The 72089-nt window shown below is 35.2% G+C and overlaps 2 protein-coding genes and 1 pseudogene across 3 annotated transcripts; all 3 read right to left on the bottom strand.

Moving 5' to 3' along the window:
* Positions 1–3551: 3551 nt before the first annotated feature.
* Positions 3552–13141, bottom strand: LOC148958397 (uncharacterized). Its single transcript, XM_089112975.1, has 2 exons — positions 11499–13141; positions 3552–4296 (listed from the first exon to the last, which is right to left on the bottom strand). The coding sequence occupies exons 1-2, from the start codon at positions 11944–11946 to the stop codon at positions 4073–4075; spliced, it is 672 nt and encodes a 223-aa protein (XP_088969101.1). The 5' UTR covers positions 11947–13141; the 3' UTR covers positions 3552–4072.
* Positions 13142–13473: 332 nt separating this feature from the next.
* Positions 13474–14669, bottom strand: LOC148958398 (uncharacterized; annotated as a pseudogene).
* Positions 14670–26477: 11808 nt separating this feature from the next.
* Positions 26478–47568, bottom strand: LOC135682219 (uncharacterized). Of its 2 annotated transcripts, none has more exons than XM_065197004.2 (8): positions 47199–47568; positions 38619–38730; positions 37994–38041; positions 36965–37039; positions 35907–36356; positions 35612–35686; positions 31342–31422; positions 26478–28664 (listed from the first exon to the last, which is right to left on the bottom strand). In XM_065197004.2, the coding sequence occupies exons 1-8, from the start codon at positions 47265–47267 to the stop codon at positions 28147–28149; spliced, it is 1428 nt and encodes a 475-aa protein (XP_065053076.2). In that variant the 5' UTR covers positions 47268–47568; the 3' UTR covers positions 26478–28146. The 2 variants fall into 2 exon arrangements, with proteins under 2 accessions (XP_065053076.2, XP_065053077.2); XM_065197005.2 differs by lacking the exon at positions 47199–47568 and adding an exon at positions 39128–39263.
* Between the last annotated feature and the right edge of the window lie 24521 nt (positions 47569–72089).

Raw genomic sequence — 72089 nt, forward strand, 5'->3', positions numbered from 1 at the left:
AAGAGACCCGCAAGGCCAAAGAGCCAAAGAAATAGATAAATATGAACAGAAAATAATTTTTCTGTTACCTTTAGCTTTCCGTCTCTGGTACCCAGTCTCAGGGTAGGTTCAGAGAGGCTTCTTATTTAGGAGGTGCCAATTCTTTTTATCACTAATCACTGTATTGGATAAATTTTCGAAGAACTTACCAGTTACCTAAACCATACGTAATATTTTTCGACAAACTTTTTTATTTTGTGAATAGATATAGCTTACCCTGAACTCTGAGTTGAGCCTGAGAAAGGGGGACTGAGCCCCAAAACCCCCTTCAAGACACCCCTGATTGATATAAGATGATGCAAAATTTGCTGATTGATTTTTAACGGTCGCAATTGACATTCTTTTTATAGCGAAGAGACGATGGTAGGTTTTCGGGGAAAAATAAACCGAAGGATGTACTGGACTATCCCATGGGCAAAATATGGTGCCTAATAACCCGGTCATAAATTTTTCTGGATCTACGCCTGATTGTAGCCATGTGTGGCTGCTTTTTCGGTGAATATTGAAACATGGCGGCAAATGAAGGTTGTCTCGTTCACTTTGTTGAGAAATCAGGCCTCAACACCTCCCTAAAGCGAAAAGCTAACAATCGCACTGCTAATTAAGAACAATCCAGCCTCAGATTCTCAAAAAAATTTAGAAAAATCATCCTGAACTTGAATTTACTTGTTCTTATAAAAAAGAGTGTACTGCACTAGTTATTCCTATTTGTTGCTTCATATGCTGTTGCTATTTTGTCTTGCTTGCTAAAAATAAATAGCCTTCATGGTAATCTTAATGTGTTTTGAGAATGTTTGAATTATCGGGGGTTCACGTTTCAGGGATTTCTGTTATCGGGGGTATGGTTATATGAAAGTATTGGATAGGGTTCAAGGGGAATGCAATATCAGTTTGACTTGGCGAATGTTCGATTTATAAGGTGCCTTACACGATGCTAATTGGTAATTCTTTCCGGATTCCTAAACGCTGTCCAGGGACCTTAAAATCAATAAAGGATCAAACAAAAGTAGTTGCTCCGTTGGTTAAATATGATTTTTCCTAGATATGAATAAAGGTAAACAAACTAAGCGTTAAATATTTGAAAACTTTATTTGAAAGATTTTTGCACTAAATCCAAAAATCCAGGCCCTCATTGAGAAAATCTTGCCTTGTGTCCATTTCCTCTCAAGTTTCTCGGTAGAAGAGTCAACTGCTTTTCACAAAATGCTGTAGATTTTCTTAACATTCAAGAGGATTGCAAAGATGAAAAGAGGGATATAAATTGACAACTTGTGCTGCTTTTACCTAGCTTTAAAAGTAGCTGACAACACAGTATTTTTGAAGACCACGGCGAAATTCTAGCATTTGTTTTTATCTGCTGTTCAATTTGCTTGCAAAAAAAAAATAATTTTCAATAGGTTTGCAAAATTGCTTCAGTAAAATTTGCCTAAAAGGTGTATTTTTCAGGGAGCTGAAAGCATAAAAATTCGAAAATTTTCTAGTACATCCTTTTCCCGTTCAGATAGAGAGATTTGACAAAACTATTAGGAAAGTCCGATATTATCAGAAAAAAATGGAAGTTGCGAATTATATGCCACAAAGTTAGATTTATGAAATGCATTGCAGAGGTTTGTGTCGGCAGCCAAAGATATTTTAGGTAATTATTTTTTAATCAGGAAAATTTTTAGTCCACAACCCCCCAACAAGGCTTGCCTTGGAATGGCCCTTTTAGAGTTGCTTCCATTATTTGCAAGATTTTGCAGTTTCCATTCAATGCATTGTTATAATGGAACTGTAGTACAATTATTGGGAGGCTGAAGATACCTCCAGCCCCCGCTTCCGACGGCCCTGCATGCATGACAATGTTTCCTAGTTTGGCATCATGTATTCGAACGATTCAATTCAAGGCCGCGTGAAATTCATATGGAAAGATAAAGATAGTTCTATGCACAGTGTATCACAGGAATATCAATAAAGACAAAATGTCAGAAACAATTGTGGAAAACGTTTGGAAATGGCAATTTAATTTCTAGGAAACTAATGAAAAATATTTTTGCTTGTAAAACAATGTTATTTCAATAGAGATAGGGAAATTTCTATCTCTATGGTCAATTCATAGTTTGGCCCCTATGGTTTGGCCTTATCTAAATATCTGAGACGAGCGCCGAAATCAGCGACTTAATGAGGAGTAGAAGCCTTTCTAAAGTATGCGGAGGCCGTGCTACTTTAAGAAAGGGCAAAAGCACGATTAAAATCTTTAACATTTTACTAGTTTCTTAAATTCAAAGAAAAAAATATTCACTTTTAGCTATTTGGTATGGCAAGTCTTTTAGCAAATTTAGTTCAGGAACGTTTTTATATCGGCGAACATGGATTTTGAGAACAGATTAAAATCAGTACATGATGCTGATGTCCCATCGTTTTCGTGAGCCGATTAGCGTCAGAAGCCTTCGTGTTACCAAACCCTTTGTGGAGCCACTGTCTTTGGCTGACAGAGTGAGTACTGCGTGCAACACGTCACTGCTTTCCTTTTTGGAAATGAGATAGGAAGTACATGTTTATAAAACAGAAGGCGAACAGCTACACAGCTCATAAAATTCACATAAATCTTCTTTCTCCACTTGGTTGTCTCCACATGCAACACTAAAAAGCTGAGCCCTGCGGGTAACCTTAATGCTGGACGATTGCGCAAGTTTTCATAAAGGAAAACAAAGGAAAAAGCAGAAGCATCAACTCAATGTAAAAACAAAAAATAATTTTGTGGCAATAAGTGTATCTAGAACATGTACCTAACAATGCATTGAGTGTACCTTAATATGCACCTAAAGCTTGTTTAGAGCAGTGGCGTCGCCAGCTAGAAAAAACTGGGGTGGAGAAAAACAAATTTTCTCGGCCACACCCTTCGGGCTCTTGGAGAATCCATTTTTTGGTTTTTGTTATCTATTTTGAAATTTTTGAACAAGCAACATTCTTAAGCAGCCTTTTTTTGGCTTTTTTTGCCACTGCGAAAATCGAAATCGATCTGATCAGCCCACACTGAAGCCTCACTTTTTCAAAGATGTAAAAATTTTGGACGTCTTTTTTTAATTATATTTGAAAAAGAGTATAAAAAAATAAACTGAATTATACTTATTTATTTAGGTATGATTTTGGATGTGTAAACATGTTCTACTGAAAGACTGGAGACAAAGAAGATGCACATTTTTGTTTAGGAAGTAAAACTCTCTCAATCAATACAACAGCTTATTGTTATTCATATCGATGTGCTCTTTGAACCAAAGGTCACCCTTTCTTTCTTTCCCCAACGTCTGTCACTAGCATTTTAGCATGACTCCGCCCCTCCCAAATTTATCCTAAAAATTGATAATCAGTGTTTTTCTGAGAATCATTGAATTGTCTGTTCTGAGCGGTATATTGGTCTGGGAGATGCATTTCACACTTTTAAATTTTGAATTTCACACTTTTAAATTTTACAGTGTCCAAATTTTTTTTAGAGTATCAAAAAGGATAAAAATTAAGGAAAAAAGTATGTCTTAAGCACAGAGTTATTAAAATATATTCAAGTACACTTTTTAGTTGGTGTCTGTAATTATATTACCTTGAGGTGTCAAAGCATTGTCTTGAGAAAAATGAATGTTTCACCCAAACTTCTGCAATGACTTTTTCTAAAACTTCCAACTATTCAATAGAAGAAAAGAGTGAAAAATAATAAACCCAATACTTTATCAAAGCAATTAATTCTAAGTGCATTATCATAAACATTGTTCTCCGGAAAATTTAAAGAAATCAAACTTTGCAAAGAGGTCAGCGTCTCTGACATGTTGGCTAATGCTGTTCCAATTGCAATGAACATCGCATTTTTATGCTTCATTTACTTGCTGTTTGGAAATTTTCTGTAGATTATATCAAAGGAATTATAATTTGCAAGTAGGTTAAGGGGTTTAGTTTAAGTATGGCATTCTTTATTACATTTTCCACTTAAACCCTAGGCTCTTATCCATTGAAGCTGCAACTATTTTGACATCCTAGATTTTTAGAATATAAGATACTTGTTTCATTCTTTAAATGTCCTTTTCTTGCATTTCATACGTCGATTTTGGAACCAAATCTTTATTTGCCTCTCGGATAATGCAAGGCTTATTGAAAGTTCACTTCTTCTATCCTTTGTCAGGTACTGATTGTATAGAAATTCCTTCTCTAACTCAAGAGTCTGGGATCTGGTATAGGTCATTCTCTTACGGCGCCTCTGAGCCTGTCTTCTTTGCCATGGAATTACATCTAAAAAAGAATCGTCTCCAAAAAGTTATACTGACACTCATTTCATACACTCATACACTCATATCATACACTCATACACTCATATGAGTCTGACAATCATACAAGACAAACAGGCACATCAAGATAAAGGATGACAGTTTGATGGTGTGAAATAGATTTTTTCAAAGTTAATAGGGTTTCTAAAACTTTATGAATCAAATGTTATTTTTTACTTTGATTCTCCAGCTAAACCTGCATAAAGAAGTAAGGACTAGAAATTGAGAAATTGGTAAAGAAAAATTTATATTTTGAACAATATGACTCCAAATTTGCATGATTTTCCGTTGATATGATTGACAATTTAACAATTTTGTCCTCTACACAGGTTTAATAAGGCCTTTGCACCCATCTACCAAGGGGTACCATGCTTCGCAGTGAGACAATATACTTAAATATGAAAAATTATGAAAAATTATGAAAAATTATGAAAAATTATGAAAAATTATGAAAAATTATGAAAATAACAAATTGGAACCCAAATTTATACATCATAGAGATTAGATTTTTGAATTACTAAAAAAATTGCTTTTGCGTCACAAAACTAGAATACTCTGCGTCACTTCTTTCTAATAAAATGAATATACCTGTATCCAATGGGAACATTTCTGCTCAACCTTCTTGGAAACTCTAAGAGGAGTTCAACCACTCTTAATCATTTTTAATGCAAAGCATATCAAATTGCCAATACGGTGAAACATTTTTTGCAATATTTCAGTCGTGGCCAACCTTATTGGATTGTCGGCTTACTGGAAACGATCTGGGTTCGCGTAGCTGGTCTAACATTTTACTTCCTTGAGTTCTTAGTTAAGGAGGAAAAGTATGAATTAAAGAAAAAAACAAGCAAAAATCCAGCGTTAATGCTTGACATGAAAACTGTTTCATACTCAGGTGATTGTGACCACTTTCAAACTCATTGCAGCATATTTGGCCGATTTCACATTGCCTTGCAACCACTTTTAAACCAAATTATGCATGAAACAGAATGTTCACGTTCTTGAAAGGCTACTAGTTTACGAGATTGCAAATTATAAAGGTTTTTTGTTGTAGAAATTCTCTATCAAATGTTTGCTGTATTTACTTTTCAACACTGAAGATCAGAAAGCACAATTGATACTGCAAATGGTGTAAACCGTTTTATAACAGTATTTTCCTCAAAAATCGGGCAAAGCGATCTCGAGAAAATTAAAAGCTGGCTACTAATTTTAAATTAAAAAGCAACCACGCCGCAGAACAAAATGAAATGAAACAAAATAAAAAATTCCATTAGTGCAAAAGTTGTTGTGCAAACAATGTTTTTGGAAGAATTTGCAGACATTTCTGGCAAATTTTAGCATTTTCCTTTTTCGTGTAATTTGTCAAACTTACTCATTTACGCGCTCTGAATGTCATAAAAATTGTGACCGTTTCTGGGATTTAATGTCCTAATATTACATATAAGGTGAGGACAGACAGCGCAAAAGGGAAGCTGCAAAGACGTATGGTCGCAGTGGCGGACTGGCCCACCGGCCCGTGGCCGTCGGGCCCCCTTTAATATGTTGAATGTTATATTATCTAAAGTTAAATTTCAATTAGTGTACTCAGCACCCATTTATAATCAACAGCTCAACTTTGCTATTAGTGCTACATATGTTATGTTGCTTAGAAATTGATCGATTATGATGAAATGCTCACTAGACCACGCCCTGATTTTCAGACCACACCCACATGGGCCCCTTCAGGTATTTGTGGCCGGTTAAAAATTCTGAGCCAGTCCGCAACTTTATGGTCGCGTGTGGGGTCAGACGTCCTTTCATCGATTTTTACAGTTTGCATTTATAATTATTTTCGGCAGTTTTGATCTACGTTCACAGCTACTTAAGCAGAGATTGCAGAAAAGTGTCCAAGGTTTAAATAGTTTTGATGTTGGCCAGCTAACAAGTTTTATCATCAACAATGATTCAATAATAGTACAAAATACTGACTACCTGAACGATTTATTGAATGTAATCACAATTAATGCCAAGATGTGCTTGTGAGTGATTATTTTCAATTAAAGTGCCCTCGATGATACCCTACCGAAAAATCAGTGTCAGTCATATTGGAATTTTTATTTAGATGGGGTTTTGCAAGCTTTCAACCTTTCCTGGTCTTAGTTATTGATTTGCTTGAAAGTTCATATGCCGAAAAAGAGTCCGGAATTGACAAAATTTGTTAGAAGTATCTAAAAGGAACAGAATATTAAAGCATTGCTACGTTTCAATTGTCTGGCCATGTTTAACGTCGGGTTAAAATTTTCGAATCATTTAAATTGCTATAACGTATCTGATAACAGACGTTGACGATCAGTGACTTCCACTTTTAGACCAGACGGAAATGGCAGGGAGTACAATTTTGGGGAGGTGAAATCTCGATTACACTGCTTAGACCAGATTTACTTTGTTAAAAACGTCATTCCAGCCACGTTTTTCCTTCGCAGAGGATAAGCAGGAACTTCTCCTGATCCAACCCCCATTTTACCCCAAAAATAGTGGCAAAGTCCCATTTACCATCACAATTTAATATCACCAGTTGATAAAGAACTCGAAACTGGTAATCTAAATTCCCCCCCCCCCCCAAATTGGTACCACAGAACAGTGGTGGTACTCCCTGCCAATTCCGTCTTGTCGATTTCCCCTGTCATCAACTTTTTTAATTAAAGTTCCAACGTCTTATTGGTCAGCAGCTTCAAACTATCTTTGTATGCTGTTCTTTGCCTTCTCCTGTCTCTTTTACCTTCAATTTTTCCCGTCAATAGCTGATGTTCTAAATTTTTCTTTCTTCACCCTTAAAGTGTCCTTAAACTAGAGTTGTCTTTTTTTAATAGTTCCTATCAATGTTCTGTCACTTTTTTCTCTAGTCAGTACATCTTTATTGCTGATTTTATGCGTACAGAACATCTTCAGCATTCTTCCCCAGAACCACATTTCTAAGTTTAAAGTACTCGATGATTTTCTCTATAGCAGAATATACACGGTGTCCATGAAAGACAAAAAAGGAAGAAAAACAATTTTTGCAGCCATAGACAATCAGACGACTTTGTCACAGACCCAGGATATGAAAAAGTTTCAAGATGGTGCAAATGATTTTAACAAAATGCATCTGAAAACATTTACTCTAGACTTAGCAAAAGCACCCGGTTAAGCAGCAGTGCGTTGTTGGGAGGTGTCCGTTGTATAGAAGTGTCAATTAACGAAGGCTCTTTTTTAACTTAGAATCCCGTTAATATAGCCAAAAATTAAGCTTGCATTATCTTCCCTCCTCAATTATCCTACAATATTATATTTTCGTACCGTTCAAGAAAAATTAATTTTTCAGGGCTTTAGCAGTCTTCGAAATTGAGGACAGCACAATATAAAGTCATAGGCTCCGTTTAAAAGACCAAGCATTTTAAAAGTCAAATTATGTTAAGAATTGTGCTAGTTTTGTCAGTGACGTACAGCTAATGACAATAATTTTAACTATGTTTTATAGACCTTTATATCGTTATTTTAACAATTAACAGTGATGCACCAACCAGTCTGCTTTGAAGTGGCAAAAACTGCGACAGAGAACATAGAAATAAAAAAACTGCTTTTTGAACCGCGTGATTGTTCTTTGATCTTCATGTTTTTTGCTGGTAGATGCGTTTTTATTAAAAGGTGCACTATAAGCTTAACTTTCAGATAAACTGTTGGCCTCAAATTTCACCGACTACTGTTCAGATCCGTCCTGAACCCGCCCATGCACCGGGGTTAACTTTTGTATCAGCAATGAATATATACCAACAGACAACAAACAACGAGCTTTGCTCATTTTGTCATTTGAATAGAGAGCCAATTAACAGACAAGGATAAGGGTAAATATGCTACACTTGGTCGAAAGTTTAACGGACTATTGTTTAGCGCTATATGAGTTCCCTTTGCTTCTTGGTTGAAGCACGCCACGTACTTTAGATGTGCCTTGTATAAATATTATTTCTTCGAAGAAAATTTCTTGAAATAATCACATGTTTGTGTTATTCTAAGAATTTGAAAACAAGTGATACGAAGATTGTAAATTTTTCTAGGTTTAGCGAATATTTTAGAAAAAAAGTTTGCTAAAAAGAAACAAGTGGTAAGAGAAACCCAATGGTTTCCCTATTTTACCTTTTCATTTTGAATTTATAGTCATAGTAATTATCACACGGGCAAAGCGAAGACAGAGTAGTTCGTTTCTTGCTCAAATTAACCTGATGGCCACGAAGGTTGATGTTGGTAAGTGTACAGGTATATGAAAAGTTGGTGGCTCTCGATATACTCATAAAAATAATTGAAATCTAGTCTGCAATTTAAATTATGACATAATGTTAAGATTTATATGTAACGTGATATTTGTATATTTGTATTACATCGATGATGTAATCAGGGGCGAAACTTCACTATTTTTATTAAGGGGGTTTCAAGCTTAGACGCCAGACGAAAGGGCGTGTCATGCTTGGTGAAAGGGCGTGTCATGCATGAACTTCATTTTTAGAACACATCGCCTCAAGGGCTGAAATAATCGGGGACCCCGAGAGAGGTTCACAAAATATGTTAGGCATTTAAAAAATATGCTTCTAGTTTTTCTGGTATTGGCTATAGTCATTTGTTTGCGAAAAGCAAGCATTTGTAAGGCCTGTCTTTTCTATAAAAGAAAAATAGTTTTCACTTTCTAAATCACCTATCTATTAGGAGAGCAATTTCAAAAAGAGATTGAAGTAGGGTCTCAGTTATAAATCTAAGTGGAACAACAAAACAAAGCTTGGAAATTTCGGAATTTAGAAACAGCTACGCAGACTACAATGTTTCAACAAAAATAAGCTTCACTTGCATTTTCTGAGTTTCATTTTCAACTTTCGGGTGCTTTGTAAGGAATTTAAACATTTTAGACACCTAAGCACAAAGTCATTGTCTCTGAATTCACCATAAAAAACTCTCAAGCCAGTGGCGTCACGTGGCCATTCTCGTTGTGGGGGGTGGTGGATGGGTGTAAAAGATGCAAAACCATATTTTACCGACAGAAATTCTTTTGTTACATTAATATTTTGTTATAAATTTAATTCTACCGATGAGTTCTCTGAAAGTTGGGGATTGTACCCCCCGCACGCTACGCCCCTGCCTCAAGCAAAGAAAAGTTTTTTTATTGGAAATATTTTACAGTTACACCTATCATCAAAGCTCAATTTTTGTGTTTTCATAATCATAGATATTGTTCAGAAATGGAAGAAACTCGAAAGGCAATTCATATCTTAATTACAATTCATTGATAAATTTTCTATTATTTACCGCTTGAAAAATAGGCTTAAATCCTTCTGTTATTTGTTACAGCCATTTGAATTTTTTTAATTCATTAACTTTGGCAGTTTTACGGCCATTTTTTGGCGAAGGGTGCAATACTTTCAGACCGTAAGTGTAAAACCCTCAAGACAATTTTGGGGCATAAATCCTTATGAATGTATGATGAAATTTTCATAAATTTGGAAAATAAAAACAATGCTTGATTTTCATCAACAACGTATTCCGAGATGGCAGATGCTTCTAAAATTGTCAGTGTTCCATGGGCTCCGATGCAGAATGAAAAGGGGGGCGGGTCAAGGGAAAATTTAGCAATCATTACAAAAGATATGTTGCTGCTGCTTGCAACATTTTCATCAATTGTAAAAAAGATGGGGGTAAAAGACCATAAATTCAAAAACCACGCTGGGGCAAAAAATGGCAATAAAAGTGCGACCTAAACAAAATTTCCTTATTTGCCGGACCGATATGCTGGCAGCCATAAATTTGCTCGACAAAATCTGTTATTTTGAAGATTGGGGGTTGCAGCACCCCCCATACCCCCAAGCAGTTTCGCCCCTGAATGTAATATGATATTGATCTTACTCTTTAGTGTGTAGAACAAGACGGTAAACTTCTGATTTGAGATCCAATCTGATATTTATGTTAAATTGATATCCAGTGTTATAAATCCTATCATCAAGTTTATATTTGATATCTCTGTTTGATAAGGATAACAAGCTGCTATTGATAGCTGGTTTCAAATTTATGTCTGATATAATTGTGATATCAAGTTAATATTAAATGTGACTTCGCGAATATAACAGAGATGCGTGCGACCTAAACAAGTATGTTCATTTCTTCTGAGAATATCGTCAAATCAAATGGATACAAACGATATTTCACTACAGTTTGTGAAATATAATCTAACTTTGTTCATTATCATATGCTAATACTTTCTGAATAAACCGCTGTTGTTGCCATTCACAGTTTTAAGTAAATTGTAGGGAAAATTCAAAGGAAGGCCACGCATAAATCTAACAAATCAAGATCTTAAAAGTTGAAAGAGCAATGGTTAATGGGAAATTTAGAACCACTATTGCAGAGAAGAACAGCTTTATATATATATTTAAAACAGCCTTATATATATTTAAGGGTTAAAGATTTCGAATAGGGCTAGGTTTCTACAGTCTGAATTGTTTCAAACGATGGACTTATTGTTTGTAATAATTTAAAAACTTGAAGGAGTCGTAAAAAACTTGAGTCAATTGCTAATTATTTGAAAAATTATCTTGTTCGGCTTTTGAACTTGTTCTCCAGTACGTAAGCAAGCATGAAGTTCAAAAAGAAAAGATCAAAAATATTGTGAAATTATGGTCCTTTTTGTCTCTTTCAACTTGCTAAGCAAATGCCAATGGACCAGTAGAGCTATTCTTAAGGGCAAGTCCTAACGATAAGAGTTAAAAAATTATTAAACTAGAGATGTTTTAGTGTTTGCTGCGTGAAAGCAAATGGCATAAAAGTGATATAAAAGAAGTTAGAAATAGATAAAAAAGAGAAACAAAAAACATTGCAAACCAGTTCCTGAAGATGCTATCAAAGATTGTTTGTTACCTGGTTCCGTTTAATTATTAGAGGGCAAAATGTTATTGCCTTGTGCGTTCTGTCTCTGTGTCGTATTACTTTGTCCAACGACAGGGTGGCATTTGTGTGTCAGGCTAATGCCATCAGCCAATTCATTATGACCATTAAATATCCAGACACAATTAATGTCCAAATGTTCCGTCTGGTTGTAAATTTATGGCTTTATGGCATTCCAGGAAGTCAATTGAAAAGAAAAATTCTACGGTAAGTGACAGCAAATGTAATAATTACCTGTATCTGCGCAGCAATTTGTTTTCTTGGTATGGTTTTGGAAACCATATTGCTCTGCGTCAGTTTGACCACGGTAATGGATTGTGAAGGTATTCTGTGGCGTTGGTCTGTGATTCTGGTTTGACCTTTGAATATGTGAGGATAATTCTATATCGTGTGGCAATGTGTAAAACCGAGCTCCTCTGTCAGAGTTTGATTCGGTCATTTGTTGATACGAGACAGAAATTTGGGTCCTGGAAAGCTCATAAGTGGAATGTCGATGATGGTTGACTGGTGCCAAGCCAGAGTCGTCATTTGTCAAAACTCGAGGCAAAGCCTCACACGGTGCATATTGTCGATTCAGCTCATTGAGGTACGGTATATTATCTTCTATTCTTTTAAGGTCTTCGTTTTGAATTTGATTAATCCAGTATTGTGAAGGGTTTTGGTCGCAGCTTGCACTATACATGGCTCTCTCCCCTTCTTCTTTGATTTTCCTGTCGGTACTGCGAGGCAGTGAGTGTTCTCAGGCGCGACCTTCAAAGTGCCTAAATAATGTGATGTTATTACCTGGAAGGTATGCCGGGATATCCAAAACGATAAAGCTGATCAAATCTTGATGCGCTGTTGTTTAGGTTAATTTTAGACTTTAGATAGGGTTTTTTATACAGGCTTGCAATTGATTACACTATCAAATCTAAGTTAGGACAAAGGATAATAATCCTTTGTAGCAAAAGTCACTTTCAAAAATCATTATACGATAAACTCTAAAAAAACCATGCAAACACAATCGTATCATACAAAATTGTAGAATTTGTTAACTGACAAATAGAACTGAATAGGTATTTCGATGTAACATTAAAATTTCTGCTGTAAACTGCAATGCAATCTATCTCAAAATAACTCTTAAGTTGGAAAATGCCCAAATGTTCTGCCAGACTTTTGAAAAAGTGCTTTGCATAAATAGTTTCCATAAGAAACTGGTAGATATGGAAAATGCCTGGAAAAGATCTTGAGAAGGAAAAGCCTCTTATTCCCTTCCCAAATCGCAACATAATTTCCAAAATTTGAACAAGAAGACTTTTTCTTGGTTAGGGTGAGCCAGCCACTAATTAATCCTTATCCTATTTCGAAGATGTTTTCAATTTCCCCATTGTATTAATGCCAAACATGTCATGTGCTCTAAAGTAGGTAAAAAAAAGAAGTCATAAAAGTCTGCGCGCAAGTATCACAGAGAGGCTACCCTAAAATGAGTGCCAAAGATTTGACCCCCCTCTTTTTTAGGTACTAATTCAAGGTTTTATAAAATCTAATATCAGACTACATTGAAAAACTCCTTAACCATAATAGGATCATGTTATTTTGAACTTAAACGAACGTAGAATAAGGGTAGATACAGAAAAGGCTGCAGTGCACGTGATTCAAAACTGGCTGTAGCCCCAGTTTTGAAAAAATGCTCGTATTTGGTAAACGCAGCAAATGTTTGCCTTTTACCAAAAGGTTTCTTATTACCAGAGGGTAAGGCTAAATATCACGGTGGCAAAAAGTTCGGAGAGATGTTTCCTTTCCCGTAGTTTACGCCTGGTCTAAATATTAAGTCAGAATAACTGATTTTTAATCTCTTGTTTAAAGCTACACATTTTTTTCTCAAAAAAATTAAGCGAAACATTTTTTTTTCAAAAAAATGAAAATAGTAACCCTATGACAATGGGACAATAAAATATTTAAAGTGTGACCATTTTAATCGAGAAATATCTAGCACATTGTAACAGTAGGACAGCCTGATATTTTTTTACTCTAGAAAAACATTTTAAGGTCTGGTAGCATGGTTAATGATATCAGATTCGGGCGAGAATCTCAGCCCTCGATGATGTCAAGGAATACTTTTAAGTTGAAATGAAGCTTTGCTCGTTACGTAATCAATTACCCTCTTTTCAATGCGTGCAAGAAGACCTTTCTTGGAAATTATCGATTTTAAAAGAAGAAAGGCGTTTCCATGCTCTTTTTGCCAAATTTTTCAAGGCATTCTATCGGCTTGCAAATTAAATTTTGTTTGCAGAAGCTTGTTTGTAGAATTGTTTTGCAAGTATTAGACTTTTTGTAGTGTAATCGAAGAGCATCAGAGATAAATCTTGCTTTCGCTCGCCATGTTCAAAATTGAACTTCTCTAGAACTCGAAGAAGAAGAAGAAACAGGCTAGCCAGTAACAAATTACCTTGTAATAGTGAGATTTGTAATTGTAGTTTTAACTGGAAGTCAAAATGAAAAGTTTCCTTTATCATCATTATTATTATTATTATTATTATGGTTTACTATTATTATTATTATTATCATTATTATTATTACATTATTATTACAGCGGCAGTTCAAATGTGTCTCCTTTGTTAATCTTTCTATGAGCTCTCTTCGCATCTTCGGCAATTCCTGCAATTCATTCTTCAAAATGTGTGACTCTCTCTCCATCGATCAGCAACAAAAACGGTATCTCATTTCTAAACTTTCCAACATTGCCATCCGTACTACGTACTACATATTTTGTTGCAAAAATAAGCCATGGACAAATCCGCTGTAACAGCCTAGAAAGTCAAATACAACATTGATTTGATCTATTTCGTATCCACGATTTAACCGTTCCAGTGACTTTCTCATTTCAGAATACTTGTCTTGTTTTTCTTTCTCTCTCTTGGCAATACATCCAGGTGCACATATAGTTCCCTCTATCAAACTGACCTTTTCTCCTACTTTGTCAATTATCAGCATATCAGGCTTAATGGCATTGTTGCTTGGTCTTTTGTCTAAGTGCATCGGTATGTCCCACATAATCTTAGCACGATCATTTTCGATGCTTGCAAGAGGGAATGCTTGTTTGTACCATGGAATTCCAAAATTATTTCCATTAAATTCAAACTTTGCTCGTATTAGATGATAAATAGGTCTTAACATTCTATCGTGTCCTGCCTTATAGAGTGTTTGTGCTAATGCTGCACAGGAGCACAGCAAATGAACGACTGTTTCTTCTGCTTGCTTACATAGACTACATGTTGTATTTGCAGTTTCCATCTTTAACTTGTACTTTGAATACGCTTTGGTAGGTAGTAACTGTTGCTTTATTGATTCATTTGTTGATAAAACTATATCTGGGATGTTTTACCAGCTTCGAAAAAATGTTTCTACTGTTCTTTGATATTTCATCACTATCTAGTATTGGAACCGTGTAGAATCCTAACCAAGGTTGGTTTCTAACTCTTTCTTCATATAGTCTTTGAAGGATACTTCCCAGTCTGCGTTGGATCTGTATATAGCTGTCATCTTTTAACTCCACTCTTTCCTGTTCATAGCTTAATACAGACTTTTCCTCTAAAAGGCTCAAGTCAGCTTTGAAATGTTCCTTTGCGTACCTTGTTGCTTCAACAAAAGTTGACTTGAAGTTCTTTTTGCTTTTGTAATGTTGGAACGAGCGTACCAGCTTTATTCTTGGATCTTTGCTTATGTTAACCGGCTTGTATTTCAATATTTTTTTTAATTTCTCAATCCAATATCATCTTCTATTGAACTAAGCTGAGCCTGCTTATGTCTCTTTATTTAAAAAAAAACGAAGAGGAAGATGAAGAAAAACTTTAGAAGAGCAACAAAAAACCAGAAGAACAAGAACAATAAGCTGAAAAAAAATGTAAGAAGTAAAGGAAGCAGAGCAAGAAGAAAATCAAGCAAGATAGCATAATAAGGAGAAGAGCGCGAAAAAAACGAACAAGAAGTACCAAAAAGTGAAGGAGAAGAAAAATAGCAAGCATAAAGAACAAGAAGGAAAGGAAGAACAAGCACAATTGCAGAAAGAATAAATTTGAAGATTTTTCGTAGTGATTGTAGTTTCTCCCTTTTCCAGTATCGTAAGCACATGAAAAAGTTCTGGTTGGCAATACCGCTGATCGAAAAAATTAGACGAAAAAATTTATATGACGAAAAAATTAGAGCGAAAAGTTCTGGCGCCAATATTTGTTTCAAAATGGTTGAGAAGAAGCATGAACTTCTTGAGATCACTCATGTATTATACTTTTGTATTTATGGAGAGCATTGATTAGCATGCTCACAAGGTCAGTAGAATTGGTACTTTCGATACTGGCAGCCATTCTCGCAAGCGGAATGTATTTGACGCGTGCGCAAAGCAATTTTTCTAGCCCTCCAAGGAGGGCTAGCCCACTTGATTGCATCTACATGGAAATTTTTTAGCTCGCCTAGGTGAGTTCTTGGGTAGTCAGTAGCGAGATCTCGCCTAAAAGAGCAGACCCTCCTCTCGTGTAAACGAAAATGATTTTTTTACATTGACCTTCCCTCCTTAGGCCCTGTTCACACGAGACCGGATTCATTTCGTATCGGATCGCTTTTCATATCGGATAGGCCTTCTGTTCACACGATGACTCTTGAATCTGATACGATCTGTATCGTTTTTGCAGAGTCAAACCATTCCGCTGTGAATGTGGAATGGAATCATATCGGATCGCTTTTGAGCGCGTGTGAACGCATGAATCCGATACGGTTTCTCTCCGGAACCTCTGTTTCGGAAAGGCAGCTTCGTTTTCGGGGTTTGGAAAAACAGTTAGGCACTCTTTTCAAGACACAAAATGACAGTATATCGCAGTTAAAAAACAAATATGCAGCATAATTGTGTGGTGTGGTCATATTTTGCAGCAAACCAGGAACTTACATCAATCGTCAATGCAAACAAGAGTAGGGCCTGCAAGCTTTTACAAAAATGTTCCGTCTGTGTATATTGAAAATCTTTTAGGTATCTCGGTCGACATTTGAAATTTTCTATGGACAATCAGCAGCATATGTCTGAACTTTTGAACACTATCAACGATTTGATGAGCAAGAATCACAGCCTCCACTGCCATCCTAAAAACAAAGTCATGATATACCACTGTCTCGCTCTATCTAAATTTTCTTGAAACCTCACCATTGCAGATCTTAGCAAAAATTAGGTGATGGAGAATCTTGATAGTATTGTCACCAAATATATCAGACAATGGCTAGAGTTACCAATCAGTGCAACCCTAAGCTGTCTTATACTACACAAATCAAAATATGACACCAGCTTCATCCTTCCTTCCACCAAATTCACTCAGTGTCAAACTACCATATGAAATTCACTTAAATTCCCTCATAATGTTGATATATCTTCTCTATGGAAAGAAACCAGCCTCCATATCAACATTCAATATGACCAATATAGAAACACTAAGGTGGTCTAGTGCTGAAGAGAGGGGAGTCAGGGGGGTCACTGACCCGGGGGCGCTTTGCTATAGGGGCCCATAAATGAGAATTAAATTTAAAAATTTCTAGGAAATAATCCAGCCTCTTCATTACCTCAAACTTTCATTCAGAGATAATATTGACTAAAGTCTATAAATAAAGTAAGATAGAGGCATTTTGAGAGCAACTTAAAAGTCAACAGCGACCGCAAAGCACAAAAGTCTGTCATCAACTATGGTGGCCCAGCATTCTCATTCAAAAAACAGAAACATATTCTATGAAGTATAAAAAAATCACAGATATTTGTGATATATTTGACATTAAATTCAAATTATTTTCTTGAAGATTAAAATAACATGTCAAAAAGCAGAATAAACATAAGAAAAAAATTAAAGAAACATTTCCATTTCCAAGTTTCAAATAGAATTTTTTCTTTTTGTTTCTGAAAATCACATTGAAAGTTGTCAAAAGAAACAATTTCGTTTTCATTTTCAAAATGAAATGTCACGATCGGCCCAGCGTTCTCATAGACCACAATGCTTTGCAAGAATAAGCGCCTCATTTCCATGCAGCTTTTCGCGCCCTTTTTGATTTTCTAAATAAATTACCTTTGGCTTATGTAGCCAAGAAAGGGAGATTTTGCTCCATATGGCTGCAGAATATAAAAGAAATAACGAATGGACAGAGGATAACGAACTCCAAAAATTTATTCGCTGTATGGTTGCCAGAAACTTCGAAGAGCTGAAATTCTTGACTTTCTGCAAAGGGATTTTTCTCAGTACGCTTGGAGCCCTGGTACATTAAGTAGGCGCATGAAACATTTTGGAATAAAATTTGTCGACTACGATAAAACTGTAGATCAAGTGGGTGAGGCATTTAATGCAGAAAAAGATGGTCCAGATCAGTTATTAGGCTACCGTGCTATGCACAAGAGAATCAGAGAGCAGTATGGCCTTCATGATTCCAGAGGACTCGTTTACGATGAAATGACCCTTTATGACAATGAAGGACTAGTTCAACGGAAAACGATTGGGAAAAAAAAAGGGGGTAAAGTTGGAACATTCACGTCATTGGTGCGAGGTTAACTTGTTATTGAATTCATAGGGCTGGCGAAATAGAGGACCATGTCCTCATTTTTTACAAAGCTCTAAAGAACTTTTCAGTTAAAAATAAAAAATATGAGTGTACACTCTTTTTTATAAGAAATTAGGATATTTTTCACTACTCAAAGTTTCTTTATTTTTGGCTAATTAGGGTAGAGTTTGGGAATTAAGTAGTTTGGGAGGGAAGGCAATTAGATCCACTATTATTGGATCTGAATAGGTACCCAGTACCCTTACTACCCAAGCTTAACCCTTGCCCTAATCCTACCCCACAGGCTGCACCTAACCGAACCTTACCCCACCCCGAGTGCACCTCCTGCATCTAGGTGCAGAGGTCTTCTGGTGCAATGTCTGGCGTAGACTTTAGATAGAATGCATCCTGGCAGAAATTATGGAGGGCTTGGAGGGCTGAAGCCCCCTAAATTAAAACTCGAATTTTGTTTCAACTCTAACACCCTTACTTAATTTATAAAGCCCCGACAGTGAACCCAATCCAAGTAAAGTGAACAAGCTTGAACCGCAAACCTCAAACTAATTGATATTAGATTTATTAAAAAAAGAAGAAAAAATCCTTATCTTTCCGATGTGGTATCTGTTGAATATTTGTGCACAAGGGACCTTTGTTTGAGACAAGCACGTCACACGTATTGACAGGGAGGCCATAATGAGCAGCATAAGCACTCTTCAAGTTAGGTAGAGTTATCTCATCAAACTCAAATGATACAAATTCGCGTGTCTGAATCGGACGATAGGTTTGCTTGCTGTCGGGTCTGAAGAAAGCTTCTGGACGACAATCTCGTGTGGGGCAGATCCGAGTTTTTTATTTTTATTTGATGCCTCGTTTTGTTTTGTTTTTTTGTTACTCATTACCTAATAAAGTTTTTTCCAAGTATCATGCCTCTTCATGATTAATTCAAATTAAATAGGCTACCACGAGGTATGCGTTCTTCGCTGTTAAGTGACAAAGCGAAGCAAAAAGGGCGCGAAAAGCTGCATGGAAATGAGGCGCTTATTCTTGCAAAGCATTGTGGTCTATGAGAACGCTGGGCCGATCGTGACATTCCATTTTGAAAATGAAAACGAAAATGTTTCTTTTGATAACTTTCAATGTGATTTTCAGAAACAAAAAGAAAATATTCTATTTGAAACTTGGAAATGGAAATGTTTCTTTAATTTTTTTCTTATGATTATTCTGCTTTTTGACATGTTATTTTAAACTTCAAAAAATAATTTGAATTTAATGTCAAATTTACCACAAATAAATGTCAAATTTACCACAAATATCTGTGATTTTTTCATATTTCATAAAATATGTTTCTGTTTTTTGAATGAGAATGCTGGGCTACCATAATCAACTCCCTGTCAACTAAATATCGCCAAGTTCACTTTGCCAATGTGTCGATGGAAGTCCTTGGCATTCTTTCTTCTTCTTCTTTTGATTCGCTCTCTGTCATGCTCAAAGACCTATATTTTAACGAAACTATACAGCGCCGGCTTTATCAAAAGTCATAAACATAGCAAGCAATACGCTGTACTTATTACGTATTCTGTAAAGGAAATAAACCTTGGCCTGATCCCGTTTTAATGGCCTTCTGAAGTGTTCTCATTGTAATGTTTAATCTAGCTGTCATTTTATAGTTTCATCTTGTTATTCGAAAAATAAGTCGCCAATTGTACACTGCCTAATAAAAAAGAGATGTAGAATTGTATGTATTTAATGATATATTGAATGAAAAGAGATTATATATGTCAAAACATAATATTATTATATATGTCAAAAGATGCAACAAATATGAAGTTTTCTTATCGAAAATAGTTTGTTTGCATCAATAAAGTAATCCTGAGCCATTTTGAAGTTTAGCACTTGTTACAAGAATGACAAAAAAGCGAGAAAAGACACGGTTAAGATTTTGGACCCGTTCGATGACGTCATTTTCGCAAAAATTAATGAGGTCATATATTTTGACAGGTGTATCTTACAGCATAGGTTTCTTATGATTGTTTGTTCATTTTACAATTGTCTTTTGAACAATTCCATTGGTTCTAAGATTAGATGGAAGATAATTTTCTAATGACGGGAACAATGAAATGATTGATCACGTGACCACCAGCCCCGTGACCGTGAGTTGATATGAGACGAAGAGTTGCAAAGCGTAGCAGGAATATAATAAAACCAAAAGCCAATCCAAACGATGACTTGAAGATTCCTACCATTGAGAGGGTAATAAAGAGAAACGTGTGCTCGATTGTATTTCATTGCCTCCAAAGCAATGTGTGTCAATCATTAGAAAGCTATTTTGAGATAACGGCAGATAGTAAAAAACACAAGAAATAATAAATTATGTGAAGTGCCCAAAAAGAAAACACAATTTTTTGAGATTAATCTTTTTCTGTGACTGTTTCAAATATATATAATAACATTCCCATTTCTGCAAGAAAGTTAGACTCTAGGGTTTTATTCAGAGAACAGACAAAATTTTTTATCTAATTCCTATTCTCAATCTGCAGAGGTAAATGATTTCATCTAATTTCTTTCTAATTTTTAATCTGCCTTAGTTTTATCAACCTTAATTTGTATTTTTATATCACACAAAATCCAAAAAAAAACAGTATGCTTATCATACTGATAGGTTGTTCCTGTTAATATATTCGCTATTTATTTTTGCTTGATCTGGAAGCCCTAAAAATGGTGAGGCGCCGTCCTATATGAGTGACATATCACTAGAATAAGTGAAGCAACGTCTCGTGTACAGCGAAATTCTAAAATTAACTTACCTTCAGGTGCCTAATTGCCGGGGGATCGGTATTAACAGGGGGTCGGATTTTATGTTCAAAATTAATTGGCAGGGGTTCCAATTACCGGGGGCGGGGGGGTCTAAATTATGAAGTTACGTATACTGAATACTCAAAATTCACTTAAAATCAGTTTTTTATAAAAACCATATTAACAGAACAAATGATTATGCATAGAGTGTAGAAGTTGCAAAAGTTGATAAAACAAACGGTTTTTGCCGACAGGAATTATTGTGGGCTCGGGTAATTGTGGGCATTTAGATCAAGTCGGGGGCCGGACATGTGGCTATTATACGTACAAAATAATCATTATAACCGAAAATTGAGAGTTTTTCTTTATTGTCAGTGGGAGTTTTAGGCATCTAAGAGTAAGAACCTTAAAGATAAGACATCAACAGTTCAAAAATGTTTCTCATTCAGAGGGGCGAGTCTCTGGAACGGGTTGAACAATGGCAACCAACCCTAAAAAAATCTAAGGAAAGGGCAGATAAAATCTCACATTGCATGAGTGTTTTTTTATACTATTGCTTCTTTTAATCCTATTTCTTTTAGTAGTATTATTTTTTGATTTTTTTCTTTAGCTTGGTTTATATGTTCTTGATGGGCCCCTGTAAATCAGTTTTTCTCTAACTGTAAGACTACTATGCTAAAAAAAGAATATTAACTATAATTAATTATGTGTATGAAAACGAATACTCCATCGATGAAGTAACATGGTTTAGTAAAAAGTATCGTATAGGCATTCATCAACTTGGAAATTAAAATGCTGTATAGAAATTTTTTTGGTTCAAATCTACGAAAACTGTTGGATTTTAATGTTTGATTAATTTGATAAATGACAAACTTATTGTAATTTTATTCTGAAACAATCAAGTACCTTAAAGAAGTCAGTTGCAGCGTTTTCACATATTATATTTTGATTCCCCCCCCCCCCCAAAGTCAGGAATATTCCCGTACCATGAAAGCAAGGAAAACTGACTGCAAGCTTTACAAAGTTATGAAAAAGTAGGTTCTTTTAAGGAACAGCTGTCACACGAAACTGGTAAATATGGGAATGTTGAGCCTTCTTAAAGAGACTTGGTGCCTGGATACGAAGATTTTCAACTTCCTAGTAATTCTAAAATGATCAGACAGGAACCTGCAAGAATTGTGCACAAACATTATATGCATACACCAATCTTTACACTAGAGCAGTCTAATAATCTTTAATTAAAGGAATCGAATTGTACGTAACTCTGGCTTTCATTTCATCGCAGCACGTCTGTAATTGCACATACCGTATTTCCTCGAAAATTGGCCGACCTTCGAAAGAACGCCAATTCGAAAATAAGCCGAAATATATTAGAAAATACTGGAAAAATAGGCCGACCACGAAAATAAACCGAGTCACACTCCTTTAACCCAGTCAAACAAACGCTCGATCCAAATAATTCGAATCTGCTGGCCAATTGTTTGAATATTCGAAAAAAAGCCGATTTAAAAGTAAGCCGAAAAATTTTATTTTCTAAAAAAATTAAGCCGCGGCGTATTTTCGAGGAAATACGGTATGTTATTTGTCACGTTGGCTAAAGTCGGTTATTCTCAACACCATTTTCCTTTTTAGCTACAAAAGTAGACCAATTCGGAAAAGGCCCCACTCCACGAAGCTGAAAGTTGGGGGCAAGGCTAGCAAAAAATTAGGGGAACAAGGTTTCTTTCCCCTTTACTGCAGCTTTAAAACTACTTGCTTTGCAAGAACCAGTGGGCCATGCCCCTGTAATATGCGTTTTGGTACCCTATGCAAAAGTGTAACATTGTGAAACGCAATGTGTTACAAATCATGTTGATTTATCATGGTGTGATGTTAGGACACAATGTGCGTTACAAATGGAACACAGTGCTTCCCGAACAATGCGTTTCCTATATAAAGGAAATCAGAGCACCGCTTGTAGTTAGCACCGCCTTGTTAAAAATTAGTTAGATTGCTCCTTACATTCTGAACAATACGGACCAAACCGGCAGGGGCGGATCTAGAAAATATTCTGACTGTCGCACACAAGGGTGTGGTCAGAAATATCATTCGTGACCACACCCCTTGGTTTTTAAGGATATTCGCCCCCTTCTCATTTGAGCAGTCGACACGCACATTAAATTGGCTTTTATTTAGAACGTGGCCAAACTGTTGTTCATTCCTTATCTGAGTTTTCAATTGATACTACAGAATCATTTGTGTTGTTTCTTAGCCAAGCGTAAAGCAAGAAAGCGTATTGACGGTTTTCCTTTCATAGTCAGGCAAAAATTCGAGTCGTCTTTTTCGATTTGTTTATAGTATACGATGACAAACCAGGCCACGCGAAAAAATAAAAAACATCATTGCAATGAATTTTCAGAACTAACCAAATAGAACAAATTTACACAAATATTCATAAAACCTGCATTAATAACTAATATTATTTAATAGCTAAACCAAATCAGTGTGTAAACATGTATTTTACTCCGAAGAAACCCCTTCGAATTCAGGGGAATACCCAAGCAAGTAAACATTACCCGGAAATATCTGAAAGCTGATAAAGAACTGAAAATCCACATTGAAAAGATTCACTTTGAAAGTTTTGTCTAAGTGAAAATTTTTCTCTGCCAACGTCCTGAACATTATTTCTTTGCCAGAGCCAAATCGCAGGTATCGCCCACTGATTATCACCCCAGTCCAGTGCATTTATTGACATTAGTAGGCCCTCGATCCATGGAGGAGGTAATGAACATCGAAACTTGAAAACATCCCGTGTCGAATGTTACTCTGAAAATCTAGCGACCTTTGTCTTCCAAATTACCAGGTTTAACGTATTCGTTTTACATGTAGCCAGCCGACTTCATAACACAAAATTCCGTTTCTCCAGTGAAAAATTTGCCCATGCCAGGCATAAATAAGCTCACAATACACGCAATGAGGACGGATTAATCTTAGCCCAGTGGTGCGACCTTGCTAAAAAACATACTGTGCACCGAAGTTCGCACTATCTAGCAATTTGATTGGCTAAATATTTTGAAACAAAAGCTGTGCGAATCGGTGCGAACGTGCTACTAATCATACTGTGCACCGAAATACCCTAATCTAACTACATTGGTACCCTGTTGTTTTTTAGTGAGGATGCTTTGAGATTTGAATCAGATTGAATCAAAATCGAGATAGAATTAGAGATTGTGTTTAAGATTTTGCTTCTGTTTATGGCCAGGTTTAAATCATGCATGATTCAGACCTTGCATCTTCCTGCTCCTGCACGGTGTTCAGTTGTCAAATATAACTGAAGCATAATTCCCGAGTAAAAAGAATCAAAACACAAATGAGAAATTTGCCAATAAGCGAAAAAGTTGTTGTTCAGCAAAAACCTCTCTCGAGACAGATTCTTAGTATAATTTTAAAAGTTTGACTGTCGCATGTGCGAACGGTGCGAACGTCTAGATCCGCCCCTGCAAACCGGAATGCAAAGAATATAAGAGCCAAAGCACAAGAACCGTATCCATAAACTCAGTTGCTTTTGTACCCTCTTTTCTTTTTTTACAAAAATTAAATAACTTGAGGTCAAGCTTTGTTTATACGTTTTAGTCAAACAGGCCAAACTTTCCTTGGTTGTATGTAGAACCATTTCGAAGAAATAATTTAGAACAAGCTGAGGCAGAATTACAGCCAAACTTTAAATTTGAACAAATTTACGAAACCCCCTTAAAAAGTGTAGTTCGAAAATGGTTCGTTTTGGTTACCTCTTCTTTAAGTTCTTGGGTACGTTTTTGCATAACCAAAATTGCCATGCGTTTGTGTACCCGGACCGAAATGCATGCTAAATTCTACCATTCGTTTTGGTTACCTATTGTTTAAGTGCTTGGGTACCTTTTTGCATAACCAAAATTGCCATGCGTTTGTGTACCCGGACCGAAATGCATGCTAATTCTACCATTCGTTTTGGTTACCTATTGTTTAAGTGCTTGGGTACCTTTTTGCATAACCAAAATTGCCATGCGTTTGTGTACCCGGACCGAAATGCATAAGGTTACCGAAACGCATATGACACCCCCACCCCCTGATGGCGGAAAGGTAGATCACTTAAAGCCTACTAGCATTTTTATTGATCGTCTGCGATGTATTTTCCCATATATTGGGGAAAGTCATAGTAATCGAAAAAGTTAAACCACCCCGTCGCTTACGATCCACGAATGCCGACGATCGTAAGCTTTGTGTTGATGTGTCATCATTGAATCGGGAGCAGAATGCAGATTATCGCAAAGTGTCCGACCCATTTATAATCAGGACAATCGTGGCGATCGGAAAAGTTAAACTCAGTTCAGTTGATGCTAACGATCTACGTCTGCTGAGGTTCGTAAGCTTTGTGAGGCGTGAGGATGCGATATCATTGAATCGGGAGCAATTATACAAATTATCACGAACTGTCCGATCCCCCTACGTTCACTCTACGATTTTGTGAAAATCAGACTTAAACCGCTATCATTTTTAATGGAAGCATTTCTATAGAATGCTTTTTGCAAGCTTCTATTAGCAGCTGGCAGTATTTTTAATCTGCCGAGGAAAAAAATTAAAGTTGAATGTTCATCTGTTATTTGATAAGGTTGATAAGGGGCTCCATAATTAATGCCTTACAAACGTCTTTTTGTGGTTCAAGACATCTGCTTACCTATTCTTGAATAGATTTTTAGCACAAATGCCCGTTCTGTCTGACTTTGTCAATATTTAGACTTCTGCAACCATTCTGCAAAGCAGACAATCGATCCTAACAAACAATCTGCCATACATATCCCAAGATATTCAACAAGACTGTCGATGGTCGTCGTTTAAATTTCCCTATTAAGTCTTCAATGACTCCGCCCTCTTCAGAGTAACTCTGCTTCAAATATGGCCGTGAAAAAAGGCCTAGTTAGCCAGTTGGATAACAGACGTCAACCAGAATACAAAGAAGCTAGAAACCTTCAATTAATTCGGGATTTCAAAGTGGGACATTGAACGACTGCCTTGCTAAAGGTCCTTGAAATTAAAAAAAAATAAAATTACTTCAAATAAAAATATTTCTTTTAGGTTCATAATGTCAGGTTTCTAAGCTCTTGGCGGAAAAAAATGCACCTTTCGCTTCTATCATCTGGGCGAGTTTAAATCCTTTAGTTCATGGAAGTACATTTGATTTCATTGAAATCAATAAGAAAAAGGTCAAGTATAAATGATGTTTAGAGCCGAAGAATAACACAACACATACCACACAACGATTTCGAAGAGAGAACATCTACTGTAATTGTAAAGCTCGTTGAGTAGTTACGGTTATAGAGTATTAGGACATATAAGGGCTTATAGTATTAGGGCAGAAGTTGTTAAGCAGTTGAATTTATAGATTAGAGCAAGGGCCGTCTATTTTCGACTGGAATTTTGATAATATCTATGTTTTTCGGGTAGTTTTAGCCATTTTGCCAGGTATTGTTCAAAACTTTTTGGTCAGGCTTCGATTGTTAAAAGTGCTGAAAAATTCTTGAATTACTTTAAGGCCTGTTTACAAGCATTACATCGTTGCTCACTGCTGCTTCTCCTTACTACATTTTCCCTTCTAAGCCCCCATCATAATTCCTGGGAAGGTAAGCTAACGAGCGTCGGGGCCAAACTTGCGACCCTGAATTTACGCCTTATGAACATGGGTAATCAGCTGTCGATTCAAAATATGTTGAACATGGAGATTGGGGTCACCACTGATATCTAAAAGATTAAAATGAACTAACCTTTAAAGTATGAGAATTCCAATGCTCGATTGACTCAGAATTTTCTTGAACTGGGCTAACCGGCCCATTTAGTGTTTATTACATTTCTAGTTAAATTTCAGTTCACAAAAAAATGAACTGAAATGTATGACTACGAAATTTATTAAGTTTCACTTGGCGCTGTCGCATTGGATGTGATGTGCACTAACAAGGCCACCGAGAAGGAAAATACTTTGATATGAACTTTGAGAATTTCCTTACAATTTTTTTCTCAACTCAAAAATTGTATAAAGATTGCGATCTTCCACAAAGCGCAAAACTATAACAATCGTTTCTCTTATTTCATTTTTTTAGGTAGTCTACCGTTTTATACTACTTTAATACTACTTTAGGAGTATTATGTTATTTTGCTAGATCCAAAGTGAGCTTGCCTGCGTATTAATGTTCATGGTTTTTCGATTATATTGAGCATTTTTGTCGGCCGAGAAAATATGTTTTTTCAACAAACCTCTGCAGCTTCGTAGATATCTGCAGGAAAATATTTGTTGTATTAATCACTTCTTGAACATTTTTCAGTCTTGCTCGATTTGTAGGCAGAGTCATTGTCCAGAAAACTTTTAACATAATTCGATGTTTTACAAAGAAAACCAAAATATTTTGTTCAAGTGATCCGTAGAGTATGATAATGATGATTGCTTAACTCTGCTGATATTCATTCAGCAAATCAGTCTCATTAACTATCCAAAACATTGCAATACGAGCGACTTCTTTTCCTTTGCCTCATAAACAGTATTACATTGAAAGAAAAAATCAAATTTGGAAATTTTGTTTATGATATTATTCAATTTAAATACAATATTTCCATGCAATACTACTCTCCAGATTTACATAATCAAATAGATACAATATATACATAATATCTTATAAGTATTAAAAAGTGACTAACTTCCTTAAAAGTCAGCTGCTTTTTTGATGTCATTTGATGTGCTACAGAAAGTTTCGTTCTTTGATTGGAACGATACGATGCTTTTCATAAATATACAGAAAGTTTTCAAAAATTTTTTAGCCAATTTGCTTTAAAAATTTAGGCCAGGTTTTGATTTATATCCACTTCAACTTAGATACTGTAAAGAATACAAGAGGAAGGTAGCAAATTCTACTTAAAAATTTCTTTAGACTCAATGTTAAATTAAGACATTTTCCACTTTTAGGCCCTGGCAAAGAGTAAAAATAGTTCGTGAACTGTTCCGAGATAGTCTATTGAAACCAGCTATTGTAAAATTTTGAAATTTTTCTGAGTTTTATTAAATCATATAGATTGTCTTCCCTCATTTATATATGTGACATTTATATCATTACCTTCTGTGCAAAGCTGTCTTTGCAATTTTGGTTCGCGTTTCCTTATCATGAAAATTTTTTCGTAAGCTGCATTGAAAAGGAATTACAGTATAAGTTGCAATCTCAAGTGTTAATGGGCGGTCTGGCATTAAGAAGAGCTTGAATTGAAAAATTTTGCTTTTCTCATAAAAGTCCCTCAAATACAATTCTCATGATTTTTGGTGGTCAAGGCTGAATCCATTTCATTCTTTGTGTTAATTCGATATTCATCAAAATTTCTTGCATATTGAGAGAGTGTGTGAAGCTTCGCGAGATATCTTTTATATATCAAACTTTAGCTATACTAGTTTGTTCAGTATCATTTCTACGATTTTTGCTACTAGCTATTCAACCCCTTGGTTCTTGGCTGGATTACCCAATGCCCCAATGAATTTAACATGGCCAACCTGTCACAATCGCTACTGATACACACAGTTAATGTTTTTGTTCCAAGAAGGGTGCCTGCACGAAGGTCCAACCTTGTTTAAATACGTTTGGAAATTATATTGGTCACGTGAAGTTGAAATTACTTGTTGATCCGTCACCTTGTTTGGCTGGTGGCATTCTGGTTTAAGCAAAGGTCTCATGCCGTCTGGAAATGCAAGGTTGAAGAGAGCTTCCGGACTGCAAACAAACCTATAAACGTATCTTTCTCCTGCTACTTTCTGCATTATCCCTTTCTCGTAATAATATCTTAATGATCGACTTAGTTTGTCATAGTTCATAGCCGGTCGATTTTTCTGAATTCCCCATCTTCTGGCTACCTCTTCGGGGTCAATCAATTTGAACTCGAGACCCCTTCCAGTCCATGCAATGTATTGCTGGCAATCTGGTTCTGACAATAGGGCCACTAGAAACTGCCACAATTGTAAAGACCCTCTTCTATGATAGGGTTGATGTTCAGCAAGGCCTTTGTAAGCATGATATCTTGTTGTCCCTGCGAAAGAAGAAACGTTTTGTTTCAAGAATAGATCTGTCCATATAATGACGTTTATTCGTGAATTGAATTGATTTTTCATCAATTTTTGTCAAAGGAAGAAAGAAATTGAAAATGTCAGTTTATCCTTTTCCGAACCCATTCTAAAATAAGCTCTTTCAAAAAGTTGTTATTAACTACACGAAGATAAATCATTGACTTTTTCTTTGCTTTTAATATCGTAGGAAGAAAGTACGGCTCATCTTATTTTATAAAGTAAAATGGTTGTAGCGAATATAGAACCATTTACTCATATGGTGTTAGATTGGCAGGTTTTATGTTTGTGGGGCTCACTCAGGCACCACGGAGCGTTGCGAAAAGTGGGGGTCTAAAAAAGTGGGGGGGGGGGCTAAAACCATATAAAAAGAGGTGTTATTGATATCTTATTACTTGATATGTGGCATATTTTGCAAAAAGTGGCTAAAGCCCCCCAGCCCCACCCCCCCGCTTTGCGGTGTCTGTCACTCAACTCTTTCGAAAACAAACAATATTCAATAATGATACTTCAACTGATCTGCGCAACAGCAGTTTCTCAAACTAAACGAAAATATATAATGCGTTTTTAATCTAATAGTGGACTTTGTATCCTTAGGTGGTTGTGATTCAATAATCATGGACTCGAAACAAAAAGAAATTTTTCGTTTAAATCAAGGAAGATATAAGGTCTTTCAATGTCACCTTAGCATGCTAAAAAGTGATTGATATGCAAAAAAGGACTGGGCAAATATGTGTACAAGTACCTAAATGATGCCAAGCTAACCATTTATTATCTCTATGGCTTATTTGTGAATTTTTTTGATAGCTCCTTTAAGCACTTCGTTATGCGAACCTTCCATTAATGAACTATTCTGCGAACAACCGGTTTTTGGTCCCAGGCATCATTTAGATTGGATTGTAGTGGTCAAGTTATAAAGGCACAAAAGGTTGCCATCGACCCTTAACAGGATTCTTGGGGGTATAACAATTGTCACCGGTTATATGAAAGTTTGATAAACTATAATGATTGTCTGCATGACCATATATATTTACAGGCTTATCCATTCCTCAGATTATAAACGTTTTGTAAAACCCTTGGTCTACTGTACTTTTAGATCAGAGACAAACAGAATGTTAGAATTATTTCTGTCCTTGTACTTTAATCAAACTTTGTATCAAACTCTTCATGGAGTCATTAAAAACCTTGAACGAATCACCTGTAATTTTTTTCGAAAAACTATAGATTGGCTCGAATACTACCTGAAGCGAACACTATGTAAATATTAGGGGTTTGATTCAGACTCAACATTTTGAACAAAATTTTTCAGACCTTCGTTGTTTCAGGCTTTTGTGTTTCAGGCCTTCATTGCAAAGATGTTGCTTCTTTCTGTTCAGAAAAAGTACCATGTAGCAAAACATTGTCAAAAAATTTCATATTCCCGTGGAATACTTGTCTTAGATGCAAAATCCAATGATACTTAAAAGCTGAAAGATTAAAATGTCTTTTGATCTTTTACCATCTTTGGAACCTGAGATGGAATGTCCTTTATTGATTGGGATATGAGTCTAGATTCCCATTGTCTAGCGCTATTGTTCTAGAGCCAATGACAAAAGTGCATAACATTCACATTTGGGAGGCACGCAGAGGAAATCTACTACGAAAGAACACAGAGGAAATCTCCTTCTCTTAGCGTTTTAGAGCATTTTAAAAAACAATTATTGCATCATTCGAACAACATATTTATCCTTATTTTTCCAAGAAACTCTTTTTTTTCTCGTTTTCTTCGTATTTGGTAAGAGATTAGCTTATCCCCACAAGAACCACGAATTTTTCCTACCACATAAGGCACTACCTGGCGTAAAAGTAGATCTACATAAATCATCGATGTTAACTGCAGATGAGCATATGATGCAGAGTTTTGAAAGCCAAAGTGCATTGAAATAAATTCTGGAATAACAGTTTACTATATAGTTTTTCTCTGGCACTTATTTTCATTGTAGTATTCATCCTATGTTGTTTTTATATCAAAGTTAGACGCGTCGAAAACTGTCTTCGTTTGATTCCTTTCAGTTTTTAAAGGGGCTGAAGCAATATGCAGAGGCACGAATAACTGTTAAAAGATAAAAAACATCATTTAGAATATGGCTGTTTTCGCGAGTGATATGTCCTTTTAGATCTAATGTGTTCCTGTTCAGCTTTGTTGATAGAAGGGAGCTTTGTGTTGAAGAAGCTGACTGAAGTGAAATCATCGTGTATTTCACAAATTTCATATTATATCATAGACATATTATATCATATATCATGGTCACCTTAATTTAGAAAAAAGTTAATTTGTTGGATAAGGCTGGATAGGTTGGATAAGGCATTTTTTTCATATTTGGTAAGGGGCTCTCTCGCATATAATCTTTTATGACAAAATTTTATACTACAAGTGCATTTTATTCAATACGCTAGAAAATGCCATGCCTTAATAGCCTTACATAATCTGGCAGGAATTCCCTTTTAGTAAGACGAAATCAGGTTGGGCAATCGTTTCACTCTTGTTGTTCACCTTTTTGCAACGAATTCCTTAAAAAGTTTATTGATGTTTTGAAACACATTGAAAACTCTTCTTATCCAATGTTTACGTAATTTTTGACTGCCTCAAAGATGACAACAAACCTCCATAGAAATGATGGTACTTCAATCGAATATCGTTGATAGGGTCCTCGAGTGTCGGTGGCATGCTTGATTCATAACAGGCTGCAAAAAAGGTTTTCGGGTTTAGCTTGCATACGAAATTATCACAATGGTAGCATGATTTGCTTTGAAGAGAAACACAAATACAGAAGGCTATTTATATAAATGAGAGTTTAAGAAGTTATAGCGGATTTAATAAGCCTTTTTTAGAGCAACTCTGGAAGTGCCTTGAAATAGGTTTCTGGTTTTGAAGCTATTAGGCAAATAGATGCGGTGACCTTTCACTTGATTCAAGATATACGACAGAAATAAGGATGAAGTAAATGTTGCTGTTGCGTCACTAGAATCGATGAGACTAAGCAACCGAATACTGTGATAATAGGCAAATGGAATTGAGGGTCACTTATCAAAGATGTGCTTTTTGCTATGTTTTTTATCAATGACTGTGTGACATCTCTATCGCTTACATCTAGCAAGTTGTTAAATGCGTCCAATTTTCCCGTTAAATCAATTTTGTGACCTTGCACGTGTGATATGATCTCTCCTTTCAACCTGTTTAGCTTGGCGCGCTCAGTTTGATTGAGACTGTACGCGTAATTCATCTGATAATGCAATGAATATTCACAAGAGTGGCCTACGCTAGGACTTAATTTCGAAGTTACCAAGTGAAAAACATTGAGCGACAGCAAGAAGCAATATTTTGAAGTAACTAATAAGGCCATATGTGATTGCTTCTTACGTGCTTCTCAAAACCTAGAAGTATTTAATTTTATTTTTGCTTTATGAGTTTAGTGTAGCAGGATTTTTGAACCGTCAATAAGATTATGCTACATTTAAACTGCCTGCTAATGCAGATTTAATAATTTTTCATTATTTTAGGATGAGTTTATGTAGTTTGGTATATAAATGAACAAATTATTCTTCTCCTTTCCTTTTAGTGACCTTCTGTATGAACATCGTAGATGCATGGTGTTTCTTTCACCGGATATGTAATAATAGGCTTCTCAAATTTTAGCATAAATCAAACAACTTCTCATAGGTAAACATTTTTTTAAGCAACCAAAAGGTTGGTTTTTCAGTGGTTTCCCATTAGTTTCCGTCTTTGGTCAAAATCAGGAAGTAACATTTCCTTTATTAGTAACTTAATAAAAACCGGGTTCACGCTATAATTGCGTGTAATGATGGACGAAAGCCTGAATGCAATTCAAAATTTTTCCTTAAAGTTATTATTTCATTCATCCGCCAAATCATCATCAATTCCAATTACAGCTTTTGTTCATCGGGACATTTCATTGATCTTTGTTGAAGCAAGAAATAGTTTTTATCACAAAACGCTAAATGTCGTTTGCTGCTCAATGCAATAGAAAAACCCGTCATATTCACTGCTCATTTGCCTGCTTTTTAAACTCCAAACCAAAACAACCGTCTATAAGAATACTAATGTCTTGTTCTTTGACGATTAGATTGGCTTCTATTTTTCTATTCAATAATTTCTTCCATTTCCGATATTATTGTTATCTTAGAATTCTGAAAATATCTTCTTTTTATTGCCACTATATGTTAAAAATTTCATTATTTCAGTCTCTCCATCAATATTGATAATAAAACTAGGTTTTTTTATTTCATATCGGCAGAGATTCAACAACGTGAATTATTTATGTTGAATTACACGTGACTTGTGCATGAAGGGTTTCGGTTTCCTTGCCTATCGTGGGAGTGTTCACGTTTCTGCACCTGCGCTGTCTAGCTAGCAAGCATTCATCAAATACATCTATTCTTTCTCAATAAATAACATTAATAATATATAAACGGAGTCTTCACTCTTCGTATGTGATTCAACTTTTCCTTTTGTTAAAACTTTCTTTACACTGAAAGCAATTTCTTTCTATTTGCACTTCAGAGTAAATTGCATTTCAAGGATTGAACAGAGATTGTCTTGCCAATTGGACATGGTTATCGCAGTTTGATATGATTCATTTTTAAATTGTCATAAGCAAATGGTACCAGCTCTCCAAGATCTGGTGACATAAAAATGTTAAAAAAAGTTGCAACATCAATTTACAATTTGATTCAAATTGAGCAGGAAACATTGAACTTTTTGTGAATAAATCTTGAACTTTTCGAAAAGGTACCTTGAAGAAGCAAAGTTGTTTAAAGCCTTGACACGGCAACTGTCCACTGCCATTCTGAAGATTTCTGTTTTCAAACTATTTTATTGTTTTTTTGAAATTTGAGGTGAACTTTGCATTTGCCATCTATTTCATTAAAACTTTGAAGCATTTTACAATTTACTAAGAGCAACCTTGTTTGTTTGATTTTGAAGCTATTTTCTCAAGCCTCTATTAACCCTAAACGCTAGTAATGTAAGAAAGTAATGTAAAAAACTATTTTTTCCATAAAACGCTTCCTACTAAATGTGCCTTCATTTTAAGTTAAGCTACATATGGGGTGTTCAGTTATGATTGAAACGTTAATCTGAATTTACTGATGGGCTTTTGAATAACAAGAAATATCTATGACTGAAGTTTTTCACTTTTCAATTTTTCAAGCTTCATCTGTATTGTCATTCAAAAGTCTTGCTCTAGGGCTACTAATTGTTAGTTCAGAAGTAACATTATATTAATCTGAAAATTATTATACATATATGCTAAAAACACAAGTTCAAATTCATTTTCATGATAAACTATTAAGGTGAAAAGGTTTTATATTCTTTAAAGTTCATTTTTTTCAAAAAGCTATCAGTGTTAATATTTCTGATATTCCTCAAAATCTTATTGAGAGAGCCGGAAATGAGCTTAAACTTAGGCATAATAGATATATTTTCCGCCTTAGCTATTTACTCATCATTTTCAATGAATAATGCTCAGCAAAACAACTAATCAAAAAACATTTTTAGCATAAAAACCTGTTAGATTACCACTTCCTGATTCTCATTCAAAAGTTAAATATTTGCTTGGAGTACATCATGTCATTGTGAGGCAACGTTTCACAAGATAGATCTTTTCTAGCATGATTTCAACAGAACAATAAATTCAGGTCCTGTTGGCAACACTCTGCCTACAATATGCACTATGGCATCCATCTGCCATTATAATGTTGATCCTTAACAAAGAAGTCACGTTGGCAAAGAATTATCGTGATAACATTTGCAATTTACCCTATTTCTCGCTAGATTAGTATTTCGCTGTTATTTCTTGGCTATCATTGTTTTACAATCTATATACATCATTTTTAAAAGCCGTTGCTCACTGTTTTTTTGGGAAGGCTAGGTAGAAATCACACCTAGTGGTCCATTGAACAAACTCTTTTCGGCCCATCCTATTTTTCAGAAACTGTCTAAGGTTTCTTAATTTCATTCCTGCCAATTCATCCATCCCTTGTCTTATTCTTGCAACAGCACAATTTAAAACAAATGATCAAATGGCCAGTCCTTTCTTGATCAAAATAAAAAACTGTTTTGTAAGGCTAATTCGTATAACAAGCTAAACCTTAGGTCACTGATGATTAAATTGTTTCTAGTTGTTACTTTTTAAAAGTAGTTATTGATAATATCGTTTGCCACTGAATTTGGAGCACAAGGTTTGTATAAATATTTGGGAGTCTTTAAGTTGTCTTTCTAAATACTGACAACTGATCATCTTTTAAAAATGTCACTTAAATTAACCTATTTAGGTAATTTCTTCAGTTTGTTCTTTACATGGCTGGAGCTCAAGGCTAACAATCAAGGGATTAGCCTTTATTTTGTACACAGCTAACGACAAGTGATGAGAAAAACTACCGACAGAGAAAAGAAATTGTGCTCATCTAGAAGGACCTAGAAGGAAGTATATTCGTACCTTGATTGCGAGAGTTAGTCTTTTTCTATCCGCAACACATTGGCTGATCAGACGGGCTAACTTATAGATTGAGGTCTGCCCCCCCCCCCCTTTTGCCTTTGTGCAGCCCTCTAGCCTGCTATAAACATAAAGCTCTTTTTCTTACCATCTGCTTAATGCCTATGCCATATTGGTCTCCTCGTCGGAGAAATTTTTTACCTCGGCAATAGTAAACGCTATAACATGTTTGCTTCATGCTGTTTAGAAATTTTGCTTATTTGTTGCTGTATTTCAAATGTGAGAACTGGGTGCCTAACAGGAATGAGCAAGTCATTGCTTACATGATGAATATTTTTCAAAACACATCAGCAATCTTTTTTGTAATTGCAGTTATGCTTTACATATTGTTACAAAAAAGCTTGAGAAGTAGTTTATACCTTCTTGCAAACTTGAATATACTCCAAAATACTCTGCTTGTCCTGATGATTGTCCGGAGCAAGCTCTTTGCTGATCTAAACCGCAAAAGATAAAGTAGTCTGAGATTTTTATCCAATTATAGAAATAATAATGTTGAGTCATGTTAGCTGCATTGTGCAAAAACCATTCCAGATATTTCAGAGTAAAATTCAATAATATCTAGTGCGCCTCTTCTAGAAGAGAGACTTAAATTTAAAACTTGATGTCTAATAAAAGATAAACGACAATTGGCAAAAAAAGGAAACAGTCACTGACCGGTTCTTCTTTTAAAATTTTCCCTGTAGCTGATGCTTGCTTCTTCAATTTTGAAAGCTGGTGTATGCGATACATGAGGTGCAGTTTTTGAATCAGGACTTCTACCTTGGTTCATGTATGAATGGAATGAAGATTCGGGCCTACTTATGGCATACGTTGAATGCGTCCCGTTTGACAGAGAGGACCCTGCTGACAATGTCTGATAAGCAAGTGACATTGAGTCAGATACAGTTGAATATGCTTGTATCTCAGCTCCAATTTGACGCCGTTTTATGGACGAAAGTTTTGTTGTTGCTTGTGCGGGAGTGAGGGTTGTATACTGAGTAGAGGCTATTTTCATGTATGGATTATCTTCCATTTTGCATTGCTCTGTCTTTACTACGCAGCAGCTTGATATGTTTGCATTTTGTTCAACCTCTATTTTAACAATTGACCGTTTCCCAATTATTCCTTTAAAAGATTTGGGTAAATTTAAAAAAATCAAGTTATCGTAGAATGTTTGAAAATAGCTTGAGATATAGAAACGGGTGTACAATTGATTGGTAGAGAATGAATAAAATGTATGATCAAAGTGATTCAGAGAGATCTTATTCCGAGTGAAGCTAAAATATATCGTCTTTTAGATATGTAATCGTTGCAAAAATTGAATCTCAAGTTTTAACATTCCTAGAAAGTTCCAATCCTTAATTGCTGAAAGGAAGGTTAACTACAGTTCGGTCGGCCTCCAATTTTGGTGTAACCAACTTTTTTCTAAAATGCAATTACTATCCAATTATGTCTATTTAAATGTCTGCTTTCCTAACAAACTAACATGGGAAGAGATAGAAAGCTCTATTGACATGGTTCTAGCCACATGCAAACACGGTCAAAAGCTCTTAAACAATTCATAATTTTCCGTACTATCCCCCTGACGGTTTACTTTAATAATCTTATAGAAATGCTGGTACCTTAGCAGTTTTTAGAAACAAATTAATTAATTCCGAAGCCCTTATGTACCACCTTATACGTTCTTACAACTAATGATGTTTCAGTCTGCTAGAACTGTTTTAAATTGGAACCTTTAACTTCTTGAGATGCAGCTGCTAGCTTTCTTGAATTTTGGACTTCAGGAACAAACTGCTCGTCTTTTTTTGCTATTAGTAAAGAAATGTGGAATATTGAATTATAATATACTTATGGAAAGTATGGTTATTAATTGCTTATTCACTTACCACCATTTGTGTTTAAATGCATTTCGTTTGCATTGCTAAAAATTAGATAAGTTATTTTGGAAATATATTTAAGAAATAACTTCGGTTTGATTTAAAATTCAACAAATTCAGAGAAAAGCATAATGACTTAGATTTCATAGCCTGGCTTAGTTCGGTTGTGCTGCATTTGGTGAACTAAGAACAGTCTTTTCACATGGCAAATGAGACTTTGTAAATTGCAAAAGAAAATTTCTAAAAATTGCTGAAATAGCGCAGCTATAACATGGCTCTTCATTGTTGAAAGAACCAAAGAATATCTGAAAGTGTCTTGAAGGACATAGCTATTAAATCATTAGTTCGAGCAAAAGCACTTGACCATACTGTCTGTCCATACTGTATTGAAGAAACCGTTGCCTCTTTCGCCAGGCACAAATTCTCGGCAATCCTCTTTCACGACTACTTGCCTTTTCCAGGGCTTCTTCTGAATATAGCAATTAATGTAATCTAGTATATTCGTGCTTCTTCAGAAAAATCGTTTTCGATTAGCGAAAGATCTTTCATGCCTGTATTTTTCCTATTAGCTTCGTTAGATACGCTCAACTTTACCTTCATAATCATCACTCTAGCCATTCTTGATGATGAAAGACAAACATAAACGACGAAATACATTGTTCACTCACTACTATGCTATATTGCAATGGTTCTTTCCCGGTCCTACTTATTGTTAACTTTTTTCACCGGAAATCAATTTACCCAAATTGTTGTAACGAAAGTTTTCAGCACACACTGTAGCCAGAAAATGTAGCAGCAAAGCAAGCGAAAATACATATCAGCAATCAGCGAAGGATTTAAGTGACGTTTCGAGATATTTTGAAATGGACTAAAAGCAAGCCTTGCCTTCTTGAATCCATTGATCTTGCATTTGAGCCAAATCTTGAAATAGTTCTAGAAAGAAATCAAACTTTGCATCCATTCAAGAAAAGAGCTTACAAAGAATATAAGAAATGTCCTTAAATTGATTAATTCCAAAAATCAGTTGGTAACTTGATAGTGAATTCATCGTTTTTCTTTGAAGAAAATCGAAGCATGTCATCTGCGCCTTTTTCGAATTTGTCAGAAAACAAAGAAGCTGTTTGGTTAGCCCGTGGCCTAGCCTAACAGCTGTATAGTTGATTCGATCACAAGCGGTTTTTTTGCAAACTTGTGATTGGTTTTGAAAAAACAGTGTAAATTGTTCAAGTAAATTAATCCCTAAGTAAAGACGAAAACAACTGGTTTTTTGTGATATATTCACATTTGGTATCGACGATTTAACAAGAATGCCAGGCAACATCTAATTTTAAATGTAAAAGTGAAATGACATCACTTGCTCAAAAAAATTAATGCATAGAAGGCAAATTAGCAGTAACATAGGAAATATGATGGATTTTCCAAATTTTATTTGAAACAAATCTTTCTCCTTTGTCTCCTAATGTAGAAATAAAAAGGCATCTCGCACTGCCATCAAATATGATTCACAAACCTTGAGAATCAATGACCAATGTTGGATCTGATGTGACTTGCTTAGAGACAGTTGCAGAATATTTAACAGTTTCATCTTTTTCCTGCTCTTTACAGTCAAAGTTGGCCGGAGTCTAAAATCATTTTAAAAAAACTACTATCAGACTTGCTAAGGAGAAGAGCCAGCCCATCTAATGCGTCACGCATCCGCGAAGAACAGTGCACTTGAGGCACAAGTGTGTTTGACGTGGAGAGGATTAAGACAACAAGATATAAGTTTGACTGGCAAAACAGTCGATTACGTTAAACCAATCAATGAATTAAAAACTTAATGGTTACCATTTAATTACCAGAGTTTGTTAATGTCAAAACACCTCAAACCATCTAAAAATAATGCATTTCTTAAGACTGAATATAAATGACGTTAATGACGTTGTGTGAAAGCTAAAACTAAAGCAATTATCACAATTATAATAACGGGAGTATGAAAAAGAAGCTAGAGAATACAGCACTTGAACAGTTCATCATCACCTGAGCATACCCATATGGGACTTCTTGATCTAATCCATCAGAGTCCATACTTTCTTGGGTCACAGCTTTTAATTGTTGCTCAAAAAATATATGTCCAAAAATTTCACAAATCCTCTCCGAAGATATGTATGTATAGATGCACAAATTACTTCAAATTTTAAATCTTAAATGAGCGACCTGTTTTTCCGCAGCCACTTGCTCTTGCTCACTTGAACAGGTGCTTCCGATTGGCTAATTTATGTCACTAAACAATGGTTTATTCCTCTATTGATTTTATCGTTTATATACGTCTTTAGCTTAACAATCACTTTGCTGAGGCAAGTAGTTTGCTGAGGCAAGCTGTTTGCTGAGTTCTACGTCAATTGTTGCGCAAAATCACATATTTAAAGAATTCATCGCAACCTGTCTTGATACATCTGGCATGATATGAAAAACAGCGCGAAATTGCTTTTGTTCAGTCCGCAGTGTGCAATAATGTTTTGACATATAATAGTGAGATGTAGTAAAAAAGTCAAAATATGTCTTAAAGATGCATCAATGAAAACGCAAATATTCAAATTTTTATGGAAAATGCTCATATGTAGGTTTTATTGTGGAGACTATGTAAAAGATGAACATTGTAATGACTAAAAGTATTGGATCAGCCTATCTAAGCCGTGTGTCTATAGTAATTTGACGTAAAATTGCGGTACATTTTTAAGTCCCTTTTCAATAAAAAATGTTTCAGAGTGTTAAAAAATACGAGTAAACTAGTTTTCTTTGGTTTTCGCTGCATTCGGTTGAAATCATGGATTTTGATCAATCATGGATGATAAATTTGTTACGATTGAAGTTTTGAAGACGTTGCTACAAAGTCAAGCCGAAGCCTTCAAGTCAAATTTTGTGCTTCTTATTCAGGATGTCAAGGATGAGATGAAATCCATTAGGAAAGACATTTATCACCTTTAAGCGAGATTTCAGATTTCCAAGGCGAAATTGGATGAAGCTGAAAAGTCAACGGAGAAAATTAATCAGATTGTTTGTGCAAATGGTGACAACTTGAACACAATGAATGACTTTGCTGATTCCATTGAAGATCAACTCGAGTTCCTAGAAAACCAGAGTAGGAGATGCAATGTGCGAATCATTGGTTGACCAGAAGACAAGCAACAGGAAAAAACCTCGGATGATACAGGGCAGATTGTAATGCAAGTAATCAAAGATAAACTGGGCCGAACCGTAAAGTTTGAGATTTATCGCTGCCACAGAGTTGGTCCAAGTGGAAACAAGCAGAAAGATCTACAACGCCCAATAGTGGCGAAACTTTTAAAATGGAAAGACAAAGAAGACATTTTGAAAAAAAAACGGTAATAAAACCAATTTCATCAGTCTCGGCGACATTAATCATCAGAAACAGCAAATGTTGAAATTGGAAATGAACTGATACAGCAATCTAGATAAGTAAAATTTCTTTCTAAATGTTCTTCTTGCACTGCCACTTAGGTGTTCTTCTAGATGAAAAACTTAGTTGAAAATATCATTTATCTGAACCTTCAAAAAAATTTGCTAGAACATGTGGCATGTTTTTCAAGGTAAGATATTTTCTTCCATTTGATGTTTTAATCTGTCTATACAATTAATTTTTCTCTTCTTTTTTTCAGTATGGTATAATAGCCTGGGGCTTTACACATGATGTTCATATAAAACCTATTTATCTGCTGCATAAGAGAGTGGTAAAAGCCATTGCCTTTGAGCATTTCACTGCACCCTCTACTCCTATCTTTTCAAACTTTAAGATTTTTAAGCTGTAAGATCTCTTCCAGTTAAAATTGCTTTGCTTTATTTATGTTTTATTTAAAAACTAGAAGAATATAAATGAAATTTTATATCACAATTGATTTCTCATTTAAGTCTTTCATAATATAAACATAATTTTAACTTCTTCAAAGCCGTTTAAAATTGTTTCTTCTTTTAAGCTCTACTTTCTTCTTTCATTTTTATACCAAGTTTCATTGTTCTCTTCAGTGGGAAATATGTTAGAAAATCACTCTTGCTTCACAGAATCCGATAGAATGTTTGGCTAATCATTATGCAAATAAAATAATATATCTAGTTCGCAGTTTCAATTTCATGGTATATTGTCGTTTTGATTATTAAGCACTGGCTAGTATTGCATCAGTTATGTTCAAGGCAACATAGAAGTCAAAGAGGCCCTGGGGCAAAACGGAAAAGAAGTGGATCTCCGGTTTGCAAAGTTGGCAGAACAGATTGCCAAATAAATTTTAGAATGATATCTTGTAGTCATTTCCTTCCATATAGATAATCTCTTAAGAATCTAAAGAAAGGCCTATTGTTGATGGCAGCCTGTTTCGTACACATTTGAGCTTTAAAAAGATGCACTAGGATTTGGTGATACCAATTGGCAAGCTTGCCATTTACCGTACAAATGTACAGATTTGCTGTCTTTAGTTAACATTTTCGGTTTATATCTTCCTTCTAATGCTGATAAGTTCCTTTGAGCTTCTTGCATTTCTAAGAGCTACAAATATTATTTTGCCGAACAGATGTGAAATTTTGGACAAATTGCCGAATGGTTGATGAAAGGGGGGCACATACCCCCCTGCCCTCAAGGCACGACGTTTCTTGTTGAAATCTGGTATCACGAACTGTCTCGTAGCTAATCTGTAATCTAAAATTTTCGGATTTCAATAGGTCATCTCCTATTACAAATACTTGCAATCTGGAAAAATTGTGATTTTTTGAAATAGTTGACGTCAAATGTATGCTGCGAAAATTTGCTGTGTTATTTGAAAATGTTCGTCCGATAGAGAGCGGTCTCCTTGCTAACACGAACCTAATATTTGAATAACGTTACTGGAAAAGTTGATTGCCAAAAAGCACTTTCCTACAATAGTGCCGAAATCTGAAACGGTCTTGAACAAAAAAACAAATCATCAAAAGCCCCAAAGGATTTAATATAAACAGTTGTGTATCTATTATTCCATTTTTACTTTATATTCATAATCTTGGTATTGTAATATGTCTCAAACCAGACTGACTGATCATTTTTCTGGCTATATCATAATAATTTTTGGTTACGAGGGTTATTTTGAATATATAATTAATGGAACTTGACCTATATTGATACTGCAAAATGGAAAGAAACTATGAAATGATAAACAAAATAAATTGTTAACTCGGAATTTTTTACTTAAGAGGCTGAATTCTTGAGGGTCATAGGTGATTTTTGTTCTTCATACTTTATCTTTTTTAATCTATTAGATTTTTGTTCAAGTAAAGTAATTGGTCAATGAAAAAAGTACTCAGCCCTAAATCTGCACAATCAGTTCTGCGTGCAAATGGAAAAACTTAAAACGATTTTTCTGGACAAGGGCTATTCAGAAGACGTCATTTTATCTTATACTAAGGAGAAGATCAAGTTTTTCGGCTGTTCAAAAGTTTGGTCCGCAAAAGTGCCCAGTTTATTTGAAACTACCATGGATTGGTAACACTTCCTTGCGATTCGAGAGTCAGATTAGGCAAGCCATAACTAAATGTTTCTTTGCTGTCAATCCTCGCATTGTTTACAACACTAGGAGAGCCCTTTCATCCATTCAAAAGGATTGCGTTCCTACCAACCAAAAAAGTTTCGTCATTTATGAATTTACGTGCCAGTGTGATTCTGGCTACGTAGGACGCACAGCCCAAAGATTAGGGGATAGGATCAAACAGCATGTTCCTTTCAACATAAGAAACAAAACTGCCCCTCAAAGAGAACAGCCTCCTCGATCTTGAAGGTCTAGAAACACTGTTTAAACAAATGATTCTGCCATCGGTCAACATCTTTTAGATAACCCAGATTGTGCAAAACTCTATAATGACGACATGTTTCGGATAATTGGCAGAGCCCGGTCGTCCTTCCATCTAGCAGTTTTGAATTCGATCTACATACAAACGAGAAAGCCGCCATTGTGTAGACAGAAGGAGTTCGTTTTCTCTCTTGGACTCCAGTGGTAATTTTTCTTTAGGCTCGCGGCACTGATTGGTCAACTATACCGGTCTTGTGCTTGCGTTTTTCTGATTGGCCTATTTCGATCCACAAATATGTATATATATATTTTTATCGTGTTCTTTCGGACCCTTATTTTGACGTTTTTTGCTCTGAGGAGTGTCAGACGAAAAAGCTTTTAGTATGTTGTATAATCTTTGCTTTTTTCAAAGACATTTTCAAATTCTGTACCGCAAAAAAATTGTTCATATATCCTTTTGTAGATCGACATTGGCCTATCATGTTTTAAAAACGAAAAAACTTTTAGCATGTTGCAAAATTTTCATTTTTTTCAAAACCATCTTCAAATTTTGAACCGTCAAAATTTTTTCACTTCTAACTGTCTTTTTGGCAATCTTCTTTCTAAATTTTCATTGAATAATCATGTTTTAAAAATGAGGTCCGCTAATATAAGCATAACATAAATCATGAATCGATGTAGGTTGGTTTATTTTCTCTTTAAATCAAATAAGACTTTGAAAAATTTTTAAATCTCTCAAGCCTGTTATCATTCTACAAATATTTGGATCTCTGAATTTGTAACAGATGTGGCAATGATGAGAGATAACGGAAGTTTTGCTTATTCTTGTTGGATGCCCGTCAGATTGCTCATTTTCCGGACCCAAAAAAATGGATTCAACTCTCAACAAAACTTGAGTGATACTTTTCAGTAATGTTGTGCTTTTAGCGGCAGGCCTTTGCAAAGGACCGCAATAATATATTTAAGAAAGCTTATAACTTTATGTGCATTGACATCACTTGAAGAAAGCGTTTTTGTTTGCATCATTGAAAGGATTATGAGCCGAGTAAATGTTTTTACACATAATACTAACCATACTCCTATGATTAAAAGCTCTAAGCTGAGAAATGCTTTCGACGTAGGCGCGAATTTTCATCAAATGGATTTGATATTATGAATTAAGGTGATCAGAGATTGACGATTATTTGAAGAAGGACGAGAATACTAGCAGCTGTTTTTTTGCAATAAAATTGAGCTTCTTAACAGGAGAAGCGTTATAGAAATATTAAAGTTGAACAAAAATAATAATCTCCAGCTTGATGATCGGGTGCGATCATTCTGGCGCTGTTCGGCGGCCAGTTTCTTGCCATTTGTGAACACTAGGTAAATACTTTGATGGTAAAAGCTTGAGTCTACACAGAAAGTGATTTAAATTAAGGCCGGCCACGCTTGCTTATGTATTTCGCACAAAAAGACAATTGAAGATCAAACACTGCAAAATGCGTCTCTTCTGTGTAAGCCTGTCTGATGAATGCACCTGTTTCTCAGCTAAAAAGAACTAAAAGCTGATGTAGAGCTGTGACAATTAATAATAACAAACTGCTCATTTTGCGAATGCATTCTTAGTCAAATGCATTCTCTTTGAATAGCTATAACAATCGTGAATTAACCATTGTTATAAGTGGATGTGTCACGGGTCGACTTTACGATGCTGCAATTAAAATTTTCTTTTGATCATCGGACTATACACCCATGCATCCACTCTGCTAGGAACCTTCGACCAATGATTGATTAATACGTAAGATATTGACACTGGTTTACGAGTGTTGAAGTAGCTAAAGATATACGTTTCACGGTTGAGACTGAAGTGGTCTTTATTTGTTTCAATTTTACTCATTTTGTGTTAAGGTGATCTATATCAGCAGGTCTAGGCATAGAGAGTTTATGTTACAGTATTCAGTGAAGATTGCTCAAAAAACTATATTTGAATGAAGTGTTAACAGCATGGCTGTAACTATCATGGGAAGCCTAGCCAGGTTTTTTGCTGGCGCAGTATAAATTCTATGAATGTTTGGAACTTCCTAAGGAGAATGGTTTGGAACTTCCTAAGGAGAATGGTTTGGAACTTTCTAAGGAGAATAGTTTGTCTAACAAGTAGAATGATTTTTAAATCGAAGTCTAAATGAAGGCTTCTTTGCGCCAAGATAGAAGGAATTTGTTCTTTAAGCTCGCCTTAAAAAGCCTTTTCTAGGTCCTGCTAAACTTTTTATTGCAGAAGAGATAGCTATAATTCTTACCTCTGTTACCAAAAGAAAAAGATTTCCAATTATATAAAAGTCATAAATTTGATACTTACACCCATCGTACATTATTGTAATCAACTGCCTTGTCTTTTCTGCTTGGTAAAGTAAATTTTTCTGAAGAAAATATTTTCACCTCAGTGGTTGCTGTCATTATCAACAACCAGCCGGTCAGTTTTTACGCATACCACCAAGTTTTGGTCAAATAATGTCAGTTTCATTGCCGTTTTTTGTCCAATTGATGTCTACGTTCTAAACTAGGTACTTAATTAGGTAAAGTCTTGAAAGTACTATAGAAAATTCAATTAAGCACACAGGCTGACAAAAATAAAAGCACATCTTGAAAGAAACTTTACCGAACTACTTTTAAAAAATGTTTCAATGCTAGATTTCCTTCTTTGGCTCCAAGCTCTTTGTACATATCATTAAAAATTGTAAAAAGCTATGTAAGTTCTAGTACACACAAAATTTGCAGAACTCTTTGTTTTTTGCTTTGATTTTTGCATCTCTTATAAAGATGAAAAGAGGAGCTCAAGTTTGGCCGAAAAGAGTGACACCGCTGATTTACATAATTCTATAATCTTTAAAGTTTTCGAGATATGATTTTCGAGATGTTTTACAAAAACACAAACGAAGAACATGCTATATAAGAAAATCGATATCACATGATGTTTAGAGAGAAGAATGCAAGAAAGAGGTTGCATTTTAAGGTGCTTGGAGGTTTTTTGTAAACTTTTTTTTTTTTAAAATCTGTTTTATAAGACGTCACCTCATTTTTTTCATAAACCTTTCTCCTTCAATTGATTGCGAAAGAAAAAAACTACATTTGTCGTGATGATACATCATAATATGCGTTGCCTCATAATTTGCAAAATATTTGCTGCTTGAACGCGTTGGGTGCAATCATAAAACTTTTTTCTATATGCTAATGCTGGCAGTAAATTTACTTTGGTTTGTGAGCCTTTGCCGAAGTGATTCGAAACCAATTTGTTTTCTACACGTTAACAATGATAGATTACAGAAACCATCTGCCTTAAGCAAAGACAATTTAAGCTTGGTAACACGGAAAGAAATTGTAAGTTTTGGTGTAGCATTTTTTAGATTAACAGCTCAAACATGAAAGAGCTAGCAAAATTATTTTCTAAAAAATCACTTCCTGCAGTTTATATATCTCATTAAAAGTCTATATTTTTACTGCACATAAAATACAGATATTTGCTGCATATTAGCTTTTGACAGATGGTCTAAAATTTGGAAAAAACCTCAAACTCTGAATGTGCAATAAAAAAGGGCATTAGAAACACCATTCTTTAGCTCCAAAATATCATAGCAAGATTTTCTTACATCAATTCTTTTAAATCCGAATTTTGTGTTATTTGAATGTTAAGACGAAATGACCAAAATGTTTGTAGAAATTTGCGAACATCTTTATCTTTTTTAACCGTATTTGGGGATATAATATCGAATGATTGTGAAGTCGAATTGAAACAGAACGATGGCATATTTGCTATGCTTCTTAGAGAAAAATTTTGTAAAATTTACACAAAATTTTCAATTAGTGGTTATCATTGGTTTCCAGTTAGAATAAGCAAGCTATCTGTCATCTTTCATACGGAAACTCTCTGCTACAAAGTTCATTTGATGAATATTTTTGTTAAGCAATTAAATAAGCAAAATTTGTCTAATGCTCTTTATCATCTGAAATGCATTGTTCTTTTCTCTGTCCCCTGTTGTCTCTAATCATTTTCTCAAGGTTTCAATTTCTTTTGAATGTAAGGATAATTTCTTGACACTTTGTATCATAATCAAAATTCACAACAAAATTCACAAATGTTCAAAAATTTTTGAAATATGAAAATCAGTTTGAATATTTCTTTCAAATGCTCTATGCACAGTCTGACTATAAACAAAGCACTCTTATGTTTGCCATAGCTTTGAAGACCTACAACCTGGTAACAGGTTTTATTATAAAAGTGCTAAGTCAATTTCCTTGTTTGAACTTACCTTATTTCGCGTAGCTGGTTGCATATTAGACTTTGTTTCGGAAATATTACAATCACTTTGACAATTCATGTTAGCCAGAGTTCCTGTTGAACTGCCCGAGCTTTGTTCTAATGGCGGAGATCACGCGCTAATTTGTTATGCTAGCCAGCTTCGATTGGTTGTCTGAAGGTTTGCTCGGGAAATGGCAAACTCGCTATCCACACGAATAATAAATGCTAAGAGCTCTCCTGACCTGAAGCAGCTGATAGCGACAACAATAACTTGCCAGTGAATGGCCAGTACTGAATCATTCTGCAAGTTCGCCCGAATGATTTACAACACCTGTCCTCCGTTATCGTTAAGTGCACTAACCAACAATCATTAAGCTCAATGCGAGCAGTTTTCAAGACCCAATAAAATATAATACGAAAGTCAGTTTGATTGTGTAAAAGCCTCGATTGCTAATGCAAGTTTAGACCAAAATGTGACAGAAATCTACATAGTCGTTTTCTATGCTCAAACATATCTGATCACATGATTTATCTGAACTCAGTAAGACCAAGTTTCAGCAATTTTTATGAAACCTTTTTTGATAGCATAATTTTACAGCTCAGATAATTTTCCTAAAGTATTGAAGTATAAATTCACGATGGAGAAAACAAAGCAAACACTCCCAGTGAGAAAGTTAAGAAATATTACTATAGTTAAAAGTTGGAAAGGTTTTTTTTTCATGCACCCGTAGAAATGCTATCCAAATCAGGAACGATTGCCAAAAATCAGGAACCAACATTGATTTAAAGCATTTTAAATTATCTTTAATCGAGAAAGATATATTTTGCTTGAATATTTGCCGAGAAGCCCGTTTGCGTCTGCAAAGTCTAAGACAATGAAAATAGCAGAATTTTCTTGTCCTCATCAAGTTTTACCACAATTCTTCAAAAATATAAAAATAATGTTTAAAAATGTTAATTTTCAAAATTATTTGAAAAATTTCTTTTGGTTTAAAAAAATAAGATAACAGAAAATTTAATAGCTTTTAGGTCTTAAAAAGGCTATTTTATAATAATCTTCTGCTCCTTCAAATATTTTACCAATTATCTCAAGTTTTCTGTATTTCTGAAATTATTAACCGATCAAGGTTACGGCATGACAGAAACATGTTTTCAAGTTAGGTTTAAAATTTTGCTCACAAAATTCAGAAATCACTCTTGCTATTTATCTTACTCGATACTTTTTTCACTGATAGGTCCGGTGCTATTGCTATTTTAATGGGAAATGCCAACCTCATTCGAACATATGTAAATACTGTCATCAATAACTATACAATTTGCTTCACATATTTTTCTGCTGTCTGGTGAAACATTAGTATTTTGGTGCCTGCCTGACTGTTTGGGGTCACAACATAGGGGTCACAAAGCAGTGATTCAAATATTTCTGATGAGACAATTGACTAAATTGACTGAATTGACTGAAAAGTCTATAAGAAATTTTCACTTCTCATCATATTCTTTATCACTTTGCAACAAATATCATACTCTAAAGAAGAAAATTGAAGTACAAAGCTCTTTTATGTTGCTAACTATAATTTCTGCTATTTTCATGATAACTTTTTACTGAGGGACTGACTTCACCTTTATCTTAAGATTTTAAGACATCTCAATTAAGTCTGATGACTCAAGAAATTTCTATAAATGCTGTTTTCAAATTGAAGAAAAAAATTATCAATTTTCATAAAAAATTATTGCATAATGAAGATATATTTCAATTCTTCAATATAAAGAAAGTTTGCATCTAGCAGTTTTGAAATTGATCTATACACAAACCAAAAAGTGATTATTGTGTAGACTGATGGAGCTAGTTTTTTCACTTGAAATCTAGTGTTCAGTGCTCATTGCAGTCAAAATTTATATTACAATAAATTGTTTAGAAATTTAACTAGAAACTGTAGACAACAAAACACTTACAATCAATAACCATAAACTCACCATCAATCATTATCTTTCACTAAATGAATATCTTTTTTGGCGGCACAAAAGTTGAAAAAGGCATTAAAAAAGCAAACATTTTAAAACACCCCTTAAGCTTTTTGTCTGACACTCCTCAAAGTACAAGATGGAAAATAAATATCTAGTATTAGATCAAAATTGGTCAACCTGAAAAGCACGAAATTGGCCAGATCTACTTTTCATCTAGCAGATTTGGAATCGATCTATACATTAACCAAAAAGTCGCTATTGTGTAGAATGATGGAGCTAGTTTTTTCTCTTGAAATCCAGTGGTAATTTTCCTATAGCAACGCATTACAGATTGAACAACTATAGCGGTCATGTGCACGCGTTTTTTAGATGACTTTACAGAAGCGCACATTATTTTAAATTGAAAGATATGATAATTTTAAATCCAAAAATGCTATCAATGAGTTCGGCGAGACCTTGCTAATATGCTTTCAGTACTCTTATTTTTATGTCTTTCATCGATAGCAAAATCAAAGAGGAAGAAATCTGTGCTACTTGTAAGAGGAATATCCTGAAAATTTAATTAAAAAGCATACAAGTTATTATATATTTGAAAATAATTACTGTTTCTAAATGGATTATGAAAATTGAGCTTTTCTCAAACCATGATTAACATAGCTTATCAATTGAACCCGGAAGGTTTCCTCTTCTGGCGAAGACGAAAAACAGAAAAATTGCCAAAGCGTAATTGGCAAATTAAGAAAAAAGAAAAATAGCACACAGCGCAAAAGCTTGTCAATGCATAAATTGTTAATATTTGCACCAATGGTTGACTTGGTGATGGTGCAGTGCAGCAAGAATTAGCAGCAGTGATAACTGAAGGAGAGTTTCCATCAAACTATGTCCGTATTTTGCTCGCGCATTTGACACCTTTAAGAGTTACAACGAGTTCTCTATAGAGATTTTACATAAAAGGATTATTTTGCTGTAAAGTTATGGTTTAACTTTTTTATATGATATGACTATATATACAGTTCTACTCTATCAAATTGCCAGGCTGACAGGGGTGACCAACTGATTGACAGGGGTGACCAACTGATTGAAAGGGGTAACCAACTGATTGACAGGGGTGACCAACTGATTGACAGGGGTGACCAACTGATTGACAGGGGTGACCAACTGATTGACAGGGGTGACCAACTGATTGACAGGGGTGACCAACTGATTGACAGGGGTGACCAACTGATTGACAGGGGTGACCAACTGATTGACAGGGGTGACCAACTGATTGACAGGAGTAAGCAACACATTAACAGGGGTGATAGTCCTGGGGCAAGCAGGACAACCAGGCAGTTGCCAATTTCCCATCAAGATCTGGGAAAGAATAAGTGATAATTGGTCGCCATTGTGACCCGTTTGCAATCCTCTTGTTATTTTGAAACATTGATTCTGAGAATTTCTAGACATTGTTTCAATAATTGTAGGAACGTTACTATTCAGAGAAGTTTTTCTAGTAAAAATGGTTTTTTCAATCAAAAGTTGAGATAGGTGGAAGTCGAAGTCGTGTTTTAGGGTAATAAGCAGAATTCTCACGTAAGGGAACTAAAACAAAAATTTATATAGGTTCTAAATTTGGTCTTTACCTATGTAAGCTAAACATATTTACACAATTCTAAAATAATAGCGTTGATTATATTAACTGGCTAATTAAAACCTATGATATTTGATACTTTTGATACATGTTAATAAATAAGTATAAACATTTCTTAATAACTTCTGTACCGTTTGTCGCTGCAGTATCAAATTTTGAAAAATATCACCTTTCGATTTAGGAAAGATTTTACTATAACGGAAATTATAAAGAAGGATGACAAAAGATTAGCTAGAACGAAAGAACAATAAAGAGGCAAGGTAGACATTAAAAAGGAAGGCCCTTAAGGACCTTTTTGACAAACGTTTATATTTAAAATAATGAGCAACAGGGTGCTGCACATGGGAAATCAATTATAAAAAATCAAATTCTATTTACAAACTAACTTGTGTTGTAGAGGAATATAATTTCCTGTACTTAGAGAGGTCTGAAATGACAATGACATCTATTACAACAAATTCAATAATGTGATATAATTTCAATTATTATTCATAGCCGTAAATTGATTACCTAATTTTCTTAAATAATGCAGATGTTTGGCGAAAAAAACATCTGCACAAAGTCAAACTATGTTTTAGTGAAATCTGCTTTGTTTGAAAACATCATTGTTACAAAAATTGACAAATTTAATTCATGATTGTAGGTTAAAGAATATTGAGCAATGTGTAAATCGGTTTATCTCAAATGTAGCAAATAGCTTTAAAAACTGGCTAACTTTTTTATCAAGACTGCAGACGAGACAAAAAACTGTACATTAATATCGGGGTTGTGAGAGGCGCGCTGCCGTAGGCAGAACAAAGCCTCCAACTGATTGTCCTTATCAGACCAATGAAGTTTAAATACATTGTCGTGCTTTAAAGGCAGTAGCGTGCTTTTTTATATTGGAGAAATTAATGGAAGCAGGACCTCCCTGGTTCACCCACTTTTTTGTCTAGCCAATGTTGATCTTTTCTCTTTTATGTTGTGTTTGATTTTTTAAATAGCTGTATTTGTAAGAAAGTGCTTCCCACTAGAAAAATGAATGAGTGATGTAAAGGATCCACAATACACATAACATAGGTATTTAGGTCTGACGCAAAAGACCGCAACCAAGGAAGATTGTTTGGTGAAAGAGTTTGGCGCTAGAGTATCTAACAGATGATAAAACCCATTCCAAGTTGCTTTTGCAGGCAAAACAATCAAATTTAGTGCACATCTTGTATCATATCAAATATGTTAAAGTACACCCAAAAGAGTTTAAGCTATAATATTAAGCCGAAAGCGCATTTGATATGGCGTATATTGAATGATGGTGAAACTTAAGTGGATTTTATCATAATCATAAGACAGTTCTGATATTAGTAAGGGGTTCATAGATTAGTAATACCCATTGCATCTATCTAGATTTAGAGATTTGGAATGAGACTGCTAATTAAGAATATGTTTTTCATGAAAAATCTGATTTGTTTTCAGAACACATCTATTTGGTCGAAAATTATTTAGATAGATAGATAGATAGATAGATAGATAGATAGATAGATAGATAGATAGATAGATAGATAGATAGATAGATAGATAGATAGATAGATAGATAGATAGATAGATAGATAGATAGATAGATAGATAGATAGATAGATAGATAGATAGATAGATAGATAGATAGATAGATAGATAGATAGATAGATAGATAGATAGATAGATAGATAGATAGATAGATAGATAGATAGATAGATAGATAGATAGATAGATAGATAGATAGATAGATAGATAGATAGATAGATAGATAGATAGATAGATAGATAGATAGATAGATAGATAGATAGATAGATAGATAGATAGATAGATAGATAGATAGATAGATAGATAGATAGATAGATAGATAGATAGATAGATAGATAGATAGATAGATAGATAGATAGATAGATAGATAGATAGATAGATAGATAGATAGATAGATAGATAGATAGATAGATAGATAGATAGATAGATAGATAGATAGATAGATAGATAGATAGATAGATAGATAGATAGATAGATAGATAGATAGATAGATAGATAAAGTCTATTTTCAGAGGCCAAACCTGGTTAGCGTTATAACTAATCTTCCTCAGGGTCCTATCTTCTAACTACGCAATAAGAATATAATACTATTTTTTTTAAAAAAAAGTGTCCTTTAAGTTTCTAAAAAGCCTAGTGATAATTTTGTTTAAAATTAAGTTTAAGTATTTAAAGCTGAAACGCCAAGGTAATGGTGATACACTTTTTCCTTGAAAATTCCCAGAGATGTTGACTGTCTAATGTTAAGTGGAAGTTCATTCCATATTTTACTTCCTTTCATTGATATTGACTGATCAACCTTTTTCAGTTTTGATCTGGGCACATACAAGTTTCTGTGTGATGACCTTCTCGCCAATCGCTGTTTAATCTGATTTTGATGAGTGAACAAATCAGTCATATATTTTGGAGCTAGTCCATTTAGACTACTGTGGCTGTTTTTAAGATAATTCTTCGTTGAATGGGCAGCCACTTAAGTTTCTTAGACAGTGGACCTGAATGTTCACGGTCTGGAAGGTCATATATCAACCTAGCTGCTCTCTTTTGAAGCTTCAACAGCGAGGATATCTTCGTAGAAGACCCCCAAACCACACTGCCGTAATCAAATAGACTTGTATGAAGTTTTGATAGAACAATTTTTTTGTATCAAATTGCAGGTAATGCTTCATCCTAAGAAATAGAGCAAGGTTGCGGCTTACAGTATTGCATACGTTTTTAACTTGATCGTTCCATGTAAGATCTTGGTCAATAATAACTCCAAGGAGCTTTTGTTGGTGAATCTGAAGACAGCACAGTGATCGCTTATAGCTATTTTTGGTACCTTTGTCGCCCTGAAACACTCTTTTCGTGAAACGTAGATATGATCTATGAGAGTTCTGGATGTCTCAGAGACTCTTGTCGGTTTTGCTATCATCTGCTCTAACTGAAATTCAACGAGTAGCTCTTTCAAAGGGTGGTATTTAATTTTATCAATGTCCTTCCAATCAATATCCAGGTCAACCATGATAATAATTTCCAGTAAACATGTTTGACCATAACTATTCATATTGTTCTCAACCTTCAAAAACAAATGATCTAATTGTTTGATATTTAGTTGTTGAATTTTCATTGACAAATTTAGCAATGTAATGTTTCGAGTGCCCCTCGCGAGAAAACTGGATGTTGGAGCCTTTGAATGTAGCTAGACAATCACAAACGCAGTAAAGGATATCACCAATAACGGAAATAAAGTTGATGGTTTCTTGCATTTTTCTGTAAATGATGGAGTGCTTTACCTTTCATGCTTCTTAATTTTATCATATTCCCACACACTGCGCTTCTGCCAGCGTGGTGAATGCTAATCTTGGCTCGGTAGGTTTCAATGCCATCCAGGTCTCCCTCTGCTAGGTCAAACAAACTAGGCAAAATATGCTAGGCCAATCAAGGAGTAATTTCAATCCACTTTAATCGGCAAGATGATGTAGGATCTCTGTAAAAATATAAACAGGCTGATATGACTGCAAAAGGTCGTCTAGTCTTTCCCCCTTCTTTTTAGGATCAAAATTTTTGATAACGGTCCTGTGTCATTCTCCCAAAGAAAAAAATTTCACTTAGAATAGGAAAAGCAGAGCAAACACACACCACTAACAAAATTATGCTCAATTAGCCAACTTTAGTTTATGAAATTTATTTAAAAAATTCATAAAAATTGACTATCTACGGTACGGTAAGAACAGGTATGGTCGTGGATGCCGTTGTATTGGACAGCCGCTTTTAAAAAATACCACGAGAGTTTAATTAACACCTGATGTAAATTTCAAAAGACTTTTGTTAAATTACACTGCAGGTAAGTTATAAGCGTGAGAATGTGGTGTTTTGAAGAAAATTATTGGATTTTAATATCATACCTATATTTTTTCGAAATAAGATTATAGATGAGAAAACAGCCCTGTCCAGAAGTGGCCTCACGTTTTCCACAATCGCCAACAAAACTCCTGTACTTTTTCCCCAGGAAGATTTTGTTCTCTTGATCTCTACAAACCATTCTTATCGATCTTGATCTGTTACAGAGTGCTCACTCTACCATGCCAATGTCTGCATTTTAGTTTCCCCAATGGCCACGGGGGCTTGAAGATAAACCATTTTAATAATACGTATCAATATTTTGCTTAGAATGATATATGGTTTGAGGTTTTAGAAAGAATTAGGAAGTGAGATTGCAGATGAGACGAGATTAGATGGCTACATAATGATATATTTGTATAAAAACTTGGAGATAATTGTTATAAGCGCCCCATCCAAAAGAACCCTTTTAAAAATAGGCTAAATTAGTAAGCCTCCGGGGGTCTAGATCAAGGATTCACTGTATTCTTGAAAGCAAAAGCCTTTCCAGATCCATCAACTCCCATTTTATAGGGTCATCTCCTGTTCGACATTCGTTCCGTTCAAATTCCACGCACTATATTCACCGGGCCCCGTTTGCATGTGTTGACCTTCAAGTCTCTTATTCTAACTTATGAGTTTGAGTCTATTCCAGATTGCGTTGTCTATTCTGACCTAACAGAGCTCGATATGCAAAAGCACAGAGCAATAGATCTAGAAGATGATAGGCTAGAAATAAAACATGTTCTCTAATACTCCGAGTTTCGTGCTTGCGCACTCATCAGACAAGCGATTCTACTATAAAGTGAGATTTATATTTTAGATTGCGTTGTCTATTCTGAATTAACAGTGCTCGATGTGCAAAAGCACAGAACAATAGATCTAGAAGATGATAGGCTAGAAATGAGACATGTTCTCTGTTACTCCGAGTTTCGTGGCTGCCCACTCTTCAGACAGGCGATTCTACCATAAAGTGAGATTTATAACGTAATGATACTGAGCATACTCAAAGGTGATTTCATCAAGAGAGGTCCCAAAATACTTACATATAGAGACTACAAAAAATTCGATATTCCGAGCTTTGGATCTGAAATTTTGAATCATCGAATACTAAACTTTAGAGACTACTGAAGTGTTGATATGTCAGTCAAAAGTCTTCTTAATAAACATGCTCCCATTAAGAGAAAGTATGTTCGTGCAAACGACGGGCCATTTATGACGAAAGAATTACGTAAGGCAATAATGCATCGTAGCAAATTGAAAAATAGATATACTAATAACAAAAATGAGGAAAATCATAAAGCATATAAACGGCAAAGGACAAAATGTGTAAAGTTATTACGTAATACTAAAAGCAGTTATTTTAGGAACCTAGACTTAAGTAATCTTGCATATAATCGCAAATTCTGGAGAGCGATCAAACCGGTCTTTGCAGAAAAGATAAAAACAACATCCTCCATTACATTGGAAGAAAATTGAGAATTAATTAGTGATGACCGCAAGATTGCAGAATTATTTAACAACTACTTTATAAACATAACACAAGATCTAGGAATTCAGCCAGATATAGCTCAGATATCAGTTACAGATGGTATAAATGACCCAATTGATAAAGCCATTGAGAAATATAAAAACCACGCAAGTATCATGAAAGTAAGAGCAATGCACCCTGACCCACAGCCCTTTGAATTTAATACCAGAAAGGCCTCACCAATAGAAAGTATACCTGCTAGGATATTTAAAGAATATTCAGACATTTTCTCTGAAATTTTACAAAGAACATTTAATGAGGACCTATCTAATATAAAACTTCCAAAAGAACTCAAATTAGGAGACATATCATCGTTGCATAAAAAAGATGATAAATTCAGTAAGAAAAATTATAGACCAATTGCTACCTTACCGTCAGCATCAAAAATATATGAGAGAATCGTGGAATCACAAATTACTCCCTTCGCTCATGGTTTTCTATCACCACTGCTATGTGGTTTCAGAAGGAATCATAGTACCCAACATACGTTACTCAGATTCATAGAAAATTGCAAAAAAGCTCTAGATACTAAACAAACAGCCAGTGAACTATTGATAGATCTGTCAAAAGCATTTGACTGTCTGAATCATGACCTAATGATTGCTAAACTCAACGCTTATAGTTTTAGTAGAAGCGCCTTGAATTTCACATTATCGTACCTTAGCCAGAGGAAACAAAGAGTCAAAATAAACGGCTCTTTCAGTGAATGGAAAATCACGAGTGTAGGTGTGCCATAAGGATCAGTTTTGGGACCTCTCTTGTTCAATATAAACATAAATGACATGTTTATGTTTATATCAAATAGGAAAATATGCAATTATGCTGATGACACAACGCTATATGTCATCCAGCAAGACATTCAGCAGGCTATTAAAATACTAGAACAAGACGTAGTTATTTTGAGAGAATGGTTTCAAAATAATTATATAAAAATGAATGGGTACAAATGCCACCTTATAAATTTTGGAAAAGGCAGCAATGACACATCTCTGAAAATAGATAAAACGATAATTAAACCAAGTAAAGAACAAAAACTTATTGGACTAAGTTTTGATAATAATTTGTCGTTCAAAGGACACGTACAAGCGATATGCAAAAAGGCCAGCCAAAAGCTACATGCTTTATCCCGAATCTCAAACTACATGGATGATAGAAAAGTAGAACAGACCATGCACGTCTTGATTTCATCACAATTTAGCTACTGCCCTTTAATTTGGATGTTTTGTGATCGACAGATGAACAACAGAATAAATAGAGTTCATGAAAAGTCTTTGAGTCTTGCCTATGATGACTATGAATCAAGCTTTCAAACTCTTCTTGAAAAAGACAACTCGACGTTTATCCATGATAAAAATCTGCAATTGCTTCTCACAGAAATATATAAAACTTTACATAAACTCAACCCAAGTTTCATGAAAGAAATCTTTACTGAAAGAAATACATGCTATAATCTTAGAAACATATCCCGAATATCGCTATCAAAACCAAAATCAAATTGTTATGGTATAGAAAGCACAACCTTTATGGAATCCAAGCTCTGGCAAGAGCTTACAAATGACATTAAAACATCTTCTAGCCTCGCAATTTTTAAGAAAAATATTAAAACTTAGAAAGATACAAAATGCAACTGCAGACAATGCAAACCTTACGCTGCGCAGAATGGGTTTTTGAAATAGTCATCGAATAATTGTATATTTTTATCTAATGAGTCATCCTTTTAATTTTGTACATTTCCTATATCATTTTATCCTTTCATTGTAATTAATTTAAGATTTGTAAATGTAGTATAAATAGTAGGCTTTAATTAGCTGTTGTATTAGCTAAAAAAATTTTGCTTCGCCTACTGTAGATAATTTTATAATAATAATAATGGAAACTTTTCATTTTCAATTGAATTGAAACTACAATTACAAATTTCACTATTACAAAGGTAATTTGCAATTGGCTAGCCTGGGTTTACAAAGAAAACTACTATTACAAGCACAAACAAAAGAAATTAACAAAAATAAAGGAAAAAGTATGTTCGTCATTGTTTGTTTTAGAAGTCGTCAGTAGTAGAGATCATTAGAATTGAAGAAGTTCAGGATTATTCCAAGATTTATTTCTGCGGCAGAAAATGCAATAGGTAGTACGGATAGTTAAGTTGGATAGTTTGGAGATCATGAAGCGGAGATGATTCTCGCTGATGTCTAGAGCGTTGCACATGTCGATGAAAGAGGAGCAGCAGAGACCAAAGATACCTAGGGAACTGATAGAAAGATTAACAAACATGATAGAAGAATAGGCTGAGCTTAGGCTGTGAATGAGATTCGAGTTTTTCTCTCATTTGCGGTTAGCATTAACATCCAAGTTAGTTTCGTATCCTACTGTAAGCTCGAATATGAATAGCCGATGGTCAGAAGTGACTAGAATAATAATAATAATTATATTCTAGATTGCGTTGTCTATTCTGACTTGACAGTGCTCGATGTGCAAAAGCACAGAGCAATAGATCTAGTAGATGATAGGCTAGAAATGAGACATGTTCTCTGTTACTTCGATTTACGTGCTTGCGCACTGATCAAACAGACTAAATAATTGTGATTCTATATATGACGAGGGACTATTTCACAAAAGGTTCTATGCGCATAAAATATCGGTTTTACCAAGCAAATTGTAAGGGGCCAAACGCAAAATATCTCGGTGCCCCGCCTAACAACTGTAATAGGACACATGTATACAATCATGGCACTTCAAATTCAGATTTGAAGTATTCACTCAGCGCGACCTTCTGTGACCTTGCCGTTAAATACGTCCCTAGGAGTCATTAGGTCTATGCAAAATTGAGATCAGATGCATTAGAAGATGCTGCCACTTTTACAGCTTTCCGAATAGCTGAGCAATTGTCTGCTTTGTGCGCTAATTATCCTGTTTTGCCTGCTTCACATGAGCATAGTGATCACATGTTACATTCCTCCTCTAGCATGTCTTTAGCATGTGATCCAGGTGATAAAAATACTTCACATGCACAGTCACAATCACATGACCATCTTTTAGCTTTCGCTTTGTCAATTTTAGCTCCATATTTGGAATCCTCTAATTCACAGGAACATCCCGAGTTCCCGCTCACAACAACAGGTGCTTGCGCACTGTCAGATCATGTCATTTTGCAGCTAGGTTTTCCTTCTGTTTTGCAAAGTGATCGCAGCGGCGAATTTTTAAACGCAATTGTGCATAGGATGCATAAAATTTGTTGGCATAATGAAATCGTGAACTACCTCGACGTAACACTAAATCAATCGTACTGTCCATACAGAAAGCCCAACGACCAGCCACAATAATAATATATAATATCTAATAATAATAAATAATTTGTTTAAAGTTGGCGTACTAAATGAACGGCTGATAGCTATAAAGAAGCTAATTAAGGCCAACTATCTATAAAGAGTTAGTATGAAATAAAAACATATGATACAATATTAAAAAGGTTTAAGGTATAATGTTCTAAATAAAACCTAACCCAGCAATAAATTTTTTACACAATCTACAGTCGCATTCTATAGGGTGTGCTCTTAATTCTTTTTTAAATGTTGCCAATGATTGGGACTCTCTTATACTGTGAGGTAGTGTTTGCCACAGTTTTTGACCTAAATATCTCACAGTTTCTATACCATAAGAAGTTGTCCTGGCTTTTGGAATGCAAAGATTATTTTTAGTTCGCGAATCATAATGTACATTTCTTGTTTCAAAAATCTCACTCATGAAACTAGGGTTCAGGTTATGTTTGGTTTTGTATATTTCTATCATCAAGTACTGTAGATTGCGTTGGTGAATTGATACTGCATTATCCAAAGTCAGCAATGCTTCGTAGTCAGCATGACTGTCTTTATATACAATTCTGAGTGCTCTTTCGTGGATTTTATTTACTTTAGCATTCAGACATCTGTCATGGAACATCCAAATTAGGGGGCAGTAACTAAACTGAGCTTTTATGAAGCTGTTCATTAGGAGACGCAGTTTATCAGAACCCATAAATGGCGAAACTCTAGCAAGAGCATGCAGTTTTTGGCTGGCTCTTTTGCATAAATTTGAGACATGACTTTTGAAATTAAGATTTTTATCTATTATGACCCCTAGCAGTTTTTCTTCAGAGCTTTCTTCAACAATGGCCTCACCGATTTTGATCTTAAAATCATCTTGATTTGTTCCAAAAGTAAGAAGATGACATTTCCCTGCATTCAATTTCATAAAGTTTTCTGGAAACCATTTTGATAAAATAAGAGCATCAGTTTCTAGCCGTTCTAAAACTTTATCTAATTGACAGTTAGCTGCAAAAATCGTAGTATCATCACCAAAGTTACATACTGCAGTATCAGTTACCATTAAGAATAAATCATTAATATATAAATTAAAGAGAAGAGGCCCAAGGACTGATCCTTGTGGTACACCTGCAAAGGTTTCTCGCCAAGTGCTGAATGAACCATTTAATTTTACCCTTTGTCTTCTACCGGACAGGTAATTATAAATCAATAATTGAGCATCTTTACAAAAACCATAGGCATTTAATTTCGCAATTAATAGCTCATGGTCTATGCAATCAAACGCTTTTGAGAAATCCATTAACAAGGCACCAACCACCCCTTTTTTATCCAGGGAATTCTTGCAAATATCCATTAATCTCAACAGCGCATGCTGTGTGTTGAAACCTTTCCGAAAACCACAATATAAATCATCAATATAAAGTCCAACCATCCCACCAACATCATAAAGCACTTACCTGGAGCAATCAACCGTAGAATAACTGACATATCATGCAACGAAAGTGAATTCAACAAAGCAAAGCCCATCTATGAAAACGCCCTAAAGGCCAGTGGATACCCCGACACCCTAAAATAAAACAACCACACATCACCCACACGAAAAAGAAGAAACAGACAGCGCAACAGAATCTGGCACAACCCACCATACAGCAAGAATGTACAAACTAACATCGGCAGAACTTTCCTCAAGCTCATACACATACTTCCCCAAGAATCACAAATTCCATCAGATCTTCAACAAGAACAACGTGTAAGTAAGCTACAGCTGTATGGATAATATGCAAACCATCATCGACAAACACAACAAGAAAATCATCAACACCAATCCCACCACTACCAACGAGAAAACATGCAATTGCCGAAAAAAAGACCAATGCCCACTAGACAACAACTGCCTCTCTTCCAGCATCATCTACAACGCACATATCACTACAACCGAAGACACTGTCAGCAAAAACTACATTGGCCTAACAGAAGGAACCTTCAAACAACGATTTACACAACACCAACTCTCATTCCGCAACCGAAAATACGCCAACAGCACCGAACTATCAAAATACATCTGGGAACTTAAAGACAAAAACAAGGATTATGACATACAATGGACCATCATCACCTCAGCCAAACCATACAACAACATTACAAAAAGGTGCGACCTATGCTTAACTGAAAAACTATACATCATCAAAGCAAATAACAACACTCTTCTAAACAAATGATCCGAATTAATCTCCAAATGCTAACATAAAAACAAGTTTTATCTCATGAACAATAGAACTCCACCTAACTAATTAACTTGTATCTAATAAAATTTCTTTTGTCTAACTTTATCACACCTTTTGTATATTTATACCGCGGTAGCAGGAATATTCTTCATTATAGTCTGATGAGTGCGCAAGTACGAAACTCGGAGTAACAGAGAACATGTCTCATTTCTAGTCTATATTCTATTTTTTATTATATGACAATTAAGTGTTTATAATTAATTAGAGAGTTAGTTTTTAGTGGAATTAAAGAGCACACAAATTGTATTGAGTACGTTGTCTTTGCCTCTCGCTCTTTAAGATGTAACGCCTCTCACACAACAACGCCCCTGCCTTGCACAAAAGCCTTCCTGTGGCCGGTTGTCTACCAAAACTTTCCATGAACTTTTTTGGACGTTTCTTCTAAACTCCTGAGCAACCAACTTGCCACAAACATTACAACACATTGTTATAAGCTGTAAGTTCTATATTGAACATGGTAGATACACTTGGGGGCAAAACTCTGTTCTATTGTGTCTGGTCACAGCGTTTCATTTTTCATCATAATGTTCTCTATACGTAAATGTGCCCACTTTTTCTCCGCCCACCTTAACTACAGAATTCATTGAGGCTTGATCTTCTCTTCATGGTTGATAATAACATTTTTCATCTTATCGAGATGATTAAGGGCCAACAAGTTTGGATGTTGATTTTGGAACAGCTGGAGTGTCCGAAAATTGTATTGTCCAAAATCACAGAAAGTTTTTCACTATTTTAAAGGAATTTCATGCTCATAAAGTCTTTACAGATAAATGCTTTGTAGGACATCTATCACATCGTGTCAACAACATTCATTCTTAGACCACGAAACAGCCTCATCATCTACAGCAACAATGACCATGTCAAATCTAGTGACGTATAGACTCTAGTGAGCCTAATAAAGTGCGATATGCTATTGATAATGTAATGAAAGCGTTTTTGATTTTGTCCAAAACTGTTAAAAATTTTCCAAAATTATGTGAAAAAAAGATCTGAAAATCGTGTGTCCAAAAAAATATTTGCCCAAAATATTCTCGTCCAAAAGTTTTGGCTATTAATGTAATTGTTGGCTTTTAGATCAACAATTCAACATCGACAGCAAAACGCAAATGTAAGTCTCTCGTCTACTCCCTGACATCTAAATATCACAAAGTTCACTTTGTCAATGTGTCGATGAAAGCCCTTCGACCCAGATATTTTTCAAGGAAACTTTTCGCCGCTGGCTTCCATCAAAAGTTATGAACATAGCATTGTGCTGTACGTATTATGTATTTTGTAAATGAAATAAGCCTTGGACTGATCCCGATGAATCTCTAACGCGCTCTCATTGTGATGTTTGATGTAAATGTCATTTAAAGTTAAATTCCCAACATGTAATTTTAATAATTAGCAGTTTATTGTGCATTGGTGCATAAGACCGTGATGTAAAATTGTATTTCTTGGAAGATATTTTGGATGAAAGGGTTATCACTACTTCTTTGAACAAAGTTGGCAAGTAAATTAATTATGAAATCATTAATTCTTAAAATGCTAATTAAAGCCAATTAGATTTTTGAAATAGGCTCCTTAAAATATGAAAAAGTATAGCTGCTGCACAAATGCCTTTTTCTATAGAAAGTATTATTTTTCAAAAGATTATCATCGCCAAAGGTTTAACGTGACTCTTAATTAAACTTAAAAGGAAAATAATATCTAAATGTGTTTTTGAAAGTAGTTGGCAAGTTGAGAAATAATCTAGATATCTCTAGTTTTTAACCATAAGCAAGACAAGACTACGTATCGCCTACAAGATTCTTATACAGTCCTGTTAAGTTCTTTACAACGTTCTTTACTCTGTGCAAATGACGGAAAGATAATCGCTTACACAATTTTAAAGTCGGGAATCTGCTCACGAAAACTGAGAAACTGTTGATGTTATGTCCTTTCTTAATTTTGCGGCAGAAAATACCTTTAAAAAGCGCTAAACAATTAGTTTTTTTCAGCATTATTCATTTCTTTCTAAAAATAGGCTGAACAGAGGTGGCTTTTTATCCAAAAGAATCTATTCCAAAAGAATTCCTTTTAGTGCTTGTAGAGAGGATTTTGGCCTAAGCAGTGCCTTTACTGACAAAAGTTTTTATTGTCCTTTGTTTCTCAATGTTTGTAGTTTCGAGCACAATTCAATTCACTTAATATTTTCCTGACGACAATACAGTTTACGTCTGTTGTCTTGAACTCTCTATAGATACTTGATTGTGTTCAAGCTTTTGAATGTTTGAAATAACAAATATCTGGCAAGTGAATAATTTTTCCAATTTCTAATTGTGAAGCTTTGGCATTCATGTTGTTGTTAAAGGGCCTCTCCAGCCAAAAAAGAATTATTTATTGGCTAAAAAGTTAGCATCTGGTCCGTGTATTATGGCAAAGTCGTTGTTTTTGCGAAATTCCAATTAGTTTAGAAGTTAAAAGGCTTTAAAGTTGCACCTTTTCGAGAAAAAAAACGACAAAAGCCGAATCAGTTTGGTGACATTCTGACGTCACAGTGTGGGACTCTCGTTCGCCATGAATTTCGTATATCTTCCACCAAATCGTGAAGAAGTCATGGTCACGCGTTGATAACTGCATCTAAATCTACAGCAGGAGCTTTTTAGGATCGAAGAATATCAAATGTTTACAATCATTCTAAATCTGCGGGTCGGAATGTGTCAATGCTGTGTCACGACTTTGTTTTGATCACCTGTGTAGGGCCACAAAGCTATGGCTTCCTCTTCCAGCTCTTCCCTGGCGTATGATTAATCGGAATTGATACTCATGTTGTTCTCTAGAAACGATGAACAACTAAAGGCTTCAGAATTGCTGTCTGAAATGCTCAAACTAAAAGCCGGTGGAACAGAACTGAGAGTACCATCACTGGCAGTGTTCAATTTGCGAATCGCCGTCGTTCGATTCGGTTTGAGGCGAGACTAACGAAATACACTGTGACGTCAAAATTGCGTCACAGTGTCACCAAACCGAAAACTTTTTGTCGGTTAATTCAATTCAATTATCGAAATGCAAGAGCCTATATCTCACAAACTGTAAAAAATATCGAAAAACAAATAACGAATTCGTGATCAGCAGGTTCAACTCCTTTAGATTAGCCAATAAAATGCAAGTCCAAAATTTGGCTGGAGAGGCCTCCTGGAGTGTCAAGTGTCATAATTTGGCTGAAAGTATTCTCAAATATTCTACGTCAATACCATAGCTCAAACGCATCGATTGTTTTATTTTCCATTATTCTTGATTGTCCAGCTCTCAGAGCCATACATCATTACGGGGAATACTATTGCAATCACTAAGCGCACTTTCTTGTGCATTGATATCTTTTTATCTTTCATGACCCTAAAAAGACCTGTCATCGCCGCTTTGTCCATGCCAATCCGTCTGACAATTTCTGTTGTCCAACCGTCTTCTCTTTAAATTTCGGCACCGATAAATATATAACTATTAACGACTTCAACTGTTTCGTCCCCAATTTTAGATTCTTCCAGTTCACTTGATGTAGCCTTACTTTCACAGCTTTCGCACATTCTTGTTTTAACTCATCTAACAGCATTTTAAGACCTTCTTCTTTTTCCGCCAGCAGCGTGGTGTTATCTGCATATAAAAGGTTATTGACCTTTCGATCGTCTATCCTAATTCTACGTTCTATTTCGTCAAGACCACATTCTCTCTATGTAAGCAACTCAGGAGGGTCTGGTAGTACACGCAATCAAATGCCTTACTAAAATCAATGAAGCACACATAAACGCTCTTATGGAATTCTATGGTCGTTTCCATTAAACTCTTAATATTTCTAGTTTGATCTAGTGTTCCTCTGCTTATCTTTAATCCTTCTTGTTCATCAGGCATCTCTCGCCCTAAGTATGGTTCTAGTCGTTTCTATATGATTTTAAGGAATATAGTGCTAACATGCACAATAAGAGAAATTGTTCTGTTGTGTTTGGTATTGGAAAGCAAACCGATGGTTTCCATTGCCTTGGCCATGCAGTAGTATCCCATATTTTCGATGCCCTCTATACCTAACTATCAAATATTGATGGTAATGGCACAAAAGCTTTTGGTAGGAATTCTTCGCTCATATAATTCTTTTGTGTATTCTTTCCATCTTGCCTTGACTTTTGCTCCTTCACTCAAATCTTTGCCTTGTTTATTCTTAACTATTCCTACTCCGGCTGTAAATGTTCCCGCTATTTCCATAATTTCTTAAATATATCCCGTGTTTTCTCCATTTTATTGCTCTCCATTTTATTACTCTTGGCATTCATAACGACTTTGAATGTCTTGCTTTTTGAAATTAAGTTTTCGTTTAACGCTTTAGGCTTTGGAACTTATCCAGAAAATCGTCAGAATTATTGTTAAGAAAATTAACAAAGAAAATCATTTTGCAAATGAATATTTTATCTCATGAAATCAAGCGACATCAAAATTGCTTAATGTCGCTAGATAATTCACTTAGTTTCGTTCAAAACGTGAATCTCGTAGAGCATATTTCCGAAGCCGGGTTGGTTCACACAGCAGACAAACTGTGAGATGGAACCATCTTTCGCTAAACCACAAATGTTTACATCCGTTATAGCAACTTTTTTAAGCTCAAACGTTAAAGGCCTGCTTTCTTACACAGTATGTGTAGACCATAACCGTACTTAGAGACAGAAGTTTAGTATATTCGCTGAGTAATGGCTGATGTCCTCGTCTTTGAAAGGTGCATAATTTTGAAGCAACGCAGTTTTATTGCAACGAAATTACCGCAGTTTTATTGCATGGTTATGTATGTTCTTTTGGTAACGCATTGTATTTCAATCTTTATTGTGGCATAATAACATTTTGTTGCAAAGTTGGAAGTGTCTTAAAAAATGTTTTTAGGCCGCATTTTGCACGATACCGGATTCACTTCATAGAAGATTCGTTTCATACCAGATAGGCATTTTGTTAACATGATAAAAACCCATTCTGATATGTATTCGCTCCGCTTTTGAGGGGGTGAAAGCGGTATGAAGCCAATGCGATATGTATCGGATTGGGCAGGCTACTCATGTAAACGCTCCAATCCCGTTTAAGTTGCTCCCCAACCTCAGTTACAAACTCTGTGGTTTCGGCCCCACGCTTAGCGCGTTTTTCAACAACTTTTTTCTATCATCAAAGAAATACAAAATGAATACGGATAGAATTAAGGTTGTTCTTACCACAACGATAGAACTCGCAGGCATTTTTCAGATCAATACCCACTTTATTGATCTGATTTGGCCTGGGAGAACACAACACGTTCTTTATCTGAAACGAACTTTTCAGGCCAAAACCTCTTCTTTTTCCCGCTCCAACCATTTTTCTCTATTTCAGTGAAGTCACTTGAATAGAGATTTTTGGGCACGCCTCGAATAACAATGCAGAGGCTCTGAATCAAAAGGCTGCACCCCGCAATGCGGAGTAATCGCTGTCGTGTAGAGAGAAGCCCTATCTGGTACGAAGTGAAGACGGTACGGCTATCTGGAAAACATGGAATGTGGATTGTTGGAATATTGGAATGCTGGCATGTTTGAATGTTAGGATGTTCGAGTCTGTTTTCTAAAACCTTTATAAATACATGCTAACAAGTACATTTGTATTTATTTTGGGTTCGTGAATACGAGAACTTATTGTACAAGAAGGTACTACCATGCAAAGATAATTTCTCTTGGAATGTTCGAAAATTGGAACACTCAAATATGCCAGCATTCTGAAAAAGTACCCCGATAGAAAAGATGTGTCCTGTGCACAGAGGCGCAGTGGGAGTTAACTTTTTTGGGGGGGGATTGCAAAGCTCAAATTTTCCGGTAAAACTGTGATGTTATAAATTTACACCCTACAAGTCTTCTCGCTATACTAGACAATAAAATGTCACGTTAGTGTTTATAGCTGTTTATAGCAAAAAGTTTTTTTGGCAAGTTATTAAATCGCATCATAATTACTTTGCACTTATTTATGCTAAACCTTAGAAAGATATAACGCGTCCAAAAGAATAGTTTTCCTTTAAATGAAATAAACTGTTACTCAAGCAGCATCTTACTCAAAAGAGGTGTCGCAGCATACAAATCGACGATGTCATCATAGTCTATCGACTGTAAAATATCACTTTCGACGTTGATTGTTATCAGAGAGGAAAGGTGGTCTTGTCCTATCGTTGACCATAGCCGATTTTTTACAATCCTCAGCTTTGAAAATACTCTTTCATAGTTTGTTGAACCCATTAGCAAAGTGACGAGAATCTTGCAAAGAAGGACCAACTGTGGAAAGGCACTTTGCAGGTTGTACTTATCATCAGCTGAAGAACTGAATGGAAGTTTTCTCTATTCAAAGCCTTGGCCAACGATTCGATTTTTTGCTCGATCTTTCTCTCGAAATTTGATCTTTCGCTCGATTTTTCATTCGAATTTTCAATCACGCCGACAAAATGAAGACAAAGAAATGCAGATCGGCTGCCGTGTTTATCTTGCGTGCAAATATCCTTTTACAATCTCTTGACGAACTCGAGCTACATAAGACCCTGTTCGTCCGTTTCATGCAGGAACCGCCATAAAATACTTATTTCGTTTAAATAAATTAATATTTTCAGGCAAAATTTTGTTTCTTTTGACTAATTCCATTCTTAAAATGAAAAGGACCTCGAGGCCCCAGGGTAGTGTGCTTCCCTGCCCAGCATAAGAGATGATACCTGCGCACGCGCTCACTCGACTCACTCGACAAGGTGGCCAAACGATTCGATCTTCATTCGACAGCACCTTTTTCACTCGACTTTTTTTAACTTCACTCGACATCACTCGACGCCAATCGACTTGCACGACAAGGTGGCCAAACGGCTCTATTTTTCACTCGCTTTCTTGTCGATTAAAAAATCGAGTGAAAAATCGAGTGGTTTGGCCGGGGCTTAAATCAAGACTTTTCCTGCAGCCGGCTGAGGGCTGCTCTTCCTTCTAACTTTCTTAATAAGTTAATAACTTTCTCTAACTTTCGTAACTCAATTTTTAAAGCCAAATGATCAAATTTAAAGGGATTAAAATTCAAATAAATGGCTCTTCTTTAAAAAGTAAGTATTTCAAATTATTAGGAGAAACATTGGACCATCAACTTATGCTAGAAGAGCATATTAAAAGTTTTTTGTAAAGAATCTGAGAAAAAGGTAAATGCTCTAGCCAGGATTGCTTCTTATATGGACGAATCTAAGCGAATTATTTTAATAATAACGTCCATTTTATCATATTTTATCATTGTTGTGCTCTTATTTTGATGTTTTGCAGTGGAAAAAGTGATAGCCGGATAAACCGGATTAGTAAAAGAGCAATGAAAAGCTAATAGTGATTATGAATGAAATTTTGAAACTTTGGACAAAGAGTAAATAAATAATTTCTTACAAGAAAAATTTACAATATCTTGCTATAGAAATTTATAAAGCATTTAATGATTTGAATGGTTTTGCAGCTGAAATATTTTCCATAAATGTTATCATTTATTACTTACGAAACTCAAAACAGCGGAGCCACATTGAACAATATATGGATTTAATACCGTATCATACAGATAAAACCGAACATGGAACTCAGTTCCAAACGAATTAAAATTCTCCCCTACTTTGCAAATATTCAAGAAAAAAAATCTCAGAATTTTTATTGTTAAATTGCACTTCTAATCTTTACAAGGAATATGTATGTAACACTGGTTATATTTGATTTACATAATATTTAGTGTTGGCGATTTGAAATATTTATTTTTAATTAGCGTTAGTATAGCTAGATATTATACCAACTTTAAAGACCTACAAGAAAATCTTGTCAAGAACAAAACTGCTGGCTCTCGACAAAAAATTAGCCCATGGAAAGCAGAAACGTCCGACAAGATAAATTTTGCCACGGATGCTTAATTGCAGTAATACCTTGCTTGGTATGTCAATCACACAAAATGTACAATTTGAAAGAATTTGGAGTAGATGTTGGTTATCATCAACAGAAAGAACCAAAGAGTGAAAATACAATCTGTGTATCATACAAGAAAAAAGAGATGCCTGGTTGAGATTTATCTCCAAGTTTATTTCAAGAGTCAATGCAATGTAACTAACTGTGATTGTCAGTTTTTCATTTTGCACCATCTAATTTTTTTAAAATTGAGCTTGTTAGACAGGGATATTGTTGTGACAAACTAAGCAAGTGCCTAATACCAAATCTGAAAAAATTGTATAATGATCAGCCTGATGGCACTGAGCGCTGTTACGCAATCTTATGACGTTAGGGGACCTGGGTTCCAGTTTTTTTGCTAGAGTTGTGTGTCGCGTGTGTCTGTACTGATGCCCTATGCTGCTTGGGTACATATATTAAAAATGTATATAAAAATTTTTAAAAGCATGAACTTTTGTCGTTCTTTGTTTGCTTGTCGGAAGGCACCAAGGTTGTTTTGAGCCAAAAAAAATTCCGCAAATTTAAGATTTTTGGGGTTCTTTTTTTATACCATGGTCACAGACTTTTGTTAAGAATGGCTAACCTATGTGACAACATACCATCCTGTATGATACATACCATACCTACCATACTTAACAATAAACCATTCCCGGGTAACGTCCGCCATTAAGTCTGGGTAGCAAACTGACCTTTGGACTCTATGGCCGTCAACCGTAGCAATGGTGATTTCCGATACATCAAGGGTATGCCAAAGGATAAATACTGATCCTAAGCCTTGTGCTAGCAAGGACGCAAAATTATGCAACACGACAGACATACATGTCTAAGTATGTAAACTTATGTATATGTAATACATATTTACATTTAAAACAGTATAGTATATACTATATTGACACCTGGGCCATTTGCTGTAATAGCAAGTTAGATCCCAGATCTCCTTACGGCACAAGATTGCGTGACAGCGTCGAGTACAATCAGGTCTAAAGTTCTCTGACAAGCTGGGCTTGCCTTTTATGTATGGTCTTATACGACAAACAATTATAAAAATATATAGTTGCAAACCCTACTATAGCCCTACAAAGGCATAGTAACTTTGGAGGTTGGTTAACGCACTCTAAGGTTTAATATTTACATTGTATTACAAGATGTCTCACAGCCACGCCCCTACTGCATATATCTCATTATATCATTATATACCCAAATGTTATCTTCTCCACGTGCGGTATAGCTATATGCAAAGAAATTTTTTATGCAAAGAAATTTTTATGCCTCTACAGGTACACTTTATCAACAAAATCGTACTCATGCATATCAAATTAATTTTTTCTTCATCATGTATACATTGTTACAAAACTTTTAGACACCTTTGCTTGCATCATCCCTAGACGCAGGGATTTGGGTACCCAGGTGTAAAAGAGCAAATTGATGATAAGCCCCGAAATGCTCCACCTGGTGGATTCGGTATACCAAAATCATGCATATGCATGGATGTACATATTTGTAGCCTGCGTAATACTGAGACCTAAGGTTGCCATAGAAAGATTCAGCTGATGGGCAAAAACTCTTTTCCTTTCGGGGGTCGGAGGCAGAGTTATGGAATAGCTGAATTTGACGGCATCCTAGATAGTTTAAAAAAGCTATTGAATGCTAAATCTATTATATTATGGCTCTTTTAAATACTAATGATGCTTAAATCTTATGATGTAATCATGTTTTATTGAAGGGCCCCTAAAATAGTTTATGTTTAAGGGCTGCCCTCCTTTAAAGAAAGAAATATAATTCTATAGAAAAAGTTACATAAAAATATGTAGAACAAAAAAGTGTATCTATCCAGACAACCGCACATTACGTCAATAACAAACTGGATCCCAGATCTTCTAACCATCCATTTGAGACAGCGCCAAGTGTAACAGGCTGAGGATCGTATTTTCTTTGTTTTGACAAACTTATTATTCTATCGTTTCAAATAAAAAACATTGTTTTCCTCATTATTATCATTGTTGTACTTTTAAACTTATATGAGTAGATCCTTTGTTCAAGGCTAAGTATGTAAAGGGAAAGAGAGAAATTGAAGAAAAAAAAGTTTATGAGGCTAAACCAAGCATATTAAGCAAACAATTACACAGTTTTTCAACTCAAAGCGTGGAATAAACATAAACCTATGTCTTTACACCTTTTGAAAATCAAAGAAGAAAATAAAAAAATGATGACTTGATCAACAAAAATGCTAGCATCAGCAAAACTAAAAAATAATGTACAAAATGAAAGGCCTGTATAAGCTGAAGAAATACTGACTACTTTTACTGTCATAAGCACTGTATTTCAAAAGTTATGGTGGTTTATATTATCGTTTCAAG

Source organism: Rhopilema esculentum, chromosome 16 (assembly GCF_057945365.1).
Source record: "Rhopilema esculentum isolate cy_ngs chromosome 16, ASM5794536v1, whole genome shotgun sequence".
In the NCBI taxonomy this organism is placed as follows: domain Eukaryota; kingdom Metazoa; phylum Cnidaria; class Scyphozoa; order Rhizostomeae; family Rhizostomatidae; genus Rhopilema; species Rhopilema esculentum.

Coding starts and splice junctions, on each gene's coding strand:
- LOC135682219 (XM_065197004.2), bottom strand. CDS start 47,267: ATGAATTGTCAAAGTGATTGTAATATTTCCGAAACAAAGTCTAATATG. Junction 36,357..36,964: donor TGCATCTCAAGAAGTTAAAG/GTTCCAATTTAA, acceptor AATCTTTTAAAG/GAATAATTGGGAAACGGTCA. Junction 28,665..31,341: donor GTACCATCATTTCTATGGAG/GTTTGTTGTCAT, acceptor CTTCTTTCGCAG/GGACAACAAGATATCATGCT.
- LOC148958397 (XM_089112975.1), bottom strand. CDS start 11,946: ATGTATAGTGCAAGCTGCGACCAAAACCCTTCACAATACTGGATTAAT. Junction 4,297..11,498: donor AAATTGCTGCGCAGATACAG/GTAATTATTACA, acceptor ATTCTTTTTTAG/ATGTAATTCCATGGCAAAGA.